At 37.4% G+C, this 72,089-nt stretch overlaps 1 protein-coding gene and 1 long non-coding RNA gene across 3 annotated transcripts; both read right to left on the bottom strand.

The window, feature by feature from the left end:
• Positions 1-46,160: 46,160 nt before the first annotated feature.
• On the bottom strand, positions 46,161-55,780 carry LOC133822924 (uncharacterized). 2 transcript variants are annotated; one of them, XR_009888073.1, is made up of 4 exons: positions 53,428-55,780; positions 47,873-47,971; positions 46,749-47,736; positions 46,161-46,568 (listed from the first exon to the last, which is right to left on the bottom strand). It is a non-coding gene; the product is annotated as an uncharacterized LOC133822924 (long non-coding RNA). The 2 variants fall into 2 exon arrangements; XR_009888072.1 differs by having other exon boundaries at positions 46,161-47,212; positions 47,322-47,736.
• An 847-nt stretch (positions 55,781-56,627) lies between these two features.
• LOC133822923 (serine/threonine-protein kinase VIK) lies at positions 56,628-65,957 on the bottom strand. The gene is made up of 11 exons (XM_062255393.1): positions 65,447-65,957; positions 65,164-65,238; positions 64,285-64,401; positions 63,502-63,596; positions 59,135-59,255; positions 58,926-59,005; positions 57,959-58,018; positions 57,671-57,792; positions 57,467-57,552; positions 57,267-57,382; positions 56,628-57,011 (listed from the first exon to the last, which is right to left on the bottom strand). The coding sequence occupies exons 1-11, from the start codon at positions 65,777-65,779 to the stop codon at positions 56,885-56,887; spliced, it is 1,332 nt and encodes a 443-aa protein (XP_062111377.1). The 5' UTR covers positions 65,780-65,957; the 3' UTR covers positions 56,628-56,884.
• Between the last annotated feature and the right edge of the window lie 6,132 nt (positions 65,958-72,089).

Raw genomic sequence — 72,089 nt, 5'->3', positions numbered from 1 at the left:
AAATCCCTATAATCATTAGTCCCGTGTTGGACTGTTATCCCTTCCCAAACCTCGTGTACAATATACATGGTTTTTTTCTAACCAACTATCGTCCCTATGGTTTAAAATCTACCCCCAACTAGGTCATAAAATTGTTCCAAGGATCATTAAAAAGGACTACCTTTTGGGCTCTTGTTTTAAAAGGGTCGGAGACCACATAGACATGTCCTTACATGCATCAGACGAGCTAGGAGAGACCTCGTCTTGTGCTTTGGTCCCCGAGCCTGATGGTTCAACTAAGCAGGGAATGGTGGCTCGAGACTATGAGCTTGAGTGCTTCCTTTTGGAGGGGAGCTTGGCAGTTGGGATAGGGACATCTTCCCATCTTGCGTAATTATGAATATCACCATCATTTGTAGACTTATCCTCATGCAGGAGGTAGCTGAGGGACCGCTAACTGTACAGGAGCTTCAAAATTTCCTCCTGATAATCCTTCATAGCCTCAGTAGGCTTTGGGTGGTTGTAATTGGCTACACAAGTAACTTGGATGAGTATTTCAAGCTCAAGATGAAAGAATTCAAGAAGAAAATTGCGAGAAAATACTTACGGATTTGTTGAAAAGAATAGAATCTGGACGGATCAAGCCCGTCTCTCTAGAGGAAGATGGTCTTGAAGTTTGGAGGGTGATTAGGTATGTCCTTGAATAACCTCCTCTCCCTTGGATAACTCGATAGGTAATAGAATCCATCTGTACCATTAGCTCAGGAAGGGTTACTTTTCAGGAAAAAGAGATAAAAATTTCATGTGCCGAGGGTCCATCCCATTTCTCCTCGTGGTATATCGACTTCAAATCTGCTAGGACCCTGTATGAGTTGGACTAGAGCTAGAAGGGGGAAATACCAACGTAGTCGGTTAACTTCCTAAAGTACTCCTTTAAGGGCAGCAATGCCCCAACTCGCATATGCTCGCGACTCCAGGCTACGAGCTTGAATTTTCTCTCTAGGTTGTCTTCACCCGAAGCAAAACAGCTCGTTTCGTCGGAGCTGGCAAGCCAACACTCCAATTTGTCGGACAGCTTTAGTCCATGGCAAGACAGAATGTCCAAAATCTGTCTCGTGGAGGTGACGGGACTCCGATATTGTTCAGCCTCGAAGAAAGAACTCTCCGAGGCCAGGACAGAAGAAACTTTGGGGACCGTTCGACTGGCTGGTTGGTTCAATGTACCCTCCATAAATTCGAAGGAGAGACCACCTGGGGGAAATGCTATGGTAACCTTACACTTGGGAACTAAGGGGATCAAGTGAACCTCAAGATCTGGGTCAGGATACATGACAAACTGTAGTCTCTTTCTCTTTCCTTCTTCAACCTCGGTAATTTGACGCCTGAAGTGGGCTCGAATGTCTTCAAGTTCGAGGCATTCTTCGTGCTCCTGAATCAATTGTTGATTTTGAGTAAATGGAGATTCAACTCAAGGAGATAGTGGGTGGTAAGGGATTGCAAGCTCGGGTCCCCACCGATTTCCTGAAGACTGCATCATCTAACAAGAAAGAAAAGGGTGAGGGTCCATCACTTAAAAAAAATAGAAAGAAAAAATCTTGATAACTTAAGCTCACAAGCTCGAGATAACGAGATAAAGTAAATCAAGCCTGAAGACTCGAAATAGCGAGGCTATTCGAATGCCAAAACTGAGTTGTTATGAGCTTGAGGCACCGGAGAGTATATCCGCACGAGAGTGGGATGGCTGCTTCCAATTTGGGGTATCCCAAATTTCTATGAAGAAATTGGCAGTTACACGAAATGGGGATATCATCGATTTATGGGCATTAAAACCCTATTTTTAAAGACCCTATTTCTTGTACTACACGAAACCTATAACCTATTATCCCGTAACCTAATAGGTGCCACTTTTACCAATTTTTACCAAATTTGTTTGCCTAAATAGATCTGTATTCACTAAAAATGCTCATCCATACAAATCAAAAACTTTCTTTTTACAGAGAAGATTTCAAGAATACAACAAGAACCAAAAAAAAAAATCCTCATGCATGAAGACGAAAAGTGCACTATTCAGAAAAAATAAGGTTAAAAAAACTTACACAAAGTCGATCATGGAAATGAAGTGATTGTTGACTTGAAGGACAAAAGCAAGAGTGATCCTATAGAACCAAACGATTGAAGGTTGCCTTGTTTTTTTGGTTTGAAGTACATGCAAAGTTTTGGAGCTCTGGTTTGTGTGTCCTTTCTGAAAGTTGAGAATGAGAAGTGAAGATGAAGAAGGTGAATAAAGGGTTTTAATAGGCAAAAAGGTGACATTCGGAGGGGATTTTGAGCCTTTGAATCAGGTTAAAAATTGGCGACAAAAAAGAGGAATAAGAAAGGACGTGTGAAAAAAGAGAGTACTTAAGTACTCTTAGCATCCATCCCTATGTTGACATGTGTCCACACTCGAGTGTGCTAGGTGGACACATTTTCTGAAAGAGAAGTTCAAAAGTTCCCTTCTCATAGGATTTGAATCAACGCTTTTGAGGGGGGAAATGTTATACCTGAATTTTGAGAATAAATAAAGAGCCTTGAAATGTAGGCTCGTAAGGTGTAAGCTCAAATTTAATAAGTATTAACATTATACTTGTACAAATATACATGAAGTTCCAAGGAGCCATATCATTTGCACTCAAGCATGGGTTTCAAGCTCGAAGGCAACAAGAGTCTCCTCCAAAATATGAGTTCAAAGATGATAGCGAAAATATGATACACAAGTATACGTAATTGATTCAAGTAATATAGATAGTAAATAAAGTATCATTCCCACAAGGACTATCAACCAATTACTAAAAAATTCTTTTAAATTTCTATTTGGCTGTCGAAAATAGAGCGATTTTTAAACTAAGACTTAAAATTAAAATAAACTTTGCAAAAATAAAGATTGATTCAATAATTAAAAACCTAGGGTATTAACTTCATCAACTTTTAATTCTATTAATTTTATCAATCAGTTCTAAATTTCTTTCTTCCTATTCTAATAGCAAGTTAACATAAATCAATTTCTATTTTTTTTTTCAAGATATAAGATCTCAACCTATATGCAGGTTTTCTACATCTCTGTTATAAACTTAAACATATAGGATGCATTAAGCATAGAAACCTAATTACTACACAAGCCATACAGGTACTTTCGTCCAATATGTAGCCTATGTCTATATAACGATATCATATTCAATTCTCATCTTTCGAATTTTGAATCAAAATCATAAATCAAGAAAATATTGATCAGGTATTTACTAGCATTAAGAAAAAATTATATAGATTAGAATGTAACACCCCACATCACTATGGCTGCTTCCTAGAATGAAGACTGGCCCTACAAACCAACACGAGTCTTTCCTGCATGCATTTTCCTCACTCGCACGCTGGAATGAAGCATCCATAGTGACGTGGGGCGTTACAAATGGTATCAGAGCCTTGACCCAGCCAGAAGTGTGGCCAACGAGGACGTCGAACCCCTAAGGGAGGGTGATTGTGACAGAAGAATCACGTGATCCGTTGGGGGAAAGACTGGGTAAAAGTTGTGTAATCCCACATCGCCTAGGGAAGGTAAAGTGTGATGATTCTAAGATTTTGTAGGTATGAGACTACACAGTTGAAAAGGACTTAAATGGATTGATGGGTACTACCTATTCCAACAAGATGCATCTTCTTTTCGGTAGCCCATCAATTAAGAACTCCAAAGTTAAGTGTGCTTGACCTGGAGTAGTCACATGATGGGTGACCTCCTGGGAAGTTTTCCCAAGAAGCATGTGAGTGAGGACAAAGTACGTTGGAAAGACTCGGATTGGTTTGCAGGGCCAGTCGCCATTCCAGGGAGCAGCCATAGTGACATGGGGCATTACATAGAATAAAGAAGAAGAATCAATAAAACATCATAATAAGATTAAATAGAAATCCAAGTGACTACATTAAACTCTAGATAGAAGTGTTTAGTTTATATCAGACATGACTAAAACAACAAAATAATTATTTAGAAACATAATATTCAAAGACTTAAAGAAGAAATAAAAAATACGAAAGTGCAGAAACATTAGCATCAGAATCAAATTTAATCTCTAAACTCAAAATTAAAATCTGACCTTAACCTAATTAAACCCTAAAGTATGAATTTATACTAAAAAAAATATGATTTCCTCTTTTTTCATAGGAAGGTCGCGACTTGGCATTTCCTAGGTCACGACCCGTGTCTTCTTAAAGCTCTTCAAAATCTGGTTTGCCCTCCAAGCGTCGCGACCCTCTAAACCCAAGTCCCGGCTAGCCTCTCCATGGACCTCCTAGATTTTGCCTATGTTTCTTCTAGCACTGCGACTTTATTGACCAAGTCGCGACTCTAATTCCTTTTAGCTACTCTTTAGCCTCTGACTTTGCTAGAGTCGCAGCCCTTAACCCTATGCCGTGACTTTAATTCCATTTTTTTTCTTCAGATTTTAACCTTTTGACATTCTTCCTTCATCAAATACTTACTATAACTAACCCTTAACACCAATTTGAGTCGAACAACCACCAAAAGCTCCATTTTCCACCATTTTTTCTTCTTTTCACTTTTAGCTCATGATCCAAAGTACCGACCTACGACAAAGACAAATACAAGCGTAATCTTGCACAAAACAAACATAAAGACTCAAGATTACCAAAAAAAAACACATTCTAAAATGACACTAAAATGGAGTTATCAAACTCCCCCAAACTTACTCTTTACTCGCTCTCGAGTAAAGAACACAACAATAAACAGACTCGACTAAAAATCTAAACAACAAACACACTTGAATCAATCCGACAACAATAATTCATGTCTTAAGCTATGATGACTAACACACTTATATAATCTTCAGGAAAATCAACTTACAATCCAGAATTTCAGTCAAAACATTCTTCCAATTCACTTAAGTCCAAACAAAAATAAAAGCTTTCAAAATCATGATTAATAAATAAAATGCATTTGAATCAATTCATGATCACCAAATTTTTTAATTACAATCAATTAATATCATTATCCCATAAGCCTGCTATACTTACTATTTTCCACTAATGTAGAAAACACATGCTCATAAATAAATAGGACTTTCATGGCTTATAATTGAAAGGCTTAGGTTAAGGTTGATGAAAAAGTCATTTAGGCTCAAATATACCATAAGCACCCAACCAAACAATTAAACCTTTATCCACTCATAAACCAAAAAAACAATCCCGAATTTCCCAATATTTCTTCTTTTGAGAGAGAATTCATAAACTGGTTTTTTTTCCTTTATTTTTTCTAATGATACTACACTCCCCCAAACTCATTTCTTTGTATTTTCAATTGGAGTGTAGATCATTTTCAATATACTTTTTTTTCTTTCTTTCTCTCTCAATTTTTCTTCTTCTATTGACAAAATTTCCAAATATAAACCCCATTACAAACCATCCTCAATCACTTTTCATATGCTCATGGTGTATCAAAGGGAAGGAAAAACAAAAAAGTTTCAAATGAGCTCAAAATAAGTGTCAAACAAAAAGAATCAAATTAGGCTCAAAATTGGGTAACCAGGGATTTAATAAATCAAGGCTGGCTTGAAAGGCTCAAACGTTCCAAAGAATTGCCTAAGTCATCTTCCTAAACATGCATAATCTAGGATTTCGTCTCAAATAGCAAGCAAACAAGTTCTAAGATAACAACATTTTCATAATTTTTTTCAACATTCAACAAGCATAAAAAAATTTCAATTACACAAAAATTTATTAAAAAGCATGACTAAGCTCACAATTATTTAAGTGGACTCATGTAAACATGGAAAGAAATATTCAACTAAGCACACATATTTTTATAGCTTCGTTCCCATTCAATTTATACAACACATCATTCAATCATATTATCATTGGCTAATAAATGTCAACTTGATTCATACTAACACTCTAAACAACCTAGACAAAAGATAACAAACACAAACAATAAAGTCATTCCCCCAAACTTAACCTAAACATTTTCCCCAATGTTTAAATAAAAGCTACAGTTAAAGAAACTTACCTGACACCTCAAACTGCTTAACATGATATGGAGTGAAATGGTGAATCAAAAATGGAGAAAGAAATTTTTTTTGGTTATCCCATAATTTATTCTGTCGAAGCCCAAAGTAGCATTGCAACTCAAATTAGTCTCATATTTAATAGATATTAAAAATCAAATAAAAATAAATAAACAAAATAATTAAATTAAAATGTTCATAATCCAAAACTTAAATAAAAATAATAAAAATAAATGCAAATAAAAGATTGGAATGCCTCCAAATGCACCGTCGTTAACGTCATTTAGCCGGACGCTTGACTTTTTCTTCAAAATCAACTCGGATCCAAAACACCCCTCACCTCCTTGAGAGTCATAGTATTATGAGTTGGCCCTCTTTTCTTGATTTGCATATTTTTGGAACTTTCCACCGCTCATGAAACAATCGAGCTTTCACTAAATATCCTTTTCACTTTCTGATGAACTGCTCATTTTCCACCTTTCATCGTAGTTTTCTTCTTAATAACTTCCATCTTATCACCCTCATTTTCAACCACATCAACTCTACAACAATTTTGCTACAAAAACTTTAAATGTTACCTCTTCTTTTTGCACTCGCAACTTCAACTCACATTTTTGCACATCTATTAAGGCCCTACTAGTTGCTAAAAATGGTCTTCCATGAATAATGGGAATATTTTAATCTTCCTTCATATCAAGAATAATAAAATATGTAGGGAAAATGAATTTTTCCACCTTTACTAGAACATCCTCAATAATACCCCTAGGATGCTTTACTAAGCAATCTGCCATCTGCAAAGACACAATAGTCAGTCGAGCTTCTCCCAAATTCAACTTTCTAAAGATTGATAGAGGCATTAAATTCACACTCCCGCTATAGAACATGGGATGTTGAAACTACCAGGATCTTTAAGCTTGGGAGGTAGTTTCTTCTGAAGTATCGCACTGCACACCTCAGTATGTGCCACTCTCTCATAATCCTCTAGCTTCCTTTTATTTGACAAAATTCCTTTCATAAACTTCACATAACTTGGCATTTGTTCAAGTGCCTTAGCAAACGGGATATTAATGTGTAGCTTTTGAAAGATATCCAAAAATTTAGAAAACTGCTTATCAAGCTTATTCTTTTTAAGCCTCTGAGGATATGGGATCTTTATTGTAATGCCCCGAATTCTTCGTTGTGTTTAATGGCATGAATAGTATGTCGGGAGGGCCATACTTGCTTAATTATGTTATTAATTGATAAAATGCATGTATATGTTGATTATATTATGATATGATGTGAAATGCATGCATGTGAGTCCATATTTCTGATTACAGGGGTGTGATGGTAATCTGGCCCGTTGAGGGCGTAATTGTATATTTGTATGCATGTCGGTGACATATTGTTAAGGCCACATTATAATGTGGATTTTTTCGAGCTATTCGGCATGAGACGATCTTTAAGTATTAAAGTAGCGGTTTAGTCATAACGGGATTAAGTTCGAGGCTCGGGGTGAGTCTCGGGATGTTTAAATGATTAGAACGTTGCCGCGAGTAAAAAGGGTAACGGGATATGAATTATTGGTATTTGGGAATTTTGAGAATAGCAGGAATTGGAGAGCGTTAATTATGATTAACGGAATAGGTGAAAGATGACGATTTTGCCCTTTGGGAGACATTAGAAGCTTTAAATGACCTAGGGGTATTAAGGTCATTTTTCTTGGGTTATATATGTTTCAAGTGGTTGTAGAAGGATATAGAACAAAAACAGAGCAGCTTCTTCACCTTCCTGTACATCATTTCCTCTCTATCATTCTTTGAGGTTTTTGGTCCCAAGTTGAGGTAGCAAGCTAGGAAATCAAAGCTTGGAGGTTGTGGACTTACTTCATCATCTAAAGAGGATTCAAAACCAGTTGGAGGAAAGGAATTGTCTATGAATTTCAGGTGTTACTCTGTTTTTCTTATAGTTTTCAGCTCTAGATTTTGATGTGGAAAGCTGGAATCAAGGGGAGTTTTTGTGTATGGTTGATTGGGTTTTGGTGAGGAGGTGATGTAGGTGAGGTTTAGGAGTTGAATTGGATGTTTTGGTAAGGTTTGGGATGTGTTTGGAAGGTTGGTTTCAAAAGGAATCGCAAGAGGGAAGTTTCAGTGCAGCTGCTGGTCTGACGCTAGCGCCCCAGCGCCAGTCCTAGCGCCCCAGCGCTATTCAGGGCAGAGAGCAGCCCTCTCTGTTTCTGGGACAGCGCCCCAGCGCTGGTGGGTGGCGCCTAGGTGCTAGGTTAGTTTCAGGAGGTGTTGATTTTTAGGGTTCGGGATGGTTTTTAAGGTTCGGGGGTTGGTTCCTTTGGCCCTTTTGAGTAGTTTGAGAGTCCCGAGAGTGGGGGATTGGTCCCGGGAGTGTGGTTTAGTTTGTGAATCATTCATTGATTTATTTTATTAATGGTTTCTAATTGGTTATGATTAGGTAACCGCTAAGAAGTCTAAAGGTTGATCGTTCTCAGGGTTCGTTCTTTTAATCATTCTAGCTTGAACCAGAGGTAAGAAAACTGCACCCCAAGTGTGACATGCATGGATATTCATGAGGCATGTTGGTTGTGTAAATATGGACTTGGATTGAATATGGAATGCTTAGCATATATTGCTCACTTGTGCATGGTACTGACTCATTAGTCAGGTTTGGCAAAGGTGCTAGTATCAACTGTGAAGCTGTGACTTATCAGTCAGGTTCGGCAGTGGTACTGGGCACTGGTCACATTGAGCTGACTCACTAGTCAGGACGACCTTGGCATGTTAACAGAAGCCAACAAGATTAGATCTAATCAACTATCAGCATTGAATGGCTCAAAGAGCATTAATGCCAGACCGACCCCGAGGGTCGATGATTGAAATAAGCGCTTGGAGGCTAGTGGCTTACCTAGCAGCCACTCTCCCACCTGAAATAGTGACATGCTTGACAGTCACTCAGTATGGTTTACCAGAACCTGTAGAAGGCTAGTGGCTTACCTAACAGCCACTCTTCCATTTGAATTAGTGACATGCTAGGCAGTCGCTCAGTATGGTTTATCAGGACCTCATGTGTTGTTTACTCACTTGTTTGAAAGCTTTATGCTCAGTGTGGTTATATTGATAATCATTTGATAACACTTATGAATAATGCTATGTTTTCTTGCTGGGCTTTGGCTCATTGGTGCAATGTGGTGCAGGTAAAGGGAAAGAAAAACTCACCTAGCCTTGGGTGGAGAGCTGATGTGGTGATGTGTACATATGCGGCCGCTTGACCACCACGGCCAAGGAGTTCTCAGAGGAACTAGGGGGTTTACCCTATTTTTGCCGCTTAGGTCGGCGGGATTGTAAATTTGAAACAGTAGTGACCATTTTGTACTGAGAACAACTTGTAAATGTTTTGTTTAGCTCTGCAGAGCAGTTTGTAATAAAATTCCCATTTCCTTTTTATTGGTTTTATACCTTAGCCTGTTAATTACACTTAGAGCACGTTTTTGACCAAAGGACTCGGGTAGCGAGTCAAATTTCCGGTCCACCATTCACCATAACTGTTCTGGGGCAACCAGGGCGTTACATTTATATGGTGATCTATGCTTATTTCTGGTTGCTTCTCTAAATTCCCAGTAACATTAGAGCCACTCACTTCCTTCTCCTTATCCACCACTTTTGGCTCTTTTAACTCCTTGCCACTCCTCAAGGATATTGCATTGTAATGCTCTTTTGGATTTACCATAGTAGTGCTTGGTAAATTTCCTTGGGCATGGTTTGTCATCAAAGTAGCCAACTACCCCATTTGAGTCTCCAAACTCCTGATAGATGCCCTGGTTTCTGTCATAAATTGGTTCAGTGTGTCTGACTGTGCTTCTGGTGGGTTAATTTGAGGATGCAGTGGTGGGTTTTGTGGCATTGCTTGGTGAGGATCATAATATGGTCGAGGATTTAGCCCATATATTGATTGATTGGGTGGATATTGAGGATGATTTTGTGGGTATGGTGGTTATGCTCCTTGATTTTTTTCCAAGACAAGTTAGGGTGATTTTGCCACCCTTGGTTGTAGAACATGGAATAGGGTTATTGAATGGCCTTTGGCTATTTCCTATGGCTTGAACTTGTTCCATATGCAAATTATTTAAATCCATTGAAGGACACTGGTTAGGTGGATGCACCATTCCACACATTTCACACACACTTTGTAATTGCATGGCTTGAGCTGTGAGGTTATTCTGTTGTAGGTGTTTTATCAATGATGTCACTTGAGTTGTAAGCATTGAGATGGCATCTAATTCAATCATCCCAGCAACCTTCTTTGTATTTTCCCTCTTAGTAGACCACTGGTAAATGTTCATGGCCATCTCCTCTAATAGATCATAAGCTTCCTTGGCACTCTTGCTCATAAATGCCCCTCCTGCTGCTGCATCTATGATAGTGCAAGTAGTACCGCCTAACCCATTATAAAAATTATGTACTAACATCCATTTTTCAATCACGTGATGAGGGAACTTTCTTAACAACTCTTTAAATCTCTCCCATGCGCCATACAGTGACTCTCTCTCCATCTGACAAAAATTATTAATCACCCCTCTCAATCGTGCAGCCTTGGATGGAGGAACGAATTTTGCAAGGAACTTTTGAGCAAGCTCCTCCCATGTTGTAATAGAGTTAGCCTGTAGGGAAATCAACCAACTCTTTGCTCGGTCCCTTAGTGAAAATGGAAACAGCCTCAACCTTATTGCATCATTGCTCACCCCATTCATCTTAAAGGCCGCACAAATCTCTAAGAAATTAGCTATGTGTAAGTTAGGATCCTCTGTAGGCAAGCCTCCAAACTGAACAGTAAATTGAACCATTTGCAGAATCACTGGCTTAATCTCAAAATAATTCGCGGCAATTGTTGGAGGTCAGATGCATGAATGCACTCCCATAACAGTTGGGAGTACATAATCTCTTAAACTTCTAGCCCCTTGATCAACATGAACCTCAGCAGCCACTGCCCCTTCGACATCGTTCGGAACATGATTTATTGCATTCCCTTGATTTGCAGCCATGGCAAAATCCAACCTTTTCTTTATCTTTCAGTTCTTTCTGCATGTTCTTTCAATTTCAAGAACTACCGGTATGAGCTCATTTTGTCTACTTCCCATATACCAATATTTCCTGAAACACAATACAGTCTTGATCCAAATGAGTATAAAATATAAAAAATAAAAAACCAAATTAGAACAAAAAATAATTAATTTTGATATTGGATATTAAGTCCCCGGTAATGGCGCCAAAAGCTTGATCGCAAAAAAATGATATGAAAGTATACGTAATTGATTCAACTAATATAGATAGTAAATAAAGTATTGTTCCCACAAGGACTATCAACCAATTACCAATAAATGCTTTTAAATTTCTATTTGGTTGTCGAAAATATAGTGATTTTTAAATTAAGACTTAAAATTAAAATAAACTTTGCAAAAATAAAGATGGATTCAATAATTAAAAACCTAGGGTATTAACTTCATCAACTTTTCATTCTATTAATTTTATTAATCAGTTCTAAATTTCTTTCTTCCTATTCTAATAGCAGGTTAACATAAATTGATTCCTATTCTTTTTCAAGATATAAGATCTCAACCTATATGCAGGTTTTCTACATTTCTATGATAAACTTAATCATATAGCATGCATTAAGCATAGAAACCTAATTACTACACAAGCCATACAGGTACTTTCGTCCAATATGTAACCTATGTCTATATAACGATAGCATATTCAATTATCATCTTTCGAATTTTGAATCAAAATCATAAATCAAGCAAATATTGATCAGGTATTTACTAGCATTAAGCAAACATTATATAGATTAGAATAAAGAAGAAGAATCAATAGAACATCATAATATGAGTAAATAGAAATCCAAGTGACTACATTAAACCCTAGATAGAAGTGTTTAGTTCATATCATACATGACTAAAACAACAAAATAATTATTCAGAAACATAAAATTCATAGACTTGAAGAAGAAATAAAAAATATGAAGTGCAGAAAAACTAGTCTCATAATCAAATTTAATATCTAAACTCGTAATTAAAATCTGACCTTAACCTAATTAAATCCTAAAGTATGAATTTATACTAAAAAAAATACGGTTCCTCTTTTTTCATAGGCGGGCTGGGACTTGGCCTTTCCTAGGTCGCAGCCCATGTCTTTTTAAAGCTCTTCAAAATCTGGTTAACCCTCCAAGTGCCACGACCCTTTAAACCCAAGTCGCGGCCCGCCTCTCCATGGACCTCCTGGACTTTGCCTCTATTTATTTTAGCGTCGTGAATCTATTGACCAAGTCGCGACTCTAATTCCTTTCAACTAACCTTTAGCCTCTGACTTTGCTAGAGTCGCGGCCCTTAAGCCCATGCCGCGACTTTAGTTCCATTTTTTTTCTTCAGATTTTAACCTTTTGACATTCTTCCTTCATCAAAATCTTATTATAACTAACCCTTAACACCAATTTGAGTCAAACAACCACCAAAAGCTCCATTTTCCACCATTTTTTCTTCTTTTCACTTTTAGCTCATGATCAAAAGTACCGACCTACAACAAAGACAAACACAAGCATAATCTTGCAAAAAACAAACTTAAAGACTCAAGATTACCACAAAAACACATTCTAAAACAACACTAAAATGGAGTTATCAAAAGGACCAATCAATCAAGGAGGTAACGATAACTTGAACAATGAGCTCAAAGCTACATATGATCTCAAAAGTGCATTGAAGCAGCATTCAAGCTCGAAGACGTGTTAAATTAATACACGGAGATGCTGTTAGGAAATCCCTATAATCGGGGATTTAATTCAAATCGTGTAATCAACCCTATTGTTTAGGGATATATATCTACAATAAATCTGATTGATTGTATTTAATCTATCAGATTTGTAGCTCCAATTCAAATCTGATATGGGTAACATAATATCCCTAAGATTAAGGGAGGATTCTTGTAACCGGGTTTATAAATTGCCTGGGTTCAGTTATTTGTAAACATGGACTATTTTCTACCAGGAAAGGTTCTGTGAAATTGCTCTAAAAAATCTTTAACACGGATCTTAATAAAAGTGACTCCATTATTCTTTTCTTGCTAGACTATACATTTGTTTAATTTCTCTTGTTTTTAGTTGACAAAAAATGTCGTCAACAAATTTCATTCACAAATTTTATTATCAAACCATCATCAAATCAACAAGATAGTAGGGAAATCCATTACCTCCTTGGTAGGGCTCAAGAACACAAAATCAAATCAATCTTTGGGCGCCCTAGGGATTTCAAAATACACCACATCAAGAGAAACGAAAACATCTTAGAATTTAGAGGAGATATTTTAAACGTAGAGATTCAAAACCACAACAAAATCAATACATACCTAGGGAATTTTTGAACCCTAGCCTTCATCTCTTTCTTTCTCTCTTTCTCTCTCTATTTTGTGCTTTCTCTACCTCTCTATTGCATTCGGTCACCAATGGAGCTTTCAAGCTCTATTCTCTTCTATATATTAACCCTAGAGACTAACCACTAAGCTAATGGGGAAAAGGGTAAGTTCTACTTTCGAATTTCCTTAATTTTTTTCCTTGAAATCAATTAGGGCTAAGTGTGACAACTAAAAAGGATAAGTTACCAAACAAAAATGGAAACTCCCATCACTCTCCTCCCTTCCTTTGTCCAACTGCCACCCCCACTGTAATGCCCCAAATTTCCTAATAAGGTTTAGGACCTTGATTAGGAGGCCGGGAGGGCCATAATTGCTTTATTATGCTATTTAATGATATTATGCATGTTTAGGTGTATTAAATATGCATGTGAACCCATTTGTGATTAATTGGGTGATTTTCATATTTTGGCCATTTCGGGCATTTTTAGCATATATGTGAAATGGGCGTGGTGCTTTGTTATTATCTGGTTATGCCAGGGTTACCCAGCACAAGACGATCCTAGGAGGTAAGCTGGTGGGAAAGTCACAACGGGATTTAAGCTTGACTTGGAGTAAGTCAAGGGGTATTTATAGCATTACCGGGTTATTGGGTAATGGGAATTAATATTTGGTGATAAATTGGGAGTTAGTAAGACCAGGGGAAAATTCTGGAAGTTTTGACTATAATGTCCCCGGGGGTGTTTTCGGGACCCCGAGCATTAGGTTTTATTGGAAGCTACTTAAGCTTGAAGTAACCTTTTAAGAAAATAAAAGAACGTTCTGTACGTTCTCTCTCCCTAAAGTTCCCTTTTCGTTCCCGATCGCATTTTCGAAGGTATCTTGAGTTCTAGGACTCGGAATCAAGCGAGGATCGAGGCATGGCAATCCTAAGGAGAATTAGAAGCTTATTAGCCGGAGGATTTAGTTGGAAACAACTCAATCGGAGGTAATTCAAGTTTAAGTTTTAAGTTTTAAGTTTTTAAAAGTTTTTAAGCTTGAATTGGACTTTGTGAATCGTTGGGTTTTTAGGTTGTTTGAACCTTGGGTTTTGGTGGTTTTGGACCATTGGGGAGTTTGGGAACTTTGATTTAATGATTTGGGAATGTTTAGACATGTTTTTGGGAGGTTTTAAAAGGTTAAAACGAAGGGTAAATGGTTGCCCCGAAGTTGGGCCGCGGCCCTGTTCTTGGGCGTCGCGGCCCTTGCTCGATGAAGCAGGTGCCCCAGTTTTGCCTTGCTGGGCGCCGCGGCCCTTGGGTTGGGCGCCGCGGCGCTTGCTTCTGGTGGTGCTGGGGGCCGCGGCTCAGGCAGGCTTTTGAGCCGTTTGGGTGTTTTGACCCCAGAAACATGGTTTTAGGCCTCGGGATCATTCCTACTACCTGGATTAGTGAGGGTTGATGTCTTGGAGGCTAAGTTTTAGTTCAAGGGTTGGTTTTAGAACTTGAACTCATTGGATCATCATTTGTGTTTGTGACTAGGTTAACGCTAGAGGCTTGGATCAGGATCGTGCTTGTGGCTCATTTGTTGGTAACCTGTGCTTGGACCAAAGGTAAGAAAACTGCACCCCATATGTGACATGCATGGTTATGATTGATGCATGTTGAATGTTTAAATGTAAACATTGATAGCATAATGAATGCTTGGCAATCTTGCCCATTTGCATATGATTATTATTGAGGCATGCTGGTTGGTTAAATGTGATGCATGTGATGCATGAGAAACATGTGATTAGGGCATGCCATGAATGATGAATATGAGATTGGTCAGAGCTTGAGTCTCTGTGTTTGTGCATGATTATAATTATGCTAGCAACTGTTTAGTAAGCATGCTGAGTGCCCTATTCTTGGATAATTGGCATATGATACATATTGAGAGCATTGCTTACTTGTGCATGGCACTGACTTATTAGTCAGGTTTGGCAAAGGTGCTAGTATCAACTGTGAAGCTGTGACTTATTAGTCAGGTTCGGCGGTGGTACTGGGCGCTGGCCACATTGTGCTGTCTCACTAGACATGACAACCCTAGTGAGTAGTGCAAGCTATGTCGATTGGACCTAATCGACCCTCTGCATTGAATGACTCCAAAATCATTAATGCAGGACCGACCTCAAGGTCGATGAATATAAACAAGCATTTATCTAGCCGAAGGCTAGTCATCTAGAGCCATTGCAGGAAATGGGCACCGGGCCCCTAGTGACTTGGTTGTCAGTCACTCAGTGTGGTTTACCAGAACCTCAAAGTGATATTCACTCATTTGATCAGAGCTATGAGCTCTGCATGATCATTTTGATCATCATATGCATGGCTTGGGCACTGGGGCCCCAGTGACTTGCTTGTTGGTCACTCAGTATGGTTTACCAGGACCTGTTGAAGGTTAGAGGCTTACCCAACAGCCAGCCTTCCATTTGAATTAGTGACGTGCTTGTCAGTCACTCAGCATGGTTTATCATAACCTTTAGTGTTACGACACTCATCTGATTAGGATTTACTTGATGGTCCTCCAATCAGAAGGCCAGGATTTCTTATCCTGGATACCCCAGCATCTGTTTGAATTCATTTGCATGCTGAGTAGAGCTATGAATGCTAGGCATGCCAGATATGATTTGATATCATGATATGATTGTTTATGAGCATATGAGTTTTCTTGCTGGGATTCGGCTCACGGGTGCTTTGTGGTGCAGGTAAAGGCAAAAGGAAGCTGGACCATCCTTGAGTTGGAGAGCTTAAGTGATGACGTGTACATATGCAGCTGCTCGACCAATACTTGGCCGAGGTTTGAAAGTGGAACTAGGGCTGAACCCTGTTTTGCCGCTTAGTACGGCTTGTTGTAAATAATCTTTTGTAATAAACTCTGAAATTATATTTTTGGGATCCCAATGTATACAGTAAACGTTCTAGTGAAACGTTATATCATAACCAAAGTTTTTAACCCCTAAACCGCTAATCACACTTAGTTACACGTTTATGGCCAAATGACTCGATTAGCGAGTTTAGCACTGTTTGCAATGTGCACTGTAGCGGTCCCTGGAGTTGGGGCGTTACAATTTTGGTATCAGAGCAATGCCATGGTTTATGTGTTCCTGAAGACAAGCTGGGCATGTACACTCATCACTGAAGATAGCTTCACTCAAGGAATGGTAACTATTTTCGTAGTTATGTGCTTAGCTGCTTAAATAGATTGTGAATGCTTTACCTGCACATTGCATTAGGGAGCATGAGATTCTGATAGAGCTTGGCTCTTGACTATTTGATTATATGCTCCGTGGATATATTTATGAATATGATCATTTGATTACCTGCTCCATGATTGCATAATTGTGATATTTGCTTGCTTGAGTTGAGGCATGGTGTGAACGTTGGAGGAGCAGGGATTCTGATTAATGTGTGAATGTCATGGGAATGTTTATAGCACTGCAGTGATATGTGTATGCGGTGTGATAAGATTGATCCCGTGGAAGAAAACTCATGATATGCTCATTGTGTCTAATGGGTCAAGTTATTGACTGCAGAACAGGTTTATAGCCAAGGCAGGTATGAGGCCTGGTGGTGGTTGTTCAGAGGCTGGGAGTTTCTGCCAGGGGTTGAGTTCCTCATCTACCCCTCAGAGTTTTCAACAGATAGTCACAGATTTGCAATCAAGATTGCAGAGGCATGAGGAAGAGATCAGGTGTTTGAGGCAACAACAGAATCTGTTGGGGAGCACCTCTTCCTGTGTTGTGCCAGGAAGGGCACCAGATTTGGCTCAGCCTAGGGTTGAGAGCAGATGGGAATTTCTCTGTGGAAGATTCCAGGAGTATTACCCTCCAGTTTTTGAGGGAGGCCTAGATCCATTTAGAGCTGAGCAATGGATGGGCATGATCAGTTCCATTCTTGACAGTATGGGGCTGGTAGGTCACGATAGGGTGATCTGTGCTACTCTTGTATTGTGAGACGATGCTCAGACGTGGTGGGAAGTGATATCCCAGACACGAGACACAGCTGTGATGGAGTGGAAAGAATTTAGGCAGCTGTTTAATGAAAAGTATTACTGTGATGTGGCCAAGACTGCCAAGATGAATGAGTTTCTGAATCTCGTTCAGGGAAAGGCATCAGTATCCGAGTATGTTAATAAATTTAATGGGTTGACCAAGTTTGCTTTAGACATGGTACCCACAGATGTGGCTCGGAAGGAAAGATTTGTTCAAGGATTGAATCCTGGAATAGCTCAGGGCATCAGAGTTGCCCCAGTGCATGAAGTCTCTACCTATGCTCAGGTGGTAGAGAAGGCTCTTGCTGTTGAGAGCATCAGAGATGAGGAAAAGAGTGCCATGGAACATGGAGCTCAGATATTGGTACCTCCACTTGGTGGAGCAAGCAAAAAGAAAAGCTGGAAGCCTTACCCAGTGTGCGCTCGGTGCAAGAGGCATCATCTGGGAGAATGCCGAGCAAAAGCATGTTTTGCTTGTGGCATGGTTGGGCATTTCAAGAAGAATTGCCCAAGGCTAAGAGAGTTTGAGCAAAAGGGGATAGACAGCTCGACTTCAGCTCGAGTGTTTATTCCAGAGCAGTCAGAGTCTGGGACTGAGACTAGCTCCTCAGGAGTGGCAGGTCAGTTTTCTTGTTTTGATTTCTGAGTTGTGTTGATTGGCTTTGGTGCCATGCTGTTCCTTTGTTTGTTACATATAGAGAGGTATAAAATTGACATGATGATCACATGGTTGTGTTGTGATGGGAACATAGTATGGAATTGACAACTTAAAAGGTAAGTTGGGTTATGGAAGGACTCCTCGATAGTTGAGTAAAGCTGGTTATGACTGGTTTGGGTGTGATCTGAGAATAGAAAGCCTTGAGGCAGTTGGTGCTATGCATAGCTTTGGTATGCTGATGATATCTGTGTGGAAAGCTAGAGTTTTATGGCAGAAAGATGCATAGAACTCTTAGCTAGTGTGGTGGATACCAATTAGACTGTGTCAGTGGGATCATGACAGGCTGGACTAGTCTGTGAGTTCCTGAATGTGTTTTCAGGGGATTTGTCAGGGTTTCTGTTATATGAAGAGATATAATGGTGGTTTGATTAGTACCAGGGATGGAGTTGGATTGAGAGCATTGTATTGAATGGCTTAGTAGAGTTGTAAGAACTCGAGGCTTAGATACTGAGTGAGAAGGAGATTCTCAAGAGTTGATCTTGGATCTGGTTAGTACCAATTAGGGATCAAGGGAAAAGAGTATGCGAAAGGCGGTGTTTATAATAGACAAAGAGCACTAGGAGGTGCTGGATTGTATTTTGGGAATTTGTTTAACGCTAAGTGTTTATGGATCAGATGAACAGAGCGTTCAAAGGAATTATTTGAATGGGAATTTGTGATCGTCTGGGACGATGATTTTATGGTATATTTTCTGTGGAATTTGCTAAGGTCAAGGGATACCTTAGAAGGTGGGAGTGTCCTTGGATGGGTATGGTATTATATGTGATTTGTGGAAAGGGTTCTGAGTTTCTTTTTATGGATCAGAATCAATTGGAAGGTTGTTACGACACCTCAGTGATACAGAGAAAAGATTGCTTATGTAACACGTTGGTAAAAGAATTTGATTAGAACTAGAGTGGTGTTTCTGGTGGAACAATGGCCAGTTCTGTGCTTGAGATTATTATCTCAGAGGAACTAAAAGGAAAGATGACTAAGTGACTCTCAGATGAGAAAGATTGAATGGAAATCCTAGCTGGACTAGCTAGGGGTGATATAGTATCAGATATGAATCTATTGTGATACAAGGGTCATGAGGATCAGACTTGGGGTCTGATGGACACTGGGATTAAATGGGAGATTCTTGATGAATCTCATGTTACTTTCTGATTCTCTTCGTTCAGGCATCATGTCAGTGTACCAGAGTGTGAAAGTTTTACGATGATGGCCTGAGATGAAGATGGGCATAATGGAATGTGTGGTTGAGTTCTTAACCTGTTAATAGGTTCAGACAGGGTATCAGGGATCAGTAAGGTTATTGTGGCCTTTGAGTATTGAATAATAGAAATAAGGAAGCATCGCGATGGGTTTCGCGATGGGGCTACCCAGGAAGGTGGGTCAGCATGATTGACTTGGGACCTTTTGGACCAGTGTTGTGAGTAAGATTCTCTTTGGTTATAAGAATAAGTTATAGGTAACACAGTGGATTAGTGTTCAGATCTCTTTGTGAGAGAGATAGTGTGCCTTCTTGAGAATTAAAGGCTTATCTTATTAGATGAAGACTTTATTGTTACATCCAGGTTATGGAAGAGTGAGGGAAGGCGATGAATATATAGATGGAACTCAGTACGGTTCATTGTTCTCAGACTGATGATAATCAGAGAGAGAATTGTCCAGAGTTGAAAAGTACCTTATGAGATAAGGTATGGTGGAATATGTTCGTCACCTTTTCATTGGAGTGAGGTGGGTGAGATGTAATATCTGGATCATGTGATGGTTCAGGGGACCATAGAGGTTATTAAAGGTTGGAGCGTGGATGCTCACTTCTCAAACTGAGTGAAAAAAAAAGTGTTACTGAATTGAAAGCAGGAACATGGAATTCCAAGTAGGGAGTTGTGTCTTCCTAAAGAATCACCATGGCAAGGGGTGATGAGTAAAGGCAAGTTGAGCCTAGATTAGTATGACAGTTTGAGTCCTGGATAGGACTAGTCAGTTTATCTTTTGCTGGACCATAGTTTTGGTTCTGATGGTTGTACATTGTGTTATGCATTTCCATGCAGTGGACATGGGTTGAAAGAACTCATAAGTTGAGGTATGAGGTTCTGGGGAACAAAGTGTACCTTGATTTAAGGTATGTTGCAGAAATAGTGAGGTCAAGAGAATGACCTGGGAAACAGGAATCAGTTATACGGAATTCATAGTCCGGGCTATTCAGATAAATTTCGAGGACGAAATTTCTGTAAGGAGGGGATAGTTGTAATGCCCCAAATTTCATAATAAGGTTTAGGACCTTGATTAGGAGGCCGGGAGGGCCATAATTGCTTTATTATGCTATTTAATGATATTATGCATGTTTAGGTGTATTAAATATGCATGTGAACCCATTTGTGATTAATTGGGTGATTTTCATATTTTGGCCATTTCGGGCATTTTTAGCATATATGTGAAATGGGCGTGGTGCTTTGTTATTATCTGGTTATGCCAGGGTTACCCAGCACAAGACGATCCTAGGAGGTAAGCTGGTGGGAAAGTCACAACGGGATTTAAGCTTGACTTGGAGTAAGTCAAGGGGTATTTATAGCATTACCGGGTTATTGGGTAATGAGAATTAATATTTGGTGATAAATTGGGAGTTAGTAAGACCAGGGGAAAATTCTGGAAGTTTTGACTATAATGTCCCCGGGGGTGTTTTCGGGACCCCGAGCATTAGGTTTTATTGGAAGCTACTTAAGCTTGAAGTAACCTTTTAAGAAAATAAAAGAACGTTCTGTACGTTCTCTCTCCCTAAAGTTCCCTTTTCGTTCCCGATCGCATTTTCGAAGGTATCTTGAGTTCTAGGACTCGGAATCAAGCGAGGATCGAGGCATAGCAATCCTAAGGAGAATTAGAAGCTTATTAGCCGGAGGATTTAGTTGGAAACAACTCAATCGGAGGTAATTCAAGTTTAAGTTTTAAGTTTTAAGTTTTTAAAAGTTTTTAAGCTTGAATTGGACTTTGTGAATCGTTGGGTTTTTAGGTTGTTTGAACCTTGGGTTTTGGTGGTTTTGGACCATTGGGGAGTTTGGGAACTTTGATTTAATGATTTGGGAATGTTTAGACATGTTTTTGGGAGGTTTTAAAAGGTTAAAACGAAGGGTAAATGGCTGCCCCAAAGTTGGGCCGCGGCCTTGTTCTTGGGCGTCGCGGCCCTTGCTCGATGAAGCAGGTGCCCCAGTTTTGCCTTGCTGGGCGCCGTGGCCCTTGGGTTAGGCGCCGCGGCGCTTGCTTCTGGTGGTGCTAGGGGCTGCGGCTCAGGCAGGCTTTTGAGCCGTTTGGGTGTTTTGACCCCAGAAACATGGTTTTAGGCCTCGGGATCATTCCTACTACCTGGATTAGTGAGGGTTGATGTCTTGGAGGCTAAGTTTTAGTTCAAGGGTTGGTTTTAGAACTTGAACTCATTGGATCATCATTTGTGTTTGTGACTAGGTTAACGCTAGAGGCTTGGATCAGGATCGTGCTTGTGGCTCATTTGTTGGTAACCTGTGCTTGGACCAAAGGTAAGAAAACTGCACCCCATATGTGACATGCATGGTTATGATTGATGCATGTTGAATGTTTAAATGTAAACATTGATAGCATAATGAATGCTTGGCAATCTTGCCCATTTGCATATGATTATTATTGAGGCATGCTGGTTGGTTAAATGTGATGCATGTGATGCATGAGAAACATGTGATTAGGGCATGCCATGAATGATGAATATGAGATTGGTCAGAGCTTGAGTCTCTGTGTTTGTGCATGATTATAATTATGCTAGCAACTGTTTAGTAAGCATGCTGAGTGCCCTATTCTTGGATAATTGGCATATGATACATATTGATAGCATTGCTTACTTGTGCATGGCACTGACTTATTAGTCAGGTTTGGCAAAGGTGCTAGTATCAACTGTGAAGCTGTGACTTATTAGTCAGGTTCGGCGGTGGTACTGGGCGCTGGCCACATTGTGCTGTCTCACTAGACATGACAACCCTAGTGAGTAGTGCAAGCTATGTCGATTGGACCTAATCGACCCTCTGCATTGAATGACTCCAAAATCATTAATGCAGGACCGACCTCAAGGTCGATGAATATAAACAAGCATTTATCTAGCCGAAGGCTAGTCATCTAGAGCCATTGCAGGAAATGGGCACCGGGCCCCTAGTGACTTGGTTGTCAGTCACTCAGTGTGGTTTACCAGAACCTCAAAGTGATATTCACTCATTTGATCAGAGCTATGAGCTCTGCATGATCATTTTGATCATCATATGCATGGCTTGGGCACTGGGGCCCCAGTGACTTGCTTGTTGGTCACTCAGTATGGTTTACCAGGACCTGTTGAAGGTTAGAGGCTTACCCAACAGCCAGCCTTCCATTTGAATTAGTGACGTGCTTGTCAGTCACTCAGCATGGTTTATCATAACCTTTAGTGTTACGACACTCATCTGATTAGGATTTACTTGATGGTCCTCCAATCAGAAGGCCAGGATTTCTTATCCTGGATACCCCAGCATCTGTTTGAATTCATTTGCATGCTGAGTAGAGCTATGAATGCTAGGCATGCCAGATATGATTTGATATCATGATATGATTGTTTATGAGCATATGAGTTTTCTTGCTGGGATTCGGCTCACGGGTGCTTTGTGGTGCAGGTAAAGGCAAAAGGAAGCTGGACCATCCTTGAGTTGGAGAGCTTAAGTGATGACGTGTACATATGCAGCTGCTCGACCAATACTTGGCCGAGGTTTGAAAGTGGAACTAGGGCTGAACCCTGTTTTGCCGCTTAGTACGGCTTGTTGTAAATAATCTTTTGTAATAAACTCTGAAATTATATTTTTGGGATCCCAATGTATACAGTAAACGTTCTAGTGAAACGTTATATCATAACCAAAGTTTTTAACCCCTAAACCGCTAATCACACTTAGTTACACGTTTATGGCCAAATGACTCGATTAGCGAGTTTAGCACTGTTTGCAATGTGCACTGTAGCGGTCCCTGGAGTTGGGGCGTTACACCCACTGTCACTTTCTCTCTACTCGACCAAGCATGGCCTTTTCACACTCCCAAGCTCACTTCTCCACTTTCTCAAAATAACTCAAGTCAACCAACCACAATCCCTTACCTCTTTCTTTATTTGATTTTCTTTTAAATTTTCTATCAAAAATAAATTAAATAAAATGGAAAAAAAGATTTCCCATTTACACTTGTGTGAACACAAGTGTTCTAGAAATTTATCCTTTTTATTAAAAAAAAAAAAAAAAACTAAAATGCATGGTAGTCTATTGCATGCTCACCATGCATACCATGTACATGCACACACATAAGTACACATGTCTATCACTACTAACCATGCACCCTCATGCACACAATCAAAACTCATGCACAAAATTTACAAAATAATTTAAATAAAACTGTTTACCCAAAAATGGTTATTGATGATGTGGCAAAGATTTCTCACACGTGGATTGACACGTGGTGTAATTAAAGGGCAAGGTGCTATTCGACTATCGACCAGAAGCACACATCATCGTCAGTGTTAATTTTTTATACGACCACGCTGATTGTGAAACCTAATTTATTTCCTTCTTAACTTGTAATCTAATATTAACTGCATTTGAATATTTATTCATAATTATCATTGATACGCGATTATTAAGGAAAGATAGGATACGTTAGCATGTGTAACCCTCCTTGAGCCTATAAATATGCATGAAATAGCTCAAGGAAATGGATTTTTGGATTCGTTAGCTTTTTTGCTTGATATTGAGAGAGAAAGAGCTATAGTGATTGTTCATCATTCTATTGTAATCCTTCCAAGGTTTGTGAAACTCAAAGAACCCTAGTTTTTTTATCACGACTTTGAAGTTCAATAATAACAATACACTAAGTGGACGTAAGTTGTTACCAATCATTGGGGCCGAACCACTATAATTCCTTGGTGTTTTTTCCTTTTCCATTAGATTATCTTTTCAAGTGTCGTTCCATATTTTGTCGTATATTTGACTCCGTGTCGTTGGCCAATTCGAGGGTCAACAAAAACAAATAAAAATTAATTCACACAATTAACACTTAACAATCAAATTATTTAAATTAAAATTCCTAAACACTTAAACAATTAATAATAAAATAATACAAAATTTGGTGCACTACACATAACCATGTGCTTATCCATTTATGAACTTTTTTGGGGAGAAACTCCAACTCTCATGAGAGGCGGCACCACTTTTAAGTTCACATAGGTGAAGTTCTTACAACTTCTTTACTACCTTTAGAGATGCTTGTTGCACTCAACTAAACTTCATCAAAAGTCTTAGGCTTAACCCTCGCTTAGTAGCAACCAACACTAACCGTCTTGGATGGGATTTACAATTGTTTAATGTTGAAAAATGTCCACTTATCAATGACTTATTCTTACCCATTGAATTATTTCCCTTTGATATTTACAAGTTTGGAGTTGAGTTTCCATCATTGGTGAATATCTTATTATAGGAGTTTCAGTCTCATCCCTCTAGATGTAGAACTTACTAACCTTCTCACAAGAGGTTTTGTAAATGGATCCGCTAAGTTCTCAATAGTCTTAAAATATGAGATAGATATGATATTTAGATTGGTTGAATATAATGGTTAAGTAGTCTTATACAGGATGGTGTAAAATAGTTAATGATTTCACTTAAGTTGAATTTAAATTATTAATTTTTGTTGTATGCATCTATAATTGACATTTTTTGGTCTAAAGTTATACAATGAGGTATTTAAGCATGTACACATAGTTTGGGAACATTTGGAGGTATTTTAGGCTACATTTGGAGAAGTTGACCAAGCATAGTAGTGATGTAGGAGGTGATGCATCACAAGCCATTTTTGGCCTATGCTGAAAAGTGAGTGATGATGCATCGCCTTTGAGTGGCAACGCATCACCTAATTGTTCCATACAATTATGTATTTTGGCTCCAAATGATGTGTTTAAAAGCTCTAATCCTATTAGTTAGACTTAGTGACGGTGCCTACATTATGAAAGAGGTCCTTTAGATTTTTAAAGCCTTGATCACACTTTTCAACTCTCTCTCTCTATCTTTCTAAGAACACTTATTTTCTCCAAGAAACTCACCAAGAATTTCATGACTTATGTGAGCTTCAAAGGCTTGTTTAATCCCACTTCTCATTCCATCTTGGTGAAGATTTAAACAAGTTTGGGAAGGCTTGAAATAGAGATTTGGGACAATGATATTTGTTGAGATTGATTAAACATAATGATTAAGTTGTTTACACAATGTGTTATAAAAACACTTAACAATTTTCACTCAAGTTGAAGTGAAAATATGATTTTTTTTTTTTTTATTGTAGGCATTAATAATTAGTTTTGATGGGTTTAAAGTGATACAATAAGGTATTGAAGCTTACCCTAAAAGTTTGGAGTCATTTAAAGGTGTTTAAGGGTGATTTTGGGCACCCAAGGTAGTGGAGAGGCGACATGTCGCAAGCTATGTGGTGACATGTCGCAAGCTATGTGGCGACATGTCGCTAGAAGGATTAAAAGCCTTATGCTGAAAACACAATAGGCAACATGTTTCCTGGAGCCCTCCGAGAAAGGTTAAAATGACTCAATTCAAAATGCTTAAGTGACCTAATCCTATTGGTTTAGCCTAATGACAGTGCCTACACTATAAATATGTAGTTTTATAATAAAAAAATAAATGTAAGTTATTTTTTCATATAATGCATTAATTTACATTGTAATATTAAACTAAAAAATCATTTTAGAAACTAATTAGTTTACTTTTGTAACATAAAAAAACAATATAACAAAAATGTTAGTTCACACTAAAAAGTCATCAATTTCAAAACATATCTAAAACAAAAAGGTTTATAAATTAACAATAATTTGTGCTTCTCACTTCTAAAAATTTAAATATAATATCTTATTGTAAATATAAAATTATAAATATATAAACAAAATTTTTTATTATACATGTATTGTTAGCAACAATATTTCATCATACAAACATTTAAACTAAAAAAATTACATTTTAATATCATTATATACAGTAATATATAAATAAAATAATTTACTTCAATTTGGTTGTACTATAATATAAAGTAAGTATATTAGTTTATTTTTCATATAATTCATTGATTGGGACATTGTAATGTTAATTTAAAAATATATTTTATAAACTTTTTTGCTTACTTTTATACCAAAAAGAAAAATATAATAGAATTGTCAATCAGCAATAAAAAGTTGATTAATTTAAAAACATAGGTGTAGAAAATATAATAATAAATATAAACATAAAAAATAAAGATCACACACAAATTTACGTGGAAACCCCAAAGGGGAAAAACAACGAGCAGATGAGAGAAATTCATTATACCGAAAAAATGATACAAGAGTGTTTCAACAGTAAAACTCAGAGGGAATACACAAAAGTTACGTGGGTTGGGCCTTCAGAATTTAGGTCACAAACACAACAAATTCCACCTTGCCACAAATTCTAATACTCAGAATGAGAGTTGATTTCAACATAAACAAAATTTTCCTCTTCCACAAAGCCCAAAAAAGGGCTAACTTAACAATAAACACCAACCAAGTTCAAGCATTATTCAAACTTGGCTACATGTAAGGACTTGGTCATCATATCAACAGGATTATCATGGGTGTTGATCTTGCTCATAGCTAAGTCTCCACAATCAATGATACCATGGACAAAATGAAAGCACAAATCAATATGGTTCGTCCTCTCATGAAACATTTGATCTCTTATGAGACAAATAGCACTTGGACTATCACAAAAGATTGTGAACATCTTCAAGTCATCACTAGGCCCACTGAAAAAACCTTTCAACCAAATTTCTTCCTTACAATCTTCAATAATTGACATATACTCAGCCTCAGTAGCAGACAAAGGTATAGTAGGCTGAAGAGTAGCTTTCCAACTGATAGTACAACCACCAACAGTGAAAACATAGCCTGTAAGATATCTTCTTTTATTAAGTTATCCAACATAATCAGAATTAACATATCCCCCAAACTTCATCTTTAGTACTTCCAAAATGCATACAAACATCAATAGACCCACACAAATATTTCAAAATCAATTAAACTATTTTCCAATGTTCCTTACCAAGATTGGTCATGTATCCATCCAAGGTTGAGGCAATTAGATATTGACCAACGTTGACGTGGATGCTTCTGAGGTTAGAAGTTTCCTTGGAATGTCATGGTAATATTAGTGTTTGGTGGAATGGTTCTTGAGAATTGCTACACCATGGGTGGCCTAGTTATCCATCGTTATCTTGCAGCCTACTCGTTTGGAGGGAATAAGGAAGGATAATTAAGTGATCCTCAGTTGATGAGGCACCAAGAGGACATCCTAGATGGAGTGGCAGGACTATATAGTCTTAGAAATGGGTTTATTGAGGGACAAGAGTCAAATCTATGTTCCGATAGAAGTGATTATTCGACGAGAAATACTAGATGAATCCCATACTATACCATTTCATTGCATCCAGGCACCGCGAGGGCGTAACATGATTTAAAGACCTTGTATCGGTGGTCTTGGAGGAAGAAAGATGTGATTGATTATGTGGCTAAGTACCTAGCATGTCAGCAGGTGAAAGCTCAACACCAGAGATTAGCAGGGCTATTATGGCCATTGGGTAATCCTGAGTGGAAAATGGAGGACATTTGTAGTCCTAAATTTCCTAATAAGGCTTAGTGCTTTGATTAGGGGCCAGAAGGGTAATAGTTGATTTAATTGCATTTATGTGATTGATGCATGAATAAATGAATTATGTGAGTTATATTATAATATGACTGTATTTGCATGCACGTGGGCCCGTTTCTTATTAAAAGACATTTTAGTAATTTTGGCACATTGAGGGCATATTTGTATATATATGTGAATATTGATTGAGACCACATTATTATGTCGATATATTTTGTAACGTCCTACGTTTTTGGGTACCTTTAAACGACTCGGGTCGGGATTTTTCTCCCGGGTTAAGAATATTATTTTATATAATATTATATTTTTTTTGTAAGTATTCCATGAGTTATTGCTAGCCAAAATATGAATTTTGTGATTTTAAAAGTCAAGATAAGACTTTCGGTCCTGAACCGACACAAAAACCCTGATCGGGTAAAAATCTCGGAAAATAAAATAAAATATCATGGCAATTATATTTTGGGCATAAAATACATTCATAAAAGTTAAAGTTTGGTCAAAAATAATAAACCTAAAAGAAAATGGAAATTTTAAGGCATTTTGTGTTAAATGCCTAATTTTGCCGAAATGGGGAATTTTATTCCATGAATGGACCTTAGGTTAAATTTTATTATGTGATTAATTAAATTTAAATGTAAGAGACATTAAATTTAATTAATTAATGTTAAGTTTGGTGATTAAAACTTAATAAGAGTGAAAAAAGGTGTCAAAAGCCAATGTGGACTTTTCTTCTTATGAAACCTTTATTAACCTTTATAAAAAAATAAAAAATAAAAAATTTAATGATCACATATATGGCAAAGGGTGGCCGGCCATGTGCTATTTTAGAGTGGTGTGAACCCAATTTTATAAAGTTTAACTCCCATTTTAATTAAGAAGTCAAGTGGGCAAGTGGGTAGAAAAGCACTCAAGTGTTTTGTGATATTTTGAAGAGTTGTGTGAGTCATTCTAACCCCCAAGTCCGACCACTCTCCCTCCCTCATTCACTCTCATCTGATTTTTTAGGACTCTCTCAAGTGTTCTCTCCATTTTCAACCCCAAGAACACCAAAGAAACTTGGAAGCTAAGTCTTGGTCTAGGAAGGGTTTTCCCTAACGTAAAGTTTCATTAATCTAGAATTTTGTCAAGTTTTAATCATAGAGTTTCAAATAGCTAATTACCTATGTTGTTGGGGGAAGTTGGTTAGGGTTTTTGAAAGGTTTTGAATGAGTCAAAGCTTATAGGAAGGTCCAAACCTTAAGCAAGAACACCAAAGAGGTAAAAAGTTTACTTTTGATGATTTTGTTGTAGGGTTTTTAGTTTTAAGCATTATTTTGTATATCTAATGCTTAAAGTTTCTTGTTGGTGATGTAATAAGATTATGGTAGTTGTTTAATAATTTTTATGATGCATGTGTATTGATTTTTGAAAATGGGAACCAAAACCCCCAAGGGTTTTGTAGGATACCCTAAAACAAAACATGTTTTGAGCTGTGACTTCCAAGGGGTCAAGCAGCCACTGTATATTGGTTTTGTAAAATTAAATTGCATTGTTATGTTGTTGAGATTGAGTACATAAAATTGAGCTTTTGAAACATTAAAAAATGTTTAGAAATGAGTAAGTTATGCTATTTCAAAGTTTAGGTAAAAAACAGTTTTTTCGTATTCTTATTTTCGGAACCAAGTTTGGACAGCCACTGTATAGGGCAAATGAACCCAGTTTTTTCTAAAATTTTGTGGACATATTTATGACATAACCTATTATTCCACTGTAAAATTTGGTAAGAAAATATTGAACGGTTTGAAAGTTATTAACTGTCAAAGTTTGGAAAAAATAAGGACTTGAAAATAATGTCATTTTTACCTCATTGTTGGAAAATGATTTCACCAATAAAAAATACTCATTTTGACCTAAGATTTTACAAAGACCTAAATGGCATAACAAAAATGGAATTGGGAAATTTTGGTAACAATTGGGTAAGTAAATTTCAAGTTATGAACTAACGAAGTATGTAGTTAAAAATGTGAAAAATAGGTTTTTCACATTTAGTGTAAAAATGAGATTTTGGAACATAAGGTAAAAAGTAAAATTTTGTTTATTTCAAGATATAAAATGGTAAGTCTTGAAATCATATTTTCACTAAAATTACCCCTTCGAGTTTAAATGAATTATTTTTATTAAAGAGTTTTTATTCTTTTTAAAAAATAAGAGATTTAATTTATTAATAGTTAATAAATTAAAAGAGGGTTTAAAACCTTATATTTTGAGAAAATAATTAAATGAATTATTTTTCTAATAAGTAAAATTGATTAATTGATTTTGGAAAGTTAATTAGACAAGATGAGAAATTTATAACGGTTTTCCTAATTAAGACAAATTAGGCAATTTTCTTAAAACAGTTTTTAGATATTAAAACCTTAAGAAAAATAAAAGGAAAATTTAAAGAGTTTATTTTCTTTAAAAATAATTAAGGAATTTATTTGTATTTTCTAGATATAATACCGGCTAAAATCTTACATATTTTAACCGACTAGTCGAAAGTGCGGGTTAATAGCGATACCTTGAAAGAATAAGATTTTTAGTGGGTTGTGGGGAAATACCATTGTGATACCCAAGCCTAGGTATCAAGACCTTAGGATAGGCCTCCCCGAGACTTAGGGTTTAGTCTCGAATATTTTGTCTGACTTTCCTTAATAGGTTTAAAACCAAATAAGGATTTTAAATCCTTACAAATGACTTTTATTAAAATGACCAAACTGCCCAAAATAATAATAATGATTTATGAGTGCCATAATTAATCCGAGTATACTGTATGGATAACTACAGTATTGGCTAAGCGTAACTGGATTGAACATTGGAGGGTGAAAACCTGCTGAGCGCTAAGGACTCCAAGTAAGTCAACTTATATTGTATGGCTGCAACATGAAATGATTATTGTCTTGTATGTTAGTATAGGGATACATGCATATATATAGACTGTCATAGAAAGTTGCTTAGAGACGTTAGTCTAGTGAGTGCTGATTTAGAAAATATGAACGGTAGAAGTCCGTCATATCCTAGACGGTTGATCCCCGTCACACTGCTTGATTTTATTTATGTCTGGTTCATTACCGCGACTAGTGGCCATGAGATGAGGATAAGCTGGTTAAACCTAGGGGCTCCAAGATAAATGGGACCTAGGGGCCCTCATGCTTACTTAATCATTGGACGGTTAGAATCCGAGCAAGTGCTCTGATAAGTTATTCCCGGATAGCAGCCATGAATATTGGCCATTCAGTGAGAGTGCCTAGAGATACTAGGGGTTGCCAAGATTGAGTGAGGCTGAACACCCTAGGGGCAACTGCTCACCAGCACCACTGATTAACATAGAAGTCTCCGTAAAACCGTGTAAATTGGATTACACTCTTGAATATGTAGCGATGCCCTAGGTAACACGATAGTTACCCTTGATGAGAATATTTATTGGCTAGATCTTAGTGTGGAGACTCGGTTCTCTTTTACAGATTAGCAATTATGTTGGAGGGCGCGTTACGTCTGAATTGTTGGAAATTGTCGAGCGTTGGTCTCGAATTATATTGTGATATAATATATCTGCTTGCTCTGGGATTTTCTGAGTGCAGGGATATAATTGTTGATAAGATATAGTTGTGATATAATATATCTGCTTGTTCTGGGATTTTTCTGAGTGCAGGATTTTTTTATCTAGTTATGAATTAATTTATCAATGGTTATCAGGCATGACCATAAGTTTTCCAGGATGCTTTAGCGTTCTTGAAATTGATTGTGTAGGGTCCCAGATGGGTCCGGAACCCTAATTCTCTATATGCTTGTTTGAAAGTTGATCTTACTAAGCATTTTCGCTTACCTAGTTGTTTCATGTTGTAGGTAAGAGCAAGGGCAAGGCATAGCAGTGAGCGCTGGAGTCTTCCTTGCAAATGTACATGTGGACCGACCTTTTGGGAAGCCTTTTTATTTTTGGAAATGTTGTGTAATTTTCCTAAACTAGGCTCACTCTAATCTTTATAAAACATGTTTGTAACTAAATGTTAAGTATGGCCATACGACTTTTTAAAAAGTTTTTTTTCTATGGGTTTTTGAGACATTTTGTTAAATGAAAACATTTATATTTCCGCATTATTGAGTCTTGAAAATCCGGGTCATTACATATTTGGGTTATTCGACACGAGACGATCCTAGCGAGCAAAGTAGCAGTTTAGTCATAACGGGGTCAAATATCCAGCTCGGGGTGAGCCTAGGGATATTTGGTAATTTAGTACATTACTGGGATTGATTGAGTAATAGGAAATTGTTTTGTAATTATTTGAGGATATTGGAAGTAATGGTAATTATAAGGTGTTAATTATGATTAACGGGGTATGAGACAAAAGACAAATCTTCCCTTGGGGGCATAAGGAGGCAAGGCTTAGGCTGAGGGGCATTTAGGTCATTTTGTGCCAAATTAGAGGCTTAAGTTATTGGTTTCTTCAATTGAAGGAAACCTCAAAACAGAGCATATCAAACACTCTAGCTCCTTTTCTCCCCTTCTATATGATTTATCTCTTTCTCTCTTAGCACCTTGGGGGATTTTGGATTTTTGGATGAAGAAAAGCTCAAGGATTAGAAGGTTGAAGCCAGAGTTTGGAGAAGGGATAGCTTAGGCTTGCATACCATTAGTTTGTGGTAAGAACTTTCCTTGTTTTACTATATTTTTCTTCATGCTTTTTAGGTGTTCTTGATCTTTGAAGCTCAAGTATGGATTTTGAGTTTTGGTGGGTTTTTGATCAAGTGTAAGCTTGGGTTTTGTTGATGCTAATGTATTGATGAGGTTCTGAAGTTGAATTGTGAGTTTGGGTTGTGTTTAGGTGAGATTTTGGTGGCTTGAATTCAGGGAAACCCAAGTATTCTAGGTTCACAGGGGAGCACCCCTGCGCAGTATTGTGGAGAGCAGGGGAGCTCTCTGTTTGGGTCTGGCGCCCCTACCTTAGGTGTTGGGCACCCCTGCGCTATGCAGGGGAGTGCTTGGGGGCCTTCTGACTTGTTTGGGCTCCCCTGCCCTATCCAACCTCAGCAAGGCCCAATTTTAGGGCTTGGGAAGGACTTGGGGGCTCGAGGGATGGTTCCACCACCCCGTTGGGTGGGATTGGAAGTCCCGAGAGCACGAGTTTGGTCCCAGAGTTGGTTCTTGAGATTAAACCTTAATGTGGTTATTATTTATGGTTGTGACTAGGTTACCACTATGGCTCGAGACAGAATCATGCTCGAGGGTCGTTTCTACTTAACTCATGCTTGGACCAAAGGTAAGAAAAATGCACCCAATACGTGATGTACGTGATTAGGGCTTGACCCGATTGTTGAATATAAACTTGATTAGGGCTTGGGCCCCTGTAAATGTGCATGGTTATGATTATGAATGTGATTGCTTGATCCAGCACGCTTGAATGCTCTATATTTGGATAATTGTTAAATGATATATGCTTGTCTATATTATCTAATTGAAAATACATGACTTATTAGTCAATAACGACAATAGTACGTTGAGCGCTGGTCGAAAGCATTAACTTACAAGTCAAGGGTGGCAATAGTGCGTTGAGCGTTGGTCAATATGGTTATGCCTATTCAGGAGCGCATCATACGCTTGTCCGGCCCAATGGTCGTGAAAAATTAAAGCGCCAGGTAAGCTAGGCCAGCTCCAAGGCTGGTTATACAGAGGCTAGGGCAATGAGCCCCGGGGTGACTTATTAGTCCCATATCCTAGGGCTGGGCCCCGGTATGATTCATTAATAATGTATTTTGGGCAACGGGCCCCGGTATGATTCATTAATCATGTATTTTGGGCAACGGGCCCCAATATGATTCATTAATCATATATTTAGGGCAACATGCCCTAGCGTGATGTTGTAGTCACTTATTTGCATAGAATACATGCATGAGTAGGGTTATTACTGCTAGGCATGCCTGTTATGATTCTATAATATATCATTAACTTCTTATTAGTATGTTTAATTTTTCTTGCTAAGCCTTGGCTCACGAGTGCTATGTGGTGCAGGTAAGGGAAAAGGGAATTTGGATCAACCATGAGTTGGAGAGCGTCGGTGGTGACATGTACATATGCAGCTGCTCGACCACCACGGTCAGGGTTTCTCAGAGGAACTAGGGTTAAACTATATTTTTGCTACTTAGGCCGGCTTATTGTAACTTTTGAGTTGTAATTATCCTTTTGGAACTGTAAACATCTTTCTAAACATTTATTATGGGATCCCATGTACACACGTTTTAACGAAATAATTATTCCTTTTGACCGAAATTTTTAACCCTAAACCATTAATCACATTTAGGTGCACGTTTATGGTCAAATGACTTGATTAGCGAGTCTAGCACTATTTAAAATACACAGTGTGACAGTCTTGGTTGTCTAGGGCGTTACAACATTATTATGCACTTCATAGTCAGACTACCCGGGACAATGGTTAGTATGATTCAATCTTAATGATTGTGGATCAGCATGCAGAGTTGTATGTGAAAGAAATTGTGTGATTTTGTGGGGGGCGAAGTCTATTTTGTTAGACCGGGACTCCACTTGTGCTTCCAAGCTTTGGGGAAAAGTTTATAGAAGGTTATAGGTGCGCAGTTGAAGTTTAGTACCAGCTATCATCCTCAAACAGATGGAAAATCTGAGAGGGCGATTCAAATGCGGATAAACATGCTTTAGGCGTGTGTATTGGACATTGAAGGGTCATGGAATAAGTATTTATCTTTGACTAAGTTCTTCCTACAACAATAGTTAACAGTTGATGATTGGAGTGGCTTCATATGTGATGTTGTATGGTAGGAAGTGTAGATCACCCTCTATTGGGATGAAATGGATGAGAGACAATATTTGGGTCCAGAAATGATTTAAAAGACCAATGGGGTTATTGAAAAGATTAGAGCTCAGATGCTCGCTTCTAGAATAGATAGAAGAACTACGCTGGTCTTAAGCGTAGGGGTATAGAGTTCCAAGTTGGAGACTATGCCTTCCTTCGAGTTTCACTTTTGAGAGAAGTGGAGCGGTTTGGAGAAAGGGAAAATTAGCTTTTGGTTTGTGAGACCTTTGAGATCCTAGAGAGGATTTGAAACCACAAGCAGAGTTATTATATGAGGATCAATCGATTTAGGTCATGCATAGTAAAGATAAAGTCTTGAGGGACATAACTAGTCCTCTAGTTTGGATGTTATGGAGAATTTGAGACAGATATATGGGATTAGTATCCCGAACTGTTCAGATAAATTTCGAGGACAAAATTTCTATAAGGAAAGGCTAGTTGCCAAATTCCTAATAAGACTTAGGGCCTTGATTAGGGTTTCGGGAGGCCATAAGTCGAATTATATGTGACATTAATGAATATTATGTGAATTACAGGATTTATATTATAATATGATTGATTATGCATGTTTAAGTCTATTAAATGTGCTTATAGGCCCGTTTATGTTAAAAAGGGCATTTTCGTAATCTTAACCCATTGTGGTTATATCTTAATTATCTGTGTTATATGTTTGAGCCCCTATGGTTATGTGGGTATATTTGAGATTTTCGGCAGGAGTCGGTTCTTTTGAGCAAGATAGCGGTAGAGTCACAACGGGGATTGAAACCCAGTTCGGTGTGAGCCACGATGTATTTTAGTAATTTGGTGAGTTACCCGGACTCATTGGAGTATGAGTTGAATTTTGGGAAAAATAGTGATATTCCGGGGTTGGCATAATTAATTGGGAATTATGAGTATTAAGTGGAATTATCGAGTGTCAAATGTCATTTTTGTCCTTGGGGGTTTCAAGGGAAATACTAAGGGGTCAAGGGCATTTTGGTCTTTTTTAGACCATGTTTACTTAGTAAAGGCCGGGTGGATAACTTCAGAAAAACAGAGCACAAAACTCTATCATTTTCTCTCTCTCGTGTTCTCTCTCTCCCTTGGAGGTATCTTGATTTTTTTTAGAAGACGCTTGAATTCAAGCTTGGAGGCAAAGCTTGTAGGGGATTGAAGTGGTTTGGGAAAGTCTGGAAGTTGTCAAGCTAGGGGAAACAGAGGCGGGGGTGTGCCTCGAACGACCCTTATGAACTCACAAAGGTGTCACGCCCCTTATGAACTCACAAAGGCAGGGGTGTGCCTCGAACGCCCTTGGCGCTGCAGCGTTAGGCGAGTTGGGTCACGGTGTGTGTCCAATGATTTTGGGCTCGGGGCTCTTAAACTTGTCGAGCATCACGACCCTTAGTGGGGGGTGTCGGAGCTCTAATTGGGGAAAAATTATAAATTTGTCTTTTGGGTTATGGGAACCCAAACCTAAGGGCTTGGGAATGGTTCTACAACCCGGATTAGTAGAATTCAGGGTCACAGAGACTAGGACTTGGTACAGAAGCCTTTAGTAGTTCGTTTTTTTTATAGTTATTCCTTGTTATGGTTGTAGCTAGGGTAAACCGTTAGGCTCGGGAGAAAAGGACCATACTCGGGATCGTCATACGCTATTCACTCAGGACCTGAGATAAGAAAACTGCCCCAAGATTGTGGTTTGATCTTGAGCCTGGTTATCGAACCTTGTTGTATTCGTGCTTATAATATTTGTCTAACATGTTGATTAAGTTGTGCATACTTGTGTTAAATGAAGACTATTCATCTTATATACCTGATTAAGAAGCTCGACTTATAAGTCGAGGGTGGCAATAGCGTGTTGAACGCAGGGCGATGTCGTTATCTGTCATATCTGATTGAAAGGCTCAGCTTATAAGGCGAGGGCGGCACTAGTGGGCTGAATGCATCCCAATGTGGTTAAGCCAACCTAGAAGTGTGGTATACATTTGAACGACCCTATGGCCGTCTGGAAAATAAAGTGGAAGATGCGTTGGGCTAGCTCTAAGGCTAGTTAAATGGGAATAGGGAAATGGGCCCCCGATGTGACTCTATAGTCACTTGTGTGGATTAAGAAGCTCAGCTTATAAGTCGAGGGTGGCAATAGTGTGTTGAACGCAGATCGATGTGGCTAGCCCAACCCAAAAGTGTGATATACGCTTGTACAGTCCCATGGCCGCCTGAAATATAAAGTGTGAGGTACGCTTGGCTAGCTGGGAATAAGGCAAGGGGGCCCTGGTGTGGCTCTGAGGCCGCTTATTTAGATTGAATTTGGTATACTTATTAGGCTTGAACTATCGGTGAATGTATGATATAACTGATATTCAACCAACGTGATGAACGTGGGGTCGGACGGCCATCGCATTGAGCGTGGGGCTAAATGGCAAAGCATGTGGAACGCAAGTCGTAAAGGCGAGTTTAGTTTGGAGGGTGCGGTCCCTACTTTCCCGGCATGAACCACGAGTTGAATGCCTATGTACACATTTAGCTCAATTGGGCCATTCGGCATGACTGGTTTTCCTCGGTCGTGCAATTGATTATATGATCAAAACAAACATCTTGGTAAGCTTTCGAACACGTTTACAAATTTATACGGTTGAAATAAATGTATTGGATAATTGTGAAGCATGTGTTTAGTGCTTTTGAATATTTGGATATTGTTATGCCCTGTGAGATTTTCTTGTTGGGTCTCGACTCACGGGTACTCTATGGTGTAAGTAAGGGCAAAGAATAGCTAGACCAGCTCTGAGTTGGAGAGCTTCAGGGGCAGAGTGTACATATGCAGCTTGCTCGACTACCACAGTCGAGATTACTTTCAGAACTAGGGTTGAACCCCAATTTTTGTCGCCTAGGCCGACTTTTGTGTTTATGTGTCAGTTTATAAATTTTTTTGGGATCCCATGTACGAACTTAAACTTTTTCATGGAATGGTTGTTTTTGACCAAAATTTTTAATACTTAATCCTTGGGTTAGTTTTAATTACACAGTTTAAGTCCAAATTACTCGTTTAGCGAGCTAAGCACTATTTAAAATACATAGTGTAACAATCCTGGATTAGTAAAGTGTTGCAAACAACACTGGCTGCATATGATATATTTAGGTGTGAACAAACCATATCATACATCAAGGATCCCACTGCACTAGAATATGAATCTTTAGACATATAATCAACATCTCCATCTAATTTGAGGTGATAGAGTAGATGAAAGTATGAAATGAGTTGCTAATGGAGTACTGACAGGTTTGACATTCTTCATATTAAACCTCTCAAGAACTTTCTCAATGTATCATATTTGACTCAGATATAATTTATCTGCCTTTCTATCCATTTGAATCTCCATACCAAGTATCTTTTTTGCAGCTTCTAAATTTTTCATCCCAAACTCTTAGAAAGATGTATCTTGACCTTCTTAATCTCTTGTGTTCTCTTGGTTGCTATCAACATATCATCCACATATAAGAGCAAACACACAAAAGACCCATCTTCAACATTCTTGAAATAAACCAATTATCATAACCACTTATTCTAAAGTCATGACTTGTCATAAATGAATCATACCTCTTGTACCACTGTCTGGGTGATTATTTTAGGCCATATAGAAATTTTTAAAAAAACGCACATGATTCTCTTTTCCTGAAATAGTAAAGCCTCTAGTTGTTGTATATAAACATCCTCTTCAAGTTTTCATTGCAGAAAGCAGTCTTCACATTCATCTGCTAAAGCTCAAAGTCATGCAATGTCACTATACCAAGTAAGGTGTGACTTGAACTATGCTTGACAACAGGAAAAAAATGAGTTGTGTCGTATGTCGTCCCAAATATAATTATTTCTTAGTTATACCAACTACTTCAGTATAGCAGCAAATAAAGGTCGAACCCACGATGACTGTGATTCAGTTTATCATTCAAAATAAAAACAAGAATTAAAAAGAGGGTTTTGTTTTAAGAACTAATAAGATAAAATAGACTAAAGATCAAAGAACATTGGATAGTACGATGTTAAAGAAGTAGTTAAGAATTACTCTCCACCTTCGACAATCAATCTATCAACATTGAAAAATAATATTCCCTACTCCCAATTAAACTATCAACCCCGCAAATAACACTTAAGCAGTCAATTATCCCAATTTCCCTATTATAATTAATTAAAGCTAAGCGCTCTTAATTAATTCTTTTTACCAAGCAATAAACCCATTAAACATGTGATCTATTTAACCCAGGAAAAGCATTACATTCTGTGGAAATAAGTTAATCTAGGAAAAAAACTCATTAAGAATGCAATTCATTTAACCTAGGTTATATTCTTCATCACAATACTTAATTACAATTTATCACTATACTTAGAATCCTAAACTATTAGATGAGTAGCAATCCTAAGATGACAATAGAACAATGCAAAACCCTAATTAGTGGGCATCTAAATAAGATCTTACAAGAATCATAACATTTAAATAGAAAAATAGAAAAAATTTAATATAAGGGAATAGAAGGAATAAAATTTATCAATGCATTAAGATCTTATGTCTAGGGTTTTGAAATAACCCTTAACTAAAAAGAAAACTACACCATATTCAAATTCATGATCATAAACATAAACATTCAATGAAAATAAAAAAGTTTGAGAAGAAAGACAAACTAGATTGAAGAATATGGATGTTGATGTATTTTCTCCATCTCTGCTGCTCTAGACTCTAAAATTCAAAATCCAAAGTTATTTTAAAATTTAACCTGTGACAACACTCAAAACATACAAGACCAAAATCATGCGGAAATTTAAACTTTTTACTTTTAACTCAATGTACTGAAAATCCATATAAAAAAAACTTTTAAAAGATCGTGTGCGCACACTTTTAGTTTAACAAACAGAAATACAACTACTCTTCCACAAAGTTATAAGAAAACCATTATCCCAAAAGAAATAACAAACTTCCAACTTTTTTATTTTAAAAATGGTGATCCATCAAAAACCTCCCCAGGTCAGGCCACATGTACATATCCACAAGCAGACTCCGGCGCTCACTGCTCCACTTTGCTTTTGAACTTACCTACAACATGAAACAACTAGGAAAACGAAAACACTTAGTAAGAATAGCCTTACACACAAGTATACTAAACCCAGTAACAGGTTGACCTAAGGTAGTTATTGCTGCCGGTCATTAGTGTATTGGATAAGTTCCAACCCTATCATACAATTCTCAAACAATAGTCAAATCAGAATCAAATACTTTGATTGTACCTAACAACCAAAGGTATACATATCATGATAACTTGCACTCAGAAAAATCCCAGAACATTCGAGATATATATAATTACCCAATTTAATCAACTCAACAAACATAAAGGATCCTAGCTTCAACCTGGATTCACTCTTAATGTCCTAGATCCAACACGGACTATCTTACCATGGCTTAGCTCCAACCTAGACTTTATCTTACCATGTCCTAGTTCCAACCTGAAATATAATTTTACCATGTCTTGGCTCCAACCCGGACTATAAGTTTACCATGTCCTGGCTCCAACCCATACTATAATTTCACCATGTCCTAGCTCCAACCCAGACTATAATTTCACCATGTCCTGGCTCCAACCAGGACTATATCTTACCATGTCCTGGCTCCAACCTGGACTATAATTTTACCATGTCCTGGCTCCAACCCGGACTATAATTTCACCATGTCCTGGCTTCGACCCGGACTATATTTTATCATTCCTAGCTCCAACCCGAACAATATTACAATAAGGTTCTGGCTCCAACCCAAACTCACTTACCATTAAGCCACAGAATGCATAAGCATTGCAAAGGTAGGCATTAAACATACCCTGGTCTTAACGACCTAAAAAAACTAGTGTAATCTAGTACTACAAGCACACACTAGTATATTCATGTTGTAGCCAAGAAAGAGAAAGGCTAACTTACTTGGAGTCCTTAGTTCCCAGCTGGATCTTTAACACTGCTATTCGTTTTCCTTTTTCGTAGTTACTGTAATTAATTCAGTGTACTCGGATTAAACTATGACATCCTGTTATAGCTAATATTCTATGATAGCTACATGTAATAAGTTCTCTTAGAGACTCTATACTATAGCCTCTTATACACCTTACAGTGTATAAGGTCGGATTTCATTTCAGTCTTTACAGTATCATGAGAAAATCGGCCTCACCGCAACACGCTCTCTGTGCCATGCATCTTAATATTCTTTAACTAAAGAACCCTTTGATTGGATAACTCGAATTTTGGTTTTGGGAAAAGGGAGTTCTACTCAACTCATAACTTTAGAAAAATATCAACCTGTCGTCCTCTTATGAAAGTTTACCATTTTCTATCATTTACCAAAATACCGCTTTTTGACCCTTTACAAATAATATTTGACAATGTTATCTTGTTCTCTTAAAGGTTTTAGAAAACTCAAACTCCCATTCTTACCATTTGTATCCATAACTTATGATCTCTTTATATGTTATTTTTTAAAAGAAGGGCAATTGGACCATTAACTTATAAAATGGTAAAAAAATCAACTTTTAAATTAACTCAAGCTGATTTGGAATTGGTTAAATATCCAAATCCTTAGTTATCTTTGCAAAGGATTATTTCTTCTCATTTCCAAAACTTTTAACGTCATTATATGTTTTAAAGTGATAAAGTCCCGTTTTTAAGCTTTTGCCCTCAATTGAGTTTTTTAAACCAAAACCCTTAAACTATCATTTACATATTCTGTGTCATAAGGAAGAGAACTAGATGAAAGTCTCACGTCATAACTTGTTTTAGGTTAAGAGAACTAACCTCCCAAAAATTACTTTTCGTTAAGGTTCAAAATTACTACTTTTCAGATTTTAGGGCAAACTTAGAAAAATCATTCCTCTTAAACCGTGATACATTTTTCTATAAAATTTTACAGGAATCCTTATAAACATCTTAATTAATTCCCCTAAAAATTTCATAATTTTTGGGATGGAAAATCCTATTCAAATATTTAAATCAATATGGGCAGTGCCTGCTGCCCAGACGTTTTTCCCAGATTTTAAGGTACTTTGGAAATTTATTTGTCTTACACCATAGCCGAGTTCTTTCTAAAATCTTACAGGGATCTTTGTATATGTTTAAATTATCTTTATTAAAAATTTCATAATTTTTTGAGAAATATAACCCATCAAAATATTTAAAGCATTATGGGCAGTGCTTGCTACTCAGAAGTTTTGTTTCCAGATTTTAGGGAAAACTTTGAAAACTGATATCTCTTATACTATAATACATTTTCCTCTGAAATTTTATAGTGACCCTTATACAGGTTTAAACTAACACCCTAATAGCTTTTTTATTAGAAAAACCCATTCAAAAGTCAAAACAATCTGGGCAGTGCATGCTGCCCAAAATTTTTCCAGATTTGCATCACAATGCCAAAAAGTGCATAACTTGGGTTTAAAAATAAATTTTATGATTTCCAAAGCCTATCATCAAGTACTGACAAATAACTATGCAACTACACAAATATTTTTCACAAACAGAGACAGTAGAGTGCGATCTGACCCATTGGAAGCCAGACCACAAAATTTTGGCAGCATGCATTTTTACACAACCTAACAACAATAAGCATTTCTAGCATAACCCTAGCCACTGGCATGCATGAAAATCATCAAATCACACAATCTCAACCTTAAGCATAAAATTAACTCCAAAAACCATTAAAATAACCTATACAACCAGATCTACCAACATAAATCACAAAACTCAAGAGCAACGATAAATTTCTACCTTTGATAGTTCTAGCTTGGAGATGTATTTTACTTAGCTTCTCAAACGGCCCCTTGTGCTCTACACTCTCAAAACGAGCCCCAAAGTCGCACATTGAGATTTTTAAGAGAGGGATAGGGTAAAAAGACTTAGATGAGGGAGAAAATATGCAAACTACGAAGATCTCTTACCTTGCTTTCACTTGATCACCAAAGTGCTAAATCCTTGAGATTCTACCCATACAAGCTTCTCTTGAACCCTAGAACACAAGATTGATGACATGCATGGCTATCAGATCACATGCATGTATCATTAACCCTTAGGGTTTAGGGTTTGAAGAGGAAAAGAGGAGAAAAATGAAGTATGTTTCGAAACTTACTCTACACAAGTGTTCTCTTGAGCTCTCCCTCTTTTAATGGGGAAATGAGTGCTCTTGGCTCATGGAGAGAAAAATTGCAGCAATGGAGAATAGAGAGACTTAGGGTTTCGGTTTTGGGGAGAGAAAATGAAAGAGAGTGTTTGTAATGCCCCAAAATCCTTAATGAGGTTTAATGGTTGGATTAGAAGGCCGGGAGAGTCATAATTGATTTATTATGCCATTAAATGATTATATTCATGATTATGTGAATTATATTATTATATGATGATAAATGCATGCATGTTGGTCCACTTTTCATTATAAGGACATTTTGGTAATTTGGCCCGTTGAGGACATATTTGTATATTTTCATGCATGTTGGTGAATTATGGATGAGGCCACATTATAATGTGGATTTTTTGAGGTATTCGGCATGAGACGATCTTAGAATACAAGTTAGCGGTTTAGTCATAACGGGGTTATTTACCGGGCTCGGGGTGAGTCTCGGGATAATTTGATGCTTAGTACATTACTGGGAATTAAAGGGTAATGAGATATGATTTAGTACTATTTGAGAATATTTGGAATAACAGGAATTGGAGGACGTTAATTATAATTAACGAGATATACGGGAAAGGATGATTTTGCCCTTGTTAGCCTTGAAAAGAAATTATTTAACCTAGGGGCATTTTGGTCATTTGACCTTAGGTTATATGTGAACTAGAAGGTTGTGGAAGGATTAAACTGAACCAAAAACAGAGCCTCTTCTCCTTCTTCCTCCCAATCATTTTTTTCTCCCTTTCCTTTGAAATTTTTGAAGCTCCAATTGAGGATTCAAGCTAGGGAATCAAGGCATGAGGGTTTAGGATTATGTTCAACCATTGAAGAGGGCTTAATCCTGAGTTTAAGGTAAGAAATTCAGCCATGAAACTTCTGGTTTATGCCCTGTTTTTCAGTTAGTTTTCAGTTGAAATCTTGGATTTGATAGTTGGGAATTCAAAGAGGTTTTGGGGAAAGTTTGATTGGGTTTTGATACCTAAGACTTGTAGAATTGATTTTTGGGTTCATTTGTGGGTTTGGTTGAGATTTGGAATCAGTTTTTGGGGTTTGGAATTTGGAGAACTCGAAGAGGAAAAACCAGAGCTAGAACACTCTGGTTTTGGCGCTACAGCTCCCAGGGTTGGGCGTTACAGCACTGGTCAGTGCTTGGCTGGCTGGCTGTAGCACCATAGCGCCTAGAGGGCAGCGCTGTAGCACTACCCTATTTTTCCATTGTATTCTTTTGGGTACTTTTTAGGGTTTTTGGCTTAGGGTTTCAATTCTTAAGGCTCGGGATCGAATTTATTAACTGTGTTAGTAGGATTCGAGGTCCCGGTAGCGAGGTTTAGATCATGAACCTTTTATTATTGATTTTTATTGATGGAATTCCCTATTTGTTTATGACTAGGTGACCGCTAAGGTATCAAAGGATTGATCGTTCTCAAAGGTAGTTTTTAACTTATTTCACGCTCGAACCAGAGGTAAGAAAACTGCACCCAGTATGTGACATGCATGGTTATTGATGAGGCATGTTGAGTGCTCTATATGTGGACATTGATTGCATTTTAAATGCTTAGCAATCTTGCTTACTTGTGAGTGGTACTGACGTATTAGTCAGAATCGGCAGTGGTGTCAGTATTGACTGTGAAGTTATGACTCATTAGTCAAGTTCGACAATAGTACTGAGTAATAGTCGTATGGTATTGACTTATGAGTCAAGAACGGTATTAGCCTGTTTAACGCAAGCTGAAAAGATTAGATCTAATCGGCATAAGGATTATCATCATAAGTATGAAATTCTTGACTGACCTTAAGTTCGATGAAAACTAAAAGCACTTGTCTAGTCTAAAGGCTAGTTACATAGAGTCAGGGCTGTAAGCTCAGGTGACTGAAACGTCACATGGCTAGGAGGGCGTGGGACCCTAGAGATAGACTTATCAGTCATCTATATAAAGATAGACTTATCAATCATCTACACAGAGATAGACTTATTAGTCATCTATTCAGAGATAGACTCATTATTCATCCATTCAGAGATAGACTTATTAGTCATCTATTCAGAGATAGACTTATTAGTCATCTATTCAGAGTATGACTTAATAGTCACTTATCTGATTGGGGCTACACGCCCCAGCATGATTACCAGAATCTCAGTATTATCTGTTTAGGGCTACAAGCCTCAGTATGATTATCATAATCATCAATTGATATTATATACATGCAGTAATAAGTTTTCTTGTTGAGCCTTGGCTCATGGGTGCTATGTGGTGTAGGTTAAGGGAAAGAAAAGCTCACCTAGCCTTGAGTGGAGAACTTAGGTGGTGATGTGTACATATGTGGCCGCTTGACCACCACGACCAAGGTGTTTCTCAGAGGAACTAGGGGTTAACCTTATTTTTGTCGCTTAAGTCGGTGGGTTGTAATTTTTACACTGTAATGACCATTTTGGATTGTAAATAACTTGTAAACGTTTTCATGGGCCCATGTACAGTTTTATGTTTTAAATAAAATATATCCATTCCTTTTGATTGAGATTTTTCACCTTAGCCTATTAATGACACCTAGATGCACGTTTATAACCAAATGACTCGTTTAGTGAATTAAGCACTGTTTAAAGTCCACAGTAACGTTCTTGGAGTAACCAAGGCATTGCAGTGTTTTTCTTGAGGGAAAAGGAAATTTTTAGAAAATGATTTGATGTGTAAGAGAGAAATGATTAGGGTTTAGCCAATGAGTGGGGTAAGGCTCTTACTCTTCCCCTAGGGTATATGTCCTAGGCTCTTGAGAGCCCTAGGCATAGTCTTGTCGCCCACCCCTCTCTCTCTCTCCTCCCTTGGAAAAGACCTTTATGCCCTTGGTCCTTTTTACCTCTCATCTTAGACACTCAAGGGCCCTTTGGTAATTTTACTAATCCAAAATTTCCTAAGACTGTACCCTATAGTTTTTAAATATCTCCAAGCTTAATTAATTAAATTAAATGTGACCCAAAATTAAAATTTATCACATATCACATAATTTTGGTAATTTTATCAAATTGACCAAAATTCTCTTAGAGGCCCGAGTAAGAAATTCTCATTCTTAAGTCAGGTTGATTGGAATTCAAACCTCAATCAATTTTTCTTAAATTTTTTGGCTCGACTATAAAGTCCGAGTTGCCAAACAAAATTAATGTTTTTTATGCCATAGTATTTCCTATTTTATTTAATCCGAGAGTTTTCTCCCATTTGGGTGTATTCCTTGGTTTGAGACCAATATTTCTTTGCATAAAGCTAGATCATTTACCGGATCATTACAGCGACTACAAAATTCACTAATAATCACCAATTCATATAATATCATTTATAAAAATAATATTCCGCATAATTCTTCACCGGTTCTTACCGGCTACTAACGGGTGTTCAAAACACGGGATGTTACATAACCTTAATCATTTTTATAGACCTTTGAAAAGTGCATTTAAATCTTAAAAATTAAGGAAAGGTTGTATCGCCAGTCGTGACCGCTAAAGCCTTTTTGCCCATATATCGTGAACTGGCCACGGCCAGTGGTTCTTGGCGGCTACGACTGCTAGGTTCTGCCTAGGAGGTCGCGGCCAATGCTCCTTTTTAGCACCCGTAGATTTTCTTCAAAATCTTCAACTTTAACCTTGAACCTTGGGTTTAAGGACTTCTAAAATACTTCAAACTTGTCCTAAACTTCATTTTCTTGAGTCATGTCGTCTTCCTTCAATATCTAGCCACAAAATTCATCAATAAACTCTCATAAAATATTTTATGGCCTAAAAATCAAAGACTCATAATACAAAGCTAAGAACACATAAATACACTAGAAATTAACATTATCTAAGTGAGAAACGATGACAAATATATAACTCAAAATTCCCTTATCAAAAAACATCATTGTAACCAACACCTGGAATCTGATTGTATCCTTTAGCATTGCCTTGAATCTGGGCTCTTCAACTCCTAGTGTGTCTTCTTTTCTTGCAAACACACATTTACAACGAACAATTTTCTTACCCTTAGGTAAATGCACGAAATCTCATGTGTTGGTCTTTTGAAGTGATGTTATCTCCTCATGCATTGCTGTTTTCCAACTGTTAGCATCCTTATAACTAACAGCCTCAGAATAAATAGAAGGTTCTTCACTGGAATCAATACCACATTTAAAGCATAAGCTACCCAATCTGCTCAGCACATCTCTGTGGAAGCTTAATAATTCTTCTAGCTCAGTTATTGCTATAGAATGTGGTGGCTATGCTTGAATTGGTGGAAACATATCATCACTTTGTACTTGACAACTGGACCAAGAAGAACTTCCTGAAGCAATTTCTGAATCAAACTGTAATTCATCTTGCAAGCTAGAACGCTGCTATCCTTTATCACATAAATATTTAAAAGGTAAAACATTAAGCATAACAACTACATATAAAAAACATATCTGATAATAATAACCTTACTAGTTTCTTGGCACCAAAGCTTATACCTTTTAACACCATCTTTGAAACCAAGGAAGACACGTTTTTGAGATCTACGTTATAGTTTTTCATTATTAACATGTGCATAAGTAAGATATCCAAAAATTGTCAATTCATAGTAATTAGCAGGAGTGTAGAAGTGGCTTCAACCAAAAAATACTTTGGTAGATGATTGACATTGGAAAGCATGCATTGAACCTTCTCCATCAAAGTCCTATTCATTCAATTTGCGGCACTGTTTTGCTGTGGTGTACGAGGGACTGTAAGATGTCTTAGAATACCTTCAAACTTGCAAATTGTATTAAACTTATCTGTTCAAAACTTCAAACTATTATTAGTGCTGATACATGTTACTTGCCTTCCAGTCTGCTTCTCGATCATGGTCTTCCATTGCTTGAAAGTAGCCAGTGCATCACTCTTATGCTTCAAGAAAAACACCAAAACATTTTTGGAGAAATCATCAATAATAGTCATCATATAACTCGCACCTTCTCTTGTAGAATGAATTTATAAATTAGAATGAACATAATTAAGAATTTTTTTTAGTGTTGTGAACAACCTTAGAGAATCTGACTTTCTTCTGCTTCCCAAAAACACAATGCTCACAGAACTGCAAATGACTAATACTCTGACCATCCAGTAGTCGTCTTTTACTCAACTGTGTCATTCCCAAGAAGCATATGTCAAAGTCTAGCAACATTAGTGTTTGAAAAAGAAGTAGTGACATTTACATCACCTATAACAATATAACCTTGCAATACATACAAATCAGCTGTTTTTTTTATGTCCTTTCATCACAACAAGATATTTTTGCTAACTTTCAAAATTTCACCTTCACTAGTGTACTTGTACCCTTTTGCATCAAGAGTGCTTAATGAAATAAGACTTTTAGATTAGGAATGTGCCTCACACCACCAAGAGTTCTAACAACTCCATTAAACATATTAATTTTGACTGAACCAATACCAGAAATTATGCATGATGCATTATTAATCATTAGCATGGAACATTTATACACAACTTCATATGCTGAAAAAGAAATCCTTATTAAGACACATATAAAACGTGCAACCAGAATCAATAATACAATCCTTGTTAGGAACCCTGTGAGAAACAACAAGCAACTCTTCATCACTATAATTATCTTCTGCAACACCTGCTTTGCAAAAACATTCGGGTCAATTTCCCTTCTGCATAGTTGCCCTCTTGTTCTTAGTCTAGAACTTATAATAATCATATTTGATATGCCCATTTTTCTTGCAGTAGTTACAAAAAATTTATCTTTTCTATACTTTGATCTCCCTCTAGTATCACTACCAAAATTTCTCCCTTGAGTTCGTCCACGAACAATAAAGCCTTATGCCTGATCCTAAGAATCATTCACAATCTGCTTCATCTTTTCCTCAGAAAATAAAGCATTATAAACATCATCTAGAGTAAGAGTATTACGACTATATAAAATCACATCTCTAAAGGTTGAATATGAAGATGGTAGTGAACACAGCAAAATAAAAAAAAATATTCTCCATCATATTTAACCCCTATAGACTCCAATTCAGATACACTCTTCTTAAACACAGTTCAATGACTTTCAAGAGACATACATTCTGAGAAACGATGAGAATACAAACGTTGCTTCATATTTAGCTTGCTGGTCAAGCTTTTCGTTATACATAACAGCCCCAATTTCAACCATAGTGTCGCAACACTTTTCTCCTTCTGAACATCCATTAAGATCTAATTAGATAGATGAAAATGAATTTGTGACTAAGGCCTTTTGATCTTTACTCTCATTTTCTTCTTTAGTCATCAATGAAGGCATTTTGTCTATCTTTAGCAATGCATCATACAAATTCATCTGAGCAAGAACAACTTGCATCTTAACATGTATCATATTTCATAGACACCACTGCCTAAATCAAACATGGCTCTGATGCCACATGTAGAAAATATGAAAATAGACATGAACAAAATAAAAATAAATATCACACACAAATTTACATGGAAACCTCAAAGGGGAAAATACCATATACAGATGAGAGAAATTCACTATGTTAGAAATTGATACAAGAGTATTTCAGTAGTACAACTCAGAGAGATTACATAAAAGGGAAACCCTAAAATGATAAAGCTACTTGGGCTGGACCTTTATATTTTGGGTCACAAACACAATAATAGCTTTAACAAAAATGTTTATAATATACTTAATGATTCATCAAAAACAAAAATGTTAGTTTATAATTTTATGATATCAGCATAAACAGTTTAGTTATAACATGTGCCTATTATGTCTATAAGTTTGTGCAACTAAATTGTTTCAAAACTACACTCACATAAAAAAAAAAAAAGGATCAACTAAACAAAATAATTTATAAAAATCAATTATAAATTAAATATAAACCAAATAGTTAAAAAAAATTAACATTGAAAAAAATTCATAAAGTATGAAGAACTACAATTTCGAATAACTACTATACAAAAAAAATGTTTAGAAAAGAAAACAAGACATTCTTAAACCATTCACATAAACTAAAAACAATAATCAACAAATTTTAAGTAAAAAAAATCATAAACAAGACTAGGGTTTATTCTGATATTCACATGATTCATCCTAATGATTATTGGTACTTTAAGTCTTCACTATTTAGTGTCGGACTTCCTTGCTTTTATGAGCTCACTTCCAATTGTTTTATTTTTCTTTCTCATTATATCATAAAAACCACATGTAATTCTCTACTTTTATACTATAAAAAGGTATAAGGTGATGCTACAATTGTTAGTATTTTTTGTGATAAAGCATGGAGCAGGATGATTATTATGAGATGGTGAGGGAGGTCAGGGAGAAAGTCCAGCAAGGATATGTAATTAAGTTTCTCAAATATTAGAAAGAAAAAAAAAGGTGAGGTGACATTTATTATTATAATTATTTAATATCATAATATCACATTATCCACTACTTGACTTTTCAAAATGATCACTGACATGAATTAAGAAAAATAGGAATCAAAACTCTTATAATGGAGTTACTCAGGATGTTTAATTAGCAATTTTTTTTTTTAAAACACTAATATTAACTTAAAAAAAGGAAATTTATAATAACTATTTTATAAAGGTGTTATAATATGTATAATATAATGCAAATAAAGTTTAATGTATTAATAGAGAGGTATTTGAGTATGCTTTTGGATTTGTTTTTGGCTTAGATTGGTATACCAATGAGGTAGGTAGTTTAATCTTTTTTATTTATAGTTCTTCAACTTATTTGTTCTTTATTAATCAGTTATGGCTTCTTTGTTCATGTAATTTTTTAGCTACACGTTTGTAGGATTAAGTTTTTTTTATTTTTTATTAAAAAGGAATAGGATTAAGTGTTTGTGGGTATTAAATTAATGTCATCATTTAATCTCTATATTTATGGGTGGGAACCAATTTGTTTTATATATATATATAATAAAAACTGATTTATTCAACAACAAAAAATTGTTAGCAACAAGTGGTGCTAACTCCGACAATGTGCTAACTCCCACAAAGAAGGATGACATGAGAAATTAGACAAGCTTGCCCATTGAGCTTAAGAATGAGAATCAATGTTCCTCTCTTTAAGTATCCAAAACAAAGAAATCAAACAGATAAAACAGTTGGGAAAAAATAGCAGCATCTCTCCAAGAGGGTCATCTCTTATGTTCCACAACATGGAAAAACTCCAAGCAGTCTGAAAAAAGTAGCACATCAATCCATCGAGACGTCCTACAAGCCTGAAGGCAGCTCAACAAGTGATCACTTCCACCTTCAAATGAGTCTTAGCCTTAAATGCAGAACATTGAATATGACTAATCAATCCACTACCATCACGAGCTACAACCCCTGCTGCACTAGCCTCATTCATGAAATAAGCATCAAAGAAAACTCTAATACCACTCGGAGAAGGTAACAGTTTTGTTGCAACATCATAGTGAAGTAAGTGTGTTGGAGAAGGTAAAGCTGATTCCATAGACATGTCACATTCCAATAATTCTTGGACTCGATTATAAATAGAGCGAGGTAAGTGTGTCGGAGAAGGGTCCCTTCACTCATGAAAGGATGTTCATTAGCTCACATCCAATGTTTTTAGGCTTATCCGATCCAATCTAATTATTAATTGAATGTTGGATTTTTACAATTGATCCAATCCAATTAACTTGACTCAAACTTCAATCCAACCTAATTATTCATTGAATTGGATTAGTTCTATACATTGTATGTATCCCCTACCAAACTATTGGATCAGATTGGATACATTCAATATTTTAAAGTCTTTAATCAGACCAAATTTTTATTAAAAAATAAATAAAAATTTAAACCCAATTTTTCATATATATATATATATATATATAATTCAATTATAAAAATATTAATTACATATCCAAATGTTTCAAAATAATAAATATATTTTAAAATCATATATAAATGCAATTGGAATGGATTGATGAGTTGTATTGGATTTTCACACATAACACCCAACAACTGACTGATCCAATGGATCTTCAAAATTTGGATTTATTTTGATCCAATTATAATTTGATATCTAATTTTTGGCGGTTGGTTATAATTGGATTGGTCGATTTGGTTGGTTTTTTTTACAGATTATGCACACCCATAATGAAATTGTTGGTTCCTAGCACGTTACAATGTCTCGCACAACAAAGCGGAAAATAGGAGAAACTCATGGCTAATTGTCGTCCTACCACTCCTCAAGAATCCAATTGAGAAGAACCAAGACATTATCTCAAAACTAGATGAAAACTTAAGCTCCTTCACTCAAACAACCCACTTGCTACATAACCACACAGACCTTGCGAAAGGACATGTGAGAAACAAGTGGATACAACTATTCACATTCTACATACATAGGCAGCAAGGAAAAGAATCTCCAATAATCAACACAAGCCTTTGTTCTATAAGCAAGTTGTACGTGACGATTTTCCCCATGAGAAGCCTAAGCCTCTAATGAATTTTTTATTTCCAAATAGCATACCGTATAGTTGATTGTTTAGAAAATTTGTTCTTGTACATTAACTAGTACGCATGTTTGACAGAGAACTTACCATCCTTGGCTTCTTTCCAAACCAGTAGATCATTATTAGCATGGTTCAAAATAAAATAAAAGAGATATTAGAGGTCATGAGAGGACTAGATCATCTAGCCACCTCCTCCCGATCCAAGCTGCCACTAGAGTTTAGTAATGAGGACACCATTCCTCTTTTGGAAATTCAAGGATTAAAGGCAACAATTTATTGATCCTAAGAGCACCAATGAATCCATGGAGATCTCAAAATGTCTACCAACCTACCATCCCTAATAAAAAAGCAGCATTCCTCCCTCAAAAAGTTTCTGACAATAAAGATATCTTTGGCAACAAAGGACTGATTTCAAGGTATTCCAATATTCTAATAATTATTATGGGCTAGGTAACGCCCCCTAAAGACATTACACCATAACGAATTTGACCCTTAAGCAATAAGCCATCAAAGTTTAGTGATGAGAGCAACATTGACATCACGAGTCTTCAAAACCCCAGTCCATCATAGCATTTAGGTTTGCAAATAGAGTCCCAACAAGTCAGAAAAAGAAAAGGAGGTCGGTTCGAGCTACCCAACCACTATTAACATTTAACAACTTTGTCAATCTCATCACATATTTTAATTGGGAGCATGAAGGCAAACATACAATACACTATAATTGATTGAACGACACTACAAATGAGAATGACCCTCCCCACTTGAGATAAGAACTTGGCACTCAAATCTTCAAGTTGTTGATTTTTCTTGTCCACTGCAAAGCAGAAATCAACAACATTGCTTTTGTTGAAGAAGAGGGGGTTTCCTAAGAACTTCTCTAAGCCACCCATGTCCTTAAGAAACCCAGGACAAAATTAATAAGAAATTGTTGCTCAATAGGAATACCACTAGTATAAACCACACTACATTTTCTAACATTGACTTGCTGGTCGGACCACTAACAAAAGTCATCAAGAATATTTTGGTTAGCCATAACTTCAGACACCTTGGCTTTGCAAGAGAGCATCATATCATCAACATACATAAGATGAGAAATAGAGGGACAAAGCCTACTAACCTTGTACCCAATGATTTTCCTCTCAGTTCCTGCCTTAGCCAGCAATCGAGAAAACACTTCACTCCCCAAGATAAATAGATAGGGAAATAAAGGATTTCCTTAATGCAATCCCTGAGACTGTCTAAAGTCGTTAAGAGGACCACCATTCAACAAGATAGAATAAGAAATCGAAGATTTACGTTGGAAAACTAATTTCTAGGAAGAGTGTCCAAAACTGAAACACTTCATCACTGATAAGCCCCAAGTCAGGTTTACATATTTTAGAATAAAGAAAAAGTTAAATTGTGCATGTGTCATGTCTATACATGTTTAATGGGTTGAGGTGTCTAGTTTAAATTGTAAATTTTGTCATGTCTAGGTGTTGAGGTGTCATATGTTTAATGGGTTGAGGTGTTAAGTTTTAATTGTAAATTGTGTCACTAGTCTAGTCTATATATAGAGTTAGTAGTGGTTAGGCAGAAAATAAAGTGACAATTGAATTTTGTGGAAAGCCCAAACCTCTTGAACATTTGGAATAGGAGAGAACAAGTCTTTCAAAAGCTTGTGTATTGTATTTGATTTCTTTCATCTTAATAAAAGTACAGAGAGGATTGATTACTAAGAAAAGCTTATCAATTTGGTGCAGTGAGCTGCAAACATGGGACCAAAGAAGATCAAAGAGGTAGAGGAGAAGGGAGAATTATCTGCCTCCATGGAAGAAGAAATGGAAGCTTTGAAGGTGGGAGTGACGGTTGTTAAAGACTCTATCCAATAAATGGGGCGGCAGTTGCAACAACAATCCCAACAATAGCTACAGCTCTTCCTTGAAGCCCAAGACAAATCAAGAAAGTAGCAAGAACCTCAAGAAAGCGTAGCAAAGAGTCCAGTAGACCCGGAACCCATGAGGACAAGCCCAGCTAACAACGGCAAAGAAGCAATGGTGGCAGCAACAGACGACTCCAGGGGAAGCAGGTACATGGGAGAGACTCTGGCAGAGAGAACCCATTCAGGAGCCCCTTACTGTCACGAGCAGCGACTAAACAAGTTGAAGAAGCCTACTTTTGATGGAGAGAACCCGGATGGGTGGGTTATGCAAGTCGAGAGGTACTTTGTGTGGCATAACTATGATGAAGGGGAGAAAATAGAACCAGCCTTCATCTCATTTTCGGGAGATGCACTCTTGTGGTACCCGTATGAGAACAAGAAACGAGCCATTTTAAGTTGGAAAGAAATTAAAAGATTAGTTTTACACCACTTTCGTGATACCCACACGGGTTCTTTGTATGACAAAGTATTGGTTGTGAAACAAAAAGGAACGATTCTGGAATACAAGAAACATTTTATCAGATTGTTGGCTCTGTTAGACAACATACCACTGGAAGTTTAGTTGGGTACTTTCATTAATGGATTAATGCCTTCAATAAGGATGGAATTGAGAGTCCAACGACCCAAAAATGTGGATGAGGCAATGGAAGTAGCATACGACATCGTGGAAAAGTTGAAGGCAGCTGCCCAATTTCGACATAAAACATCCAGTTTCCATAGCACCACAGTGAAATTTTCAAGCGCCATACAAGGGAGCACCCCAACCAATACCAACTACACCAAACTGATGGGAGAGGTCAGAAGATTGACTGAAAACCAGATTCAATACAAAAGAAAGAAGGGCCTATTTCCGATGTGATGATAAATGGTCTCCCAGACATCGTTGTAAACAAAAAGAAATGAACATCTTGATGCTTCTTGCAGAAATCGATGATGCATTCTCAGAACAAGGTTCAAAAGATACAACGGAAGAGGCAGCAGAGTTAGACTCCACAGAAGTTGGAAATTCTGTAGAAGTGTCCCTACCTTTGGTGGCTGGTTTGACCTCTAACAAGACCATGAAAATCAAGGGCCGACTTGACTCTTGTGAGGTGGCGATTTTAATCGATTCCGGGGCTACTCATAATTTTATTTCTCAAGTTAATGTGAAAAAACTACCTTCCTGTCACCAAGACCAGCGAGTACGAAGTGACGATGGGAAGTGGAGATTCAATGAAGAATGAGGGGGTTTGTAAAAATTTAAGCATGCCTTTCCAAGGGGTAGAGATTTGGGATTATTTTTTGCCCCTGAAATTGGGAAGTGCGGACGTAATTTTGGGCTAACAATGGCTCACCACTTTGGGAATGACTCACACAGATTGGAAACTTCAGACCATAGAATTCCAGGTAGGAAAGTAGCAAGTAATGTTACAAGGTGACCCATCTCTTGGTAGAATATTGGTTTCACTGCAGACAATGATAGACTTAGACTCTACAAGCTGACAAAAATGGGTTCATAGTTTAGCCCCACCAGTTGGTAACTAACGAGGGACCCCCACAGCTCACCACTAAGTTTGTACTAAGAGATGAACCAGAAAAAAAAAGTGTTGAAGCTAAGATCAAAAAAACAAGGCCCAACAGGAAAATCTGAAGTTCTGATAAAATGGAAGTCACTACCGAACTTCGAGGCTACATGGGAAAATTTCTCCACCATCCAACAACTTCCAACATTTCACCTTGAGGACAAGGTGAAGGTTTTGAGGGGGTAATGATAAGCCCCAAGTCAGGTTTGCATATTTTAGAAGAAAGAAAAAGTGAAATTGTACATGTGTCATGTGTAGCCATGTTTAATGGGTTGATGTGTCTAGTTTAAATTGTAAATTGTGCCATGTCTAGGTGTTGAGGTGTCATGTTTATTGGGTTGAGGTGTAGTTTTAATTGTAAATTGTGAGAACAAGTCTTTTAAAAGCTTGTGTATGGACTTGATTTCTTTCATCTTAATAAAAGTGCGGAGGATTGATTACCAAGAAAAACTTATCCATCACATTATCCAAGAAAGACCATTCTTTGTCCTTATCTCAATTCACAATTTGAACAAATAAATTAAGAAGTTGAATGCTCAATGAATCTTAAAAACAAAGTGTCTCAAGTTTCAACCTTACTTTTTAATACCACACCTTGTTACCTTGTTGGGCACCTTGAAACTGAGGCCTAGCCTTTTTTTTTGGTGCTTGTCAAGATCATCACCACCACCTCTGATAGAGTACTTTTACCAAACATACCAATGTATGATACCGCAAAATAGTTCACACATCAATAAGGCAAATCCCCAATTATTCCAATCCACCTTTTGCTACAAGCCTAGAATAGACAATATGCTATGTAAGTGAAGAAAACTATATCTAAATCATAACAAATAGCGAAATTACCTGTTCTTTTTCGCTCATAATCAGTTCAAGACCACAAAAAGAATTACAGTAAAAAAATATTGAGACAAAAATCCAATTACAGTATAAAACTTCACGCATATGAGGCAAGAGTTAGAGTTATTACTCTAGCAATCTTTCCCCAGCTATGAATATTCACAATCCATTAGTACAACTTGGGAGTCGAGCGAAAGGCAAAGATGGAAATATAACACTGGTATAGTATAAAATGTTATATTTGTAAAATGTTATGGATTGAATATATGCCAGTGATGATCTGCCGGTAGGTTGTCCTTTATCTTCTCAAGCCTCTTGAGAATGTCCAAGAAAGAAGGCCTGTGGCTCATGTCTGCCGCCCAACATTGTTCTGTTAACCTAAAACATTCAACGGAAGCACATCATTAACATAAATCTAGACATGAATGAAGAATGCACCACTCTATAATTTTAGTTTGATCAAAGTCCCGTGTTGATCCTATAACGAAAGTAATATGTATGATCTGCTCAAGGATGTAATGTAGTGGTTGCTTTGAATACATCAATAAGTTAAAGTTTGACCCACATTCTCAAATCAGTTGATGTGCTACCAAAATGAAGCAAAAATATTATGCCAAAAGATTTAAGACTTACTCCCTCAGGTCAGGGAGGTATCCCTTTGCGCGAAATAAAGGCCTGTGTCCTTCAGCCACATATTTGGCTGCCTCATAAGGCTCATAATTTGCAAGTGGCGGGTCCCCTTCAAGCATCTGCATCAGTTGAGGTTAAATAAATAAGTGGTCAGAACAAGTGGCAAATTTGCTCTATTTTTTATAGGAACAAACCCACATTACCTCATAAAGTATCATTGCAAAAGAGAACACGTCAACCTTTTTGTCATATCTCCGATGCTTAAAAACTTCAGGAGCCATATATCGGTCTTTTGTTTATTGCATGTACAAGGAGCAAAAATAAAATAAATAAATAACTAAAGAATGAAATTTTTAGTAGCTATCATCTTATTTTCTTCAACAATGGTTATATGGGACAGCACTCACAACTTCCAGTCTCCCCAGTCATTTTGTACACATCATGAGAATTCTGAACCTTGATGAGCTTGCTTAGTCCAAAATCTCCAACTTTTAGATGGTCTGCGCTGGAATTGACTAAAAGAACATTCCTGATATATAAAAGCAAATTTTAGCTAGTAAAAAAATAGAAAGTAGGCCCGGGGAATCTAATAAGTTCTCTACGACAGAAGCAAGCCTACAACTATAAAGAATCTCCAAAACACATGTATCAGGAGCAGCTACTAGTAAACGTAATACGAGACATAATAAGCTAACCTTGGTTTTAGGTCTCGGTGAATTATGACATTTGGTTCATTATGAAGATAAGCCATGCCTCTGGCAACATAAAATATTCAGAAGTCAGATCAACAGAATCTTAATCATTTATGAAAGTTGTAATGTTCAATGAAGTAATAGGCAATGTTTCCCAGAATTTTTATAGATCTTGCATGTTTAATATCCTGGTTTTGTTTATTTTAGAAAACTTACTGCCATTCAAGATATTTAATATGCACATTTGCATGAAAGAAAGGAAAATGTTTTGAAATATTATAAGGATCTACTTATCCAGATGAACAACAAAAGTCCATATATATATATATATATATATTGCTTCCTTTAATTATTTTGGAAAGAAACACTGGTCAAAACAGATTTAGAGAAAAATGTGAATGCTTTCTAAAATTTTAGTCCCAAAAGCTTACTAGTTAGACTCTTCATTTTCAATAGCGCAAAAAATCCAGTTAGCGTATATATATATATATATATATACTAACAGAGGCAAAGACCAAAGGCAACACAAGAACTTAATTGACTTCTGAGGAAACAGATTGTGAAGTCATGCCGTATTTGGTCATGGTTAGAACACAGCGAGGAAAAGAAGAGGTTGAAAAAGAATTAGGGTTCAGAGATCAGCTCTGATACCATGAAGAAAAAAGAAGAGAAGAATACTGAATATTCTTATTTTCTTGAGAAAAAGATGAATTACAACCTAATATATATACACAGTAGGTGGTTGGCATACCAAATGACAGAAGATAAAAAGATAGAATCCCTAGAAATTCCACTAAATATAGGAAAACAAAAAGACAATAATAAAGAAAAGAAAAATGAAATATATACTAATTAAAGACAATAAATAACTTCATAATTTTCTACAGGAGGCCTGTGATTGCCATCAAAAAAATTATAGATGTAGCAATCATCTTCTGATTATGAAAATAATTTGTAAAAGTTCAAGTACCTAGCAATGTCCAATGCAAAGTTTACAGCTGTTGAAGGACTAAGTGAACCTTTTTCTTTTAGGTACTGATGAAGATCGCCCTACAACAACACATAATCCATGAAAATAAAGAACATGGCTTCGGAAGTACACTTTCAGAATCACCATCAAATTTTTCAACAAAAAATGAAATATCTTTAGGAAGATAAATCACGTATGCATCAACATACCCCTCGTAAATACTCTGTAATTAACATAAGTGGCTTCCGCTCAGTAACAGCTCCAAGAAATTGAACTATATTAGGGTGACGAAGCTTCACTAGCAAATTGACTTCATGTCGGAAGTCCTGACTGCTTCAGGTAAGTAAATATGTAAGAATTTATATTTCCTTCAGAAGAGTGATTTTGTTTTTTTGTTTTTGAGAGAATAAACAAATTACAAGTGCAACATATTTAATTCTTATTATTGAGGATGGAGTTTGGAGTCGGGGATAGAACCTAAAATTATGAGAAATTCTTTTTGAATAAGAGAGAACATATTTTGGAAGGTGGAACTTAAACACGCATATATCAATTAAAGGAATCCTCCAATTAAATAAAAATATATCAGTAAATAATAATAAGGTTGGTGTCTCATAATTATGATAAGAAGAGAAACGTTGGGTGTCGAAAAGTTTCATGAAGATCTTATCTTGGAATGTAAGGGGTAGTGGCAATAAAGAGAAGCGGAGGGCGATTAAAGAAACGATTTGCAAGGTTAATCCAGATTTTGTAGTGCTTCAAGAGGTGAAAAAGGTTAATATAGATAGGAGTTTCATAGGGAGTATTTGGAGATCCAGATTTAAAGCTTGGATATTTCAACCTGCAATAGGAAGATCAGGTGGGACTCTAGTGGTTTGGGATACTCGTAGTGTCTCGGTCTTGGATTCTTTGGTAGGGGAGTTCACTGTCTCCATTCTTATTGAAGTTGAGGGTAAGAACCCTTGGTGGTTTTCCGGTGTTTACGCGCCTGTAGCTTATGGTAATCGGGATAGTTTTTGGGATGAGTTAGCAGGCTCACATGTCATTTGTGGTACTCATTGGTGTTTGGGGGAAGATTTTAATGTAGTAAGGAGGGGAGATGAGAAACTAAATAGCGTGACCAATACGAGAAGTATGAAGAATTTTGATGCGCTAATCAGAGAGATGAAATTGGTGGATCCTAAGCTCCATAATGGTCGTTTCACTTGGACTAACTTCAGACAGCGGCCTATTTGTAGTAGGCTCGACAGATTTTTATTTTCGCCTTTATGGTCTGAGTTTTATCCTTTTATTCGTCAGGAGGTGTTGGTTCGTATTGTCTCCGATCATTGTCCTATTGTGTTGGATTCCAATCCTCCTTCGTGGGGCCCCAGTCCATTCAGATTTGATAATTCCTGGCTAGAGCATAAGGATTTCAAGGCTCTTTGTCAGAAGTGGTGGAATTCGTCTTCGTTGGTGGGGTGGCCGGGATATGGTTTCATGGAAAAACTTTCGTCGGTTAAAGATAAGGTTAAGAGGTGGAGTAGGGAGGTTTTCAGGTCAAGATCTTTGCTAAAACATTCCTTGGAAAAAATGATGTTCGATTTGGATAGATTAGAGGAAAGTGGACAATGGAATGATGGCCTACTTTTGGAGAGGAGGAAGACTAAGGAAGAGTGGCAGCAAGTTGTCTTTGAAGAGAAAAGAGGAGTTTGGTTTAAGTCGAAATGTCAATGGGCTAAACAAGGAGATTCAAATTCTAAGCTCTTTCATAGCATCTTTAGCGCTCGGAAAGCTAGGAATTTCATCTCCAGAATTGAACTTGTGGATGGGACTATCCTTGACAAAGTTGTGGATATTGAAAAGGAAATTGTAGATTTTTACTCCTCGTTGTACTCTTCGGTCCATAGGAGGTGGAGTGGTGTGGAAGGTATTTCTTGGGAGCCTATTCCCTCTTTTTTGTCCTCTCTTCTTGAGCGGCCTTTCTCGGAAGACGAAATTCGTCGTTCAGTTTTCGATTGCGATGGGTCTAAGGCTCCAAGTCCGGATGGTTTCTCTATGGCATTCTATCAGGATAATTGGGATACGGTTAAGAATGATCTCCAAACAGTGTTCGATGGTTTCTTTAAGGACGGGGTTATTCATGGGAAGACCAATGAAACATACATTTGTCTTATCCCGAAGAAGCTGGATAGTTGTTGGGTCCCAGATTTCAGGCCAATCAGTTTGATGACTAGTCTCTACAAAATAATTTCAAAGGTGCTGGCTGGACGTCTCAGAGGAGTTCTTTCTGATACGATAGCAGAGACTCAAGGAGCTTTTGTAGAGGGTAGGCAGATTGTGGATACAGTGCTGGTAGCTAATGAAGCGGTGGAGGAGTATCGGAGTGGAGGAATGAAGGGGTGGGTTTTTAAAATTGATTTTGCTAAAGCTTACGATTGTGTAGATTGGGATTTCCTGGATTTCGTTCTGGACAAGAAAGGTTTAGGTGTAGTTTGGAGGAAGTGGATGCGAGGATGTTTGTCTTCTGCTTCCTTCTCTGTGTTCCTAAGTGGGAGACCGAGAGGAAAATTTAAGGGTTCTAGAGGTCTTCGCCAAGGGGACATCCTCTCACCTTTCTTGTTTACCTTGGTTGTGGATGTTTTGGGAAGGTTGGTGGATAAGGCCAAGAGCGTCTCCGCGTTACGAGGTTTCAAAGTAGGAAAATATTTCGTGGAAGTTAGCCATCTTCAGTTCGCGGACGATATGATCTTCTTTGTGGAAGATAATGAGTCTCTGTCAGCATTGTTGGATATTCTGAAAGCCTTTAGTGTAATTTCTTGACTTTCAATTAATTTGCATAAATGCCAGTTGTTGGGGATAAATTTGGAGGAGGAATTAGTGGATCTTCGGGCAAGGGAGATTGGGTGTGAGGTGGGTCAGTGGCCTATGAAGTATCTGGGTCTTCCTCTCGGGGCTTCCCCTCACAACAAAAGTTTTTGGGAGCCTGTGGTTTCTAGCTGTGCTAAGCGGTTGGATGGGTGGAAGTGTGCTTTCCTTTCTAGGGGAGGTAGATTGACACTTGTCCAATCGATCCTTTCTTCTATTCCGGTGTATTATTTGTCGTCGTTCCGTATTCCTAAAGGGGTGGTGGAGGTTTTGAAAAAACTAATGTGGGATTTTCTTTGGGAAGGTGCAGATCAAACTAAGTCGGATCATTTGGTCTCTTGGAAAGAAGTTTGTAAATCTAGGGACCACGGTGGCCTTGGTATTGGCAATTTGGAGGCAAGAAATAAGGCTCTGCTCATGAAGTGGCTGTGGCATTTTCCGTTGGAAAAGAATACTTTGTGGCATAGAGTGGTGTTGAGTAGGTACGGGGGGGATGGGGGGTTTTGGGACACTGGTAGAGGAGGGAGGTTGTCTGTTCGTGGGCCGTGGAAAAATATGTCTTCACTCTATGAGGATTATCTTCAGCTGGTTAGTTTCAAGGTGGGGAAAGGGGATCGTATTCGCTTCTGGGAAGATATTTGGATTAACGAGGTTCCTTTAAAGAATCAATTTCCAGATTTATTTTTGATATCCACGGCCAAAAACAGTTTGATTAAGGATGTGGTGGTTCTTGGTGGAGAGAGGGGCTTGGAAACACAGGGATGGGACTTGCATTTTAGAAGGAATTTGTTCGATAGGGAGGTCACCAGTCTTACTGAGTTATTACTTTTGTTAGAAAGGGTGGCTTTGCTAGCAATTATAGAAGATCGAAGGGCTTGGACACCTGAAGTCAATGAAGTATTCTCTTGTAGGTCGGCCTTTTGGAGGTTAAGTTACGCTCAGCTGGGTTCAGTTCGAGAGTGGACTAAATCTTTGTGGAAAAGTGTCTCTCCCTCTAAAGTAAAAGTGTTTGGTTGGTTGGTTTTCAACGATAAATTAAATGTCCACGACAATTTGCAAAGAAGAAGACCTTACCATTGCTTGTCCCCAGGGTGGTGCGTTTGTTGTAAGCAGGCAGGGGAATCCTAGCCATTTATTTTTGGAATGTCTTCATTCAAGAGATGTGTGGGGAAAGGTCTTAGCAGAGTTTGGCATCCTATGGTGTATGCCCTCTAACTGTTCTCAATTGTTTTTTACTAGGTTAGGGGGCGACAAACGGGTTTCGCGTCTTTGGCAAACTACCGTGGTGGCAACCTTTTGGGCCTTATGGCTAGAGCGAAATAACAGAATTTTCGAAGATATTTCCAATTCAGCGGAGTCTATTTGGGATAAGATAAAATTCTGGGTGGCTACTTGGGTGTATAGAAACAAATGTTTTGAGGGAGTTGCTTTCTCTAATCTTATTAGAGATTGGGCCAATTTCTAGATTTAATTTTTAGGTTTGGGGTTTGTTGTGAGTTTTTTTTATTTTATTTTAGTTTTTCTGTTGTAACCACGGTTTTCCTCCACCATAAGTGAGGGCTCTCAATTTTATTGGGAGGAGGTCAACCATTCGGACCTCTGTCTCTTTTTTCAAAAAAAAAGATCAAAGTATGACTCATAAAAACATAAAAATCTATAAAGATCTCATAACAATTTTGATGCAACCAGATTGTATCAAAGGTTATATTAAAATTGATATGAAACTTACATCACCAATCTATCATCTGAGAGAGATGGAAGAATTCGCTTGACAGCTACTGGTGTCCCACGCCAATAGGCTTTCAAAATCTCACCAAAAGAACCCTACAATCATCACCCTTCATAATTAAAAACAAATGTTGCAAATAACTAAAATACAACATGTGCCTGCTGCTAACAGCCAACTTCAAACAGAATGCAGGTAACTCCAGTATACAGCCAATTTATGATTTTAAAGACATCCATGCACAGAAGACCAAAGGGAAATACATACAACAAGTAAATGAGTAAAATCAAATGTACGTAGGTTTTTTCTCACTATTATATTGACCCCCCTAGGTTTCTTTCTCCTCCCCCGTTGTCTTTTTTCTTTTTTTTCTTTTTCTTTCATTGTGGTACTTTCTTTCCCATTCTAATAGAATTCTCACAATAGATTTTATCAGACAGTGACTATATCATGTCATCACAATAAAATTGCTATCTCTCAAATAAATTTAATTTCTGGTCTCCACCTAACGTACAATATTTGAAGACCAGAAAACTATAGCAATTGCTGTGTAGTAGGTACCTAAAAGGGACTCGAACCTCTAACCTTGTGGGAGGAAACCACATGACTAACCATTTGAGCTACTCCTCTTCGGTGATAGTTTATTGCAGGAAAAACAGAGTTCAGCTAAATCTTCAACTATAAATTGCTAGTACAAGATACAAGCACTGTTGTAAACTTTATAATCTTTCCATCCAATATAAAAAAGTTAATTATTAATAATCTGAATAAACATATTTCACACACCTTCCCAATGATGGTTGAGTTTGAGAAGTCGAGCTCAGAAGGTTCTATTTCCCAGTCGCACTTGTTTGGCAGTGGAGGTGGAACAGGCTTTGGTTCAAAATGGCTTCCAGTTTGGCCCTGCAAACATGAGGATTATACTTAGAACCTTCAAATAAAATAAATAACAAATAATTGAAGGAAAAATTAATCGTCGTGAAGACTAGGAAAACAGATGAGGTTTCTTGTATCATCATTGTAGATTAGAACAACACATTGCAAAAGTAACTGATCACCATTTTTTAATATGCACAGTCAATCGCTGCCATTTATAACCACATACTTATTGATGATATATAAGAACAGATGAGTGCGAGTTGTGAAGTCAATCTAATCTCTGATCACTAGACCCAGATAAGAATGATGAAGTTCTCCCTCAAAGCCGCTTTCCAGTTTCCACCCAAGCCAAATAATTTCAGGCTATAAGGAGTTTAAACTGTAACCAAGCAACCTCACTACCTATTTCAACAAGTAATTGTGAAAAGTAAATCCTACTAAAGACCAACCCTGCCCGATAAGTAACTATTATAAATGAAAGGATTAATAGCATGAGCACAATCTTCACCATCCATTTCCAACTCACAATTCTTAAATCTGATAATAAGTGCTGAACGTATTCATATCAGGGATTTCAGAAAAATACATTATAAGAACAATAATACAGAAATACATTCAAGCAATGCAGCTTGTAAACTACCAGCTTATAATAATAATGAACTGAGATAAGGGAATACAATTATATAAACAAGTTTTCAACTTTTTTTTTTCATTTTGCATATAATGTATATATTTTGTCTAATTAGTTTAACTATCAAAATTGGAGAGATAAGGATATGGACTCACATAGGACGAGCCACCATATGACTTTAAGAGCTCTATCATGGAATGTTTCTTGGCTCCTTCTGCATCTGCCAGAGGCTGCCATTACACACGAGACTTTGTTTAAGATAGCATTTCATTGTAACAAGCACAGAACATTCACATATAAAGTGAACACGTAAAAGCTTAAATTTAGTAAGCAACAAAAACTTGTAACTTAAAGTGTTAAACCTCCAATTTGCTACCAAAAGCCCAGAAAAACAACAATAATTTCTAAAAACCAATCAAAGGGATAAGAATCCAATACCGTATTCTTCCACCGATCCTGAGCGTTGACATCGGCACCAAACTCAATCAAGGCCTTAGCGACGTCGATCCAGCCATGTAGAGACGCCACATGGAGCGGAGTACGGCTGTCGTAGTCTATGGCCTTAACCAGGGTCCGATCCTCCTCAAGGAGCTTACGGACCGCAGCGGCGTCGTTTTGGTGCGCGTGCCATAGTATAAGCGATGTCCTGCTCACCCTTGCCTTCTCCTTCTGCTTCTCCTTGTCCCCGGTCACCGCCGACGTTGAAGAACTACACGGCGAGGTTTCCTTAGCTCCGGCAGTTCCCGCCGTTTCTGACCCGTCGGAGCTCATCAGTCAGCTAAGATCGGATCCAACTTCGCTCTTTTCTTTTTCCAAAAAAATAATAAAAATAAAATATCCCTTCTTTGGCCAATAAGAGCTGACTTTTAATCGGAGAAGGCTAGGCTACTACGTTTGGTTGGATTAATTGAGAGTATTTTATTTATATTTTTGATAAAGAAAGGAAGACTTTCCGATTTGGAGCGAGTGAGTGTGAAATGGATCAGATTCAATCAAGTGTTTATTTATTTATTTTGTTATATTTTTAATTGGTTTTTCTTTTTATTTTTCTTTTCATTCTTTATATTTTTAATTTTTTTTTTTTGAGATTGTGCTGTGGGTATTTTCACCGTACATGTACAGATGCTTTTTATATGAACATTGGCCGCATCTTAATCCAAGTGTTTTTTTTTTTCTTTCTTTCTAGAATACTATTGATTGTATAACGAATAATTAATGTGCTGAAAATAAAGTTTAAATAGCTTGTTGTACACATTTTTTTATTTATTATTATTATACATTTTGCGTAATTTTTTATAAAAAGAAATCTAAATTATGTATAAAAAATTTATGTTTTGTATAAAGGTTGGCCAATTACCAATTTGGATTCTTTATTTTTTAAAATTAACTTTTAGATCTTTTATTTTGTCAAATTAAAAATAGATAATTCAATTATTTGAACATTGTATTTTGACTGATTACCTGTTTTGACTTTTTATTTTTAACAATAACATTTGAATCACGTACGTATTTAAAATGTTAAAAATTATTGATAAAAAATAAATTATATGTATAATTTATGTTTTATGTAAGAGTTCACACCATTTTAAATCTTGTATTTTAGCCGATTACATGTTTGAATATTTTATTTTAAAAAAATTAACTTTTGAATCTCGTGTTATGCCAAAAGTTTTTTTCATGATAGTGTTCATTATATAGCGCACCTCTTACAGGATTTGAGAAATTCTGAATAATTAAAATGTCAAAAACAAAGTTCAAACAACTTATTATACGCATACTTTCATTTTTATTATTATTATTATTATTATTATTATTATTATTATTATTATTATTATTATTAAAATACGCTTTTCGTGGTTTTCTTTATCATAAAAACTTTAAATTATGTATAATAAAATTTATGTTTTGTGTAAGAGTTATTTTAGTTGAATACCTGTTTAGACCCTTTATTTTTTTTTAAAATAACTTTTCGACCTTATGGTTTATCAAAAAGTTAAAAATAGGAATAGATAGATCAATTATTTGAACACTATATTTTGGTCGATTACCTATTTTGGCCATTTTAATTTTAAAAATTAACATTTTTACTGAGAGTTTATTAAAGGTTAAAATTCTTTATAAAAATTAAATTATATATATTTATATATTTTATGTTTTCTGTAAGGATTCACACCATTTTGAATATTGTATTTTAGTCAATTACTCGTTTGGACCTTTTATTTTTATAAATTAATTTGTGGATCTTGTGTTTTGTCAAAGCTTAAAAATAGGAATATATCGATAGATTATTTGAATCACATGTATTTTTGTCCATTACTCGTTCGGACCATTTATAGTAAAAAATTAATTTTTGGATCTCGTGTTTTGTTAAAGGTTAAAAATATAAATAACTATATTATTTATTTATTATTTTATATATTTTTAATTGTCATTTATTATAATTATTATTAAAATAGAAATGAGAAAAAAAGAGAAAATAGATAATTCTAAATTATATATAGGAATGTTTTTTTGGGTTAATGATAATTGAGCAATAAAATTGTATTAAATTTGAAACTTAATATTTTAACTAAACAATATAATAATAATAAAAATTAGGGTAAAGTCACATTTTAAACATATGATCTTACTAATGATATATAACTTACTAATGATAAACATTTAATTAAAATTAAATTCAAATTTATATTATCTTGACTGTCTTTTTCACTGCCAACTTAATATGAGAGATTAAAAGATAAATAAGGAAATACACAAGGTTTTACATGGTTTAGGTTATAAAAGAACCTTAGTCCATGAGTCCCTATTATTTAGTGAGCTTGAAGCTTATGATAGCAAGCTTCAATGGTGATTCTCAGGCAGCGTATATATTGCACTTGTTGACCCTGATTTCGGGCAACTGACACGGAGTCAAAATACGCTTGACGTGGATGAATGCGTTGAAAAGAACGTGATGACGAAAATAATAAGAACACGATATTTTATAGTGGTTCGGCCCCAGGATCTGGTAATAACCTACGTCCACTTAGATTGTTATTGATGTGAGATACAAAGGAGTGATCAAAGAACTAGGGTTCAATGAGTTTCACCAACCTCTGAAGAACAATACAATATGACTGATATGATAACTCTAATCTCAAGCAATTTAGAAGTCAGAAAAGAAAAAAGGGATCGGATCCTCTTCCCTGAGCCCTCTTCTTCTATTTATAAGCTCAGGGAAGATTTATATTGATTTGTTACAGATATTATTTCCTAAATAATCGGATACTCAGGAAATTATGGGAGAGAATTTTGGATTCCATCATAACTGCCTAAGATTTCCTCTGCGCGTTACGTGCGTACGACCAGACTGGTCGTATGAAGAGACCGATCGCATAATGCCGAATATCTTCCTGGTCGATAATCGAACACAGGTTTTGCCAGGTGGCAGCCACGTGCAAGTAATTCCTACCATGTCATTCACTTCTAATTTTTGGGATAACATTTGCCCCCAAGTTTGTTTAGTGCGACCAGTAATAAAGAAACTTAAGGGAACAACCATTCGTCTTCCCACGTCTGTCAGAGTCCCCGTGCATTTTCGAAAACCGTGACATAATTATGTCTAATCAAGCCTTTTCGGTTTCCAAAAAGGCAATCTGACGGCTTGTCCACTTCCCCACGTTTCGAAAGTGGGAAGTGATGATTACTGACTTTTTGCTGTCCCTTCGATCTCTATAAGTAGGCCTTTCTTCTTTTTCAAGAAATTTTTACCCATCACCTTTGCCAAAATCTTCAAGAACTTGCACCAGTGTTCAGAGCTTCGAAAACCAGTCCGACGTTGTGCCGTAGGTCTTCCGATTCAAGTCTCCATCTTTCTCCGAATCCTCATTTCGCCCAGGTAAGAACTTTGTTCTTTAAGCTTTTTATTATGCCATGCATGCCGTTTTGGTGCTCTGCAACTTCTGCGTTCTTGAATAGGGTTTTAAGGGTTTCTTGGTATAAGCCATCTATTGCTAGGTAAAAATGCGTTTTTATGCTTTGCATAGATCAGGACTAGTTTGATAGTGAGGATCTTTGGTTTAAGACGTTAGGTTGACGAAAGATTCAACCTTTAAGCTAGGTGAAAAAACCGAAATTTTTTCCTGCCCTTCAGGAGTCGAAAAAGTTCTTTTCAGAAAACATGTTTCTTTCCTTTGTTTCTATCTGCTTTTTAAACTACCCACGCTGAAGTTAGTGTAGGACTAGGATGCTGCTGGTTATTTAGGCACAAGCAACGTTATCCCAGCTCTTCCCACTATTTCGCGGATTGTGTCTTATCTCCTCCATTGTCTGTTTGCAGTTCATATGCAAGACCCTTGGGGGGGAGAAAGACCTATCGAAGACGAACTCTAGGCCCAACTGCTCGAGGGCGAAGAGAATCCATCCACGTTGATTCCAGAAATCCCATTTTCATGTCCTAACCCAAATCCTCCACCAGCACCTACTCAGAAAATGGCCAGAACAAAAACCAAGGCTAGAAAAAGATGCAACCCTTACTCTCCAAGTAAGCCTCCTGCTGATGCTCCCTCGACCAGTGGTTGAGATGAATTCCCTCCTGAAACTGAAGTTCAGAGGCGTGCCCGTCCTCGTCACGCTGATCAGCCGGCTGTCGAGTGGCATGTGGTACCCCCAAGTACCATGACAATTCGCATGATCAGCAACTATTTAAACAAGTATAATCTGGCGGGGATAACACTAGTCAGACCTTCCATCGACCAGCGAGCCAACCTGTCAGGGGGGGCTTATAGCGTCTGGTCGAGATACCACATTGAGGCGGGTGCTACCTTGCCTCTTCATACATATTTCCAAGGGGTGGTGAACTACTTTGGGGTAGCCCCTTTTCAGATTATCACGAACGGGTATAGGATGTTGGTCGCGCTCTATATCCTTTATAAGCTCAAGAAATGGCCAGCCCCCTCTCCTCACGAGGTCAATTATCTGTTTGATCTCAAGTCCAACCCCAACCAAGATGGTACGGGGTTCTTTCATTTCTGCCACCAGGAGACTGTACACACTTTTCTGTCCGACACCACTCACATCTCCAACGTGGGGAAGTATCATCATGAGTACTTCCTTACGCCTGACATTGCCGCGGACAATCTGGCCTTCACCCGAGGAGGCAGGAAAATAACGATCATTAAAACAGTAGTTCCTGCGCTTTAAATCTTTCTTGTCGTAATACCCCACTGTTCCATTGTATTCCAAGTCCATGGTTACGCCCGACCCCCACTCCAGGAATGGAGTCGAGGGCAGCACTCTTAGCCAGTACGCCAAATGCTGCTAAGAGTGTAAAAAACTTGATCAATGAGGCTAACCTTAGGTTGGCTGGCCTTAAGGGCTCCCAACCTGCGACCAGCGAACCGTGCTCACGCTGATGTGGGAGCTGAGCAGGGACCCGAGTAGCAACCTCAGTCGCCTCCTCCTAGAAGGAGGCCAACTGGGGTTACAATCAGGGAACCTGCTGTTCCCCATCGAGCAGCAGAACCTTCGGTCCCCAAGGGCAAGGGGAAACAAAAGGCTGTTGAGCCTACCGAACAGTCTGACGACTCGTCGGAAGTAAACGGTATCATTCTCGTTTTTTAATAATCTGCCAATTCCTTCCCATCTATTTGATGGGGACGGCAACTTTAGGAACGCCCCTTCTTTAAACTCAGATTTCTTCTAGGGACTAGGTAGTTCAGTAGATAATGTTACGACCAGTAGGTGTCGCTCGGGTATTTTACTTGTAATCTTTTCACTTTGATCTCTACTCCTCGTGATCCTTTAATCTAACTGCTCGAATTGTTTTCCTTTGTACAGGTAAGGACTCTGATGACTTCTTCGAGCACTATCAAACCGCTGCTGCTGCCTCTGTCCCGAAGGATAGCAAAAGGGCTCGAGGGGAAAGCAGTAAGACTCCCTCAAAGAAGGCTCGAACAGAGGATACTCCCGGCGCCGGCCCTTCCAAGGAGAACACGACACCTCCGCCTCCCATCGAACAGTCGTCGCCTGTGCCTGCGAATCCACAGCCCTCTTCCAGGGCCTCTAGTAGAGATACTCTGGACAACTCGTTCGAAGGCTCCCTGTCCAGCCTCGTGGTTAGGTCAGCCAGGGAGAGAATCTACAAGCTCTTCAAGCACAGGCGCAACCAGGCCGCCATCAATGAAACTGCCTCAATGACGGCCGACCTCTGATACCAAGTTGTAACGCCCTGGTTACCCCAGAACAGTTACGGTGAACAGTGAACCGGAAATTTGACTCGCTACCCGAGTCCTTTGGCTAAAAACGTGATCTAAGTGCTATTATCAGGTTAAGGTGAAAACCAGTAAAAAGGAAAGGATGTATTTCATTAAGTAAATAAACTGCTCATGAGCCTTTCAAAATATTTACAAGTAGTTCGTAATACAAAAGAGTCGCTATTGTTTCAAATTTACAGTCCCCGCCGGCCTAAGCGGCAAAAATAGGGTAAACCCCTAGTCCCTCTGAGAACTCCTTGACGGTGGCGGTCAAGCGGCCCAATACGTACACCACATCGCCCAAGCTCTCCACTCAGGGTTGGTTAAGCTTTTCCTTCCCTTTACCTGCACCACATAGCACCCATGAGCCAAGGCCCAGCAAGAAAACACAATAAAGCATGATATAATATCAACAACGGTCATAATAACCATTCAGGACTATCAGTCCAAACAAATAGGTGACAATAGCCAAAAGTCACAATAATGAGCATCGCTCCCTCTAGCCATGTGACGATAGGGTCATCATGGCTTAGCTGATAAGTGATTCTTTCATAGGTTTGATCAGGACAGGTGCATGGTGAGTGGTCACCAACATAACCTACCTCCCGACTCTAGAATCATGCCATGGACAGCGTCCCCTAGCCATGTGACAAATAGTCACCGGGGTCATATACCTTGGCTATAAACATCTGGTCATAGACCAGGCAAGCGCTTATAAGTTCTTCGACCTTAGGGTCGGTCCCGCATTAATGCCATGGAGCTATTCAATGTGTGATCATCGACTTTAGAGTCGATCCTTGACTAGTCAGTGCCATAAACAGGTAATCAGCGTTCACTAGCATTTAATA

This window comes from Humulus lupulus, chromosome 3, assembly GCF_963169125.1.
Source record: "Humulus lupulus chromosome 3, drHumLupu1.1, whole genome shotgun sequence".
NCBI classification, from domain to species: domain Eukaryota; kingdom Viridiplantae; phylum Streptophyta; class Magnoliopsida; order Rosales; family Cannabaceae; genus Humulus; species Humulus lupulus.
The sequence above is the reverse complement of the archived record's forward strand: the minus strand, read 5'-3'. Positions and strand labels throughout refer to the sequence as shown.

Coding starts and splice junctions, on each gene's coding strand:
- LOC133822923 (XM_062255393.1), bottom strand. CDS start 65,779: ATGAGCTCCGACGGGTCAGAAACGGCGGGAACTGCCGGAGCTAAGGAA. Junction 64,402..65,163: donor CATATGGTGGCTCGTCCTAT/GTGAGTCCATAT, acceptor TCATGTTTGCAG/GGCCAAACTGGAAGCCATTT. Junction 57,012..57,266: donor TACCTCCCTGACCTGAGGGA/GTAAGTCTTAAA, acceptor TGAATGTTTTAG/GTTAACAGAACAATGTTGGG.